The following is a 69,269-nucleotide window of genomic DNA, read 5'->3' on the forward strand; positions in this document are numbered from 1 at the left end:
CCTGCGTCATGGGCCCTGGCCACCCGGCTGCGTGAAACCACAGCCTCCCCGTGGTCAGCACGGAACACCTTGGGAGCAGTGCTCAAGTCCACAGGAGACCAGAGGGGACGGCAAGGACAGAGAGTCGCTTGGAGCGCCTCAACAGGAGGGCAGGTGAAGGGGAGCGGCGGAGTACCCAGCACCCTGGAAAGCACATGACGAAGGGCAGAGGGAGGGGAGGACCCCACCACCAGCAAGCAAATTCCAGAGAAGGTGAAAGGCAGCTCCAGGTCAAGATGGCCCTGTCAGAGCACAGGTCCAGCCCAGAGCGGGCAGTAGGCAGAGAAAATCCTCCTTCCCTTTGCGCCAGGCCCGGGGCCCTCTTCCTCTCACATGCCACAGGGCAAGAGCCCTCTGCGTCCCAGCTGCTATGGCCCCAGAGAAAAGCATGCACTGGCACTGGCACAGCCACCCTGGGTTGGCAAGTCCTCACCACACTGTATAGCTCTTCCAGAACGCCAGATGCATGGGGGGAGGTACGCTCCCCAAATACCCAGAATCCCTTGAGGCAGTCTTATTCCAAGAAACCCTGGGTAATAAGAAGGCATATCTTCTTGCATCCAGGCTGACAAGGGGCCCTGAGGTGTGTCCAGGGGCCTTGGAAGAATCTGGGGGGCATCCCATAGGATTGTGAGGAGTCAAAATGGAGAGCATTCATAAAAAGCAAAGACAAGGCCCATGAGATCGTGGAAGGACTTGGAACTGGAAGTCACGGGATCACCATGCATGTGAATGTTTTCAAGTATTCTGACTATAATGTAAGGAAGGGACTATTTATACCCAGCTATCTCTTAGCATGCCTTAGACATCTCAAAGGCACACACACCCACTCACCTGCTTACTACGAACTCCACCTCCTAGGCCCTCTCTGGCTTCTCCAAGAGCACCCTAGCTCAGCATTCAGAATCACCTGCCACCCAGAAAACCACAGACCTATCCTTGATCGTCCTGACCGTACTGGCCTAGTGCCCAAGCCCGGTCAGCAGGATCTCCTCAAGGCATCCGCCTCCAGGGGCTCCACCCACCCGCACCAGCATCTTAGGTAAGGACTCCTGCACTGGCCTCCTCGAGCCCCTCTTCAGAGTGGAGCTAACTTCACTGACTCCCCCATGCAGCCTGTTGGCTAAATAGTGAGCCAAGAGCATCCCGATGCCTTGCTAAGGAAACCTCCCTCCCAGGGGGCCTGTGCTTCTTCAGGCCAGCTATCGCTTGGATCTGCAAAGTCCCCCAGAGACCCTCGTGTTAAATAAAGACTTGGTCCCCGGCCTGCAGTGCTACTGTGGGGTAGTGGAACCTTTGAGAGGTGACCTGGTGCGAAGTCCTTTGGTCATTGGGGATGTGCTCTTGAAGAGCGTAATGGGACCCCAGCCTCTTCCTGTTCCAGGTCATGAGGTGAGCAGCTGCACTCTACCACATTCTCTGGCTTGTGACGTGCTGCCTACAACAGGACCCAGAGCGCCAGGCTTTCTTCTTTACAAGTCAGCCATCTCCCTCCTGCAGTCATGCCCGCTTCCCCCTCCCCCTCCCCCTTGGCCCTGGTACTTGTCTTGTCTCCTGGGCACACTGCTTCCCTCCATCAGCAAGCTTCCCTCCTCTCTCCCTAGCAAATGCCCATTCACTTAGGGCTCCTGAAGTGCACTCGAGCACACGGCTCATTAATTATTCACAGACGAACGGGTCACAGGGCTCCCACGCAGACCTAGACAGCATTCCCTCTTGTCCTTTTCCAGGCCGCCTCCCAGGCCCCAGGTAGCCCTGACTTTGGCTTCTAAGACAAGGCCTATCAGAAGGCCGCCTCTATTCCTGCCCGAAGTCTGTGCTACACTTGGGGAAATCATGTGATTCCCGTGGGCTTCCCTTGTGACACTCCACGGAGGACAAGAGCCACGCCTGCTTTCACTCCCCTTTGTCCCCCAGAGCCACAGCAATCGGAAACTGCTAACACCAAGCACTTCCCGCTGCCGGGTACTGTTCTAAGCACTCACAGGCATCAGCTTCTTTAACCCTCATGCCAGCCTCATCAGGTCAGTACCGCCACTGTGGCCCCATTTTATATGCCAAGCAGAGAGAGAGGAGAGGAGAGAGGGGAGGGGAGGAGAGGGGAGGGGAGGGGAGGGGAGGGGAGGGGAGGGGAGGGGAGGGGAGGGGAGGGGAGGGGAGGGGAGGGGAGGGGAGGGGAGGGGAGGGGAGGAGAGGAGAGGAGAGGAGAGGAGAGGAGAGGAGAGGAGAGGAGAGGAGAGGAGAGGAGAGGAGAGGAGAGGAGAGGAGAGGAGAGGAGAGGAGAGAGAATGGGCGTACCAGGGCCTCCAGCCTCTGCAAACGAGCTCCAGATGTATGCACCACTTTGTGCATGTAACTTTCCATGGGCACTGGGGAATCGAATTCCAGTAGTTAGGCTTTGTAGGCAAGCACCTAACTGCTAAGCCATCTCTCTAGTTCCTATAGCCTCATTTTAATGGCAGAAACACTGAGGCGCAGAAAACAGTAAGTGGTAGAGTTGATTCAAACCCAGGTGGTCTAACTGCAGACAGAGTCTGTGATTGCCACATTCCTTTTAATAAGTGCCCGAAGTATTTTAAATAAATCGATTTGTAAGTGAGTTGATGAGATTCCATTAAGGAAACCAAGGAAGGGCTGGAGAGACAGCTTAGTGATTTAAGGCCCCTGCTTGCAAAGCCAAAGGACCCAGGTTCAATTCCCCAGAACCCACATACACCAGACACACAAGGTGACACATGTGTCTGGACTTCATTTGCAGCGGATGGAGGACCTGGCGTGCCCATTCTCTCAAAACCAAGGCAGTCCTTAATGACCTCAAGGAAGCCAACAAGTGAAGAAAAGATGAACTCACTGAGCCTCCTGCCCAGGCCCCAGGGTGTCAGCTTCAGTCAAGGAGGACTTGGCTGCTTCTGCGCAAGTCCGGGCAAGGGGCCGTCTTTCAACCGTTTCAACATCATTTATCTAATGACCACTTCCCAGCAGGCACAGGAAGGAAACATGCATGAAGACTTTTATTCCTTCCCTGGACACTGTCCCCTGGTGGGGAGGGAGGGCCACACCACTCAGCCCAGCTCCCTCCAGCCGAGGGGCTGCTGTTGGAGCAGCTCTACCAGGATCTGCTCACACGAAGTTCTGAGCAATGGCCAGCACCTTGGAATACTCGCCCTCCTTCTGGCGCAAGCTGGTAGGGATGGGTGTCTTAATCCGGGTCCCCACGGGGTTGCCATTGTCCTCAATGAGGACCACGTTGTTGGAGTCGAACCTGGGGGTCATCCGGGGGCCTGGCATACGATGTCCCACGATGAGCGCCTTCTTCTTCTGCCCCTTGATGGCCAGCAGGATTCGGTCACCCACCTTGCCCACCCCACTCTTGTTGTAGACATGGATGCACCGAGGAGGGCGGTGGTACGGGGTGTTCCCGAGGGCACTGTTGTCCACCACGCGCACCCGTGTCATCTTCTGGATGGCACCCAGGCTCCCAGCGGTGCTGGTGGGAGAAAAAAAAACTGTCAGCAACCTATGCCTCTGTAGTTCACAGGGCAATGTCAGCGAGGGCAGGAGAGTGCATGTCAGCCACACTTGCGCGGGCACACACACACCCATGGTGTCAGGAGCACAACTCAGGAGTCTCACTGGAAGTTACAAGTCTGTAAAAACTCAACTGTACCCAAGTTTTCTTATGACTGAGCATGTCCAAGCTAGGCGTGGTGACACATTCCTTTAATTTCAGCACTTCAGTGGCTGAGGCAGGACCATCAAAAGTTTGAGGCCAGGGCTGGAGAGACGGCTTAGTGGCTAAGGTGCTTGCTTGCAAAGCCAAAGGACCCGGGTTCGACTCCCCAGGACCCACGTTAGCCAGATGCACAAGCGGACACACACGTCGGTAGTTCGTTTGCAGTGGCTGGAGGCCCTGGCGCACCCATTTTTTCTCTCTCTGTCTACCTGCCTATTTCTGTACATCTCTCTCAAATAAATAAATAAAAATAAAAATATTTTTTAAAACATTTAAAAAAAAAGTTTCAGGCCAGCCTGAGCTTACAGAGATCCTGTCTCAAACAATAAATAGCTTCTGGCAAAATTGCCAAGAATGACAGGCGTGGCGGCTCACGCCTTTCGTCCCAGCACTCGGGAGGCAGAGGTAGGAGGATCACTGTGGTTCGGGGCCACCCTGAGACAATATAATGAATTCCAGGTCAGCCTGGCCTAGAGTGAGACCCTACCACAAAAAACCAAAACCAAAACAGAACAAAAACCCAATAATAAGTGACAACCGTGTGCTCAGCCCAAACGGGACACGCAAGCCACCCCTCTAGGGCTCACAGAAGAGGGGAAGGACTGTGACGCAGGAGGGTGGGAGGGGGCAGGGAACGGACATGGCAAGGCTACTGACGGCCATAACAGCCGTCGAGCCAGCCCGTGCTTCACCATCAATGACGGAAGGGCGCACAAGACCCACAGCTCCCAGAGGAGCTAACGGCAGCTAATGCTGCTGGGAGCAGAGACTTACGCTCACCAGGGATGCAAGCTGCCCACTCCATAGTAAATGACCTTATTTCCACTCATGACCATGTAAGCAACCCTGATTCAGTGGGGACAAAGGGGGGACATGAAACATGAGGATTAATGGGGTACAAGGGTGTCAATGGGAGGGGGGGATAAGAGGGTAATTTCGGGGAAAGGACCAATTATGAAAATGTCAAAAAAGGGAAAATTATTTTTTTAGATGAGGACCTTCTCCTATGTCAAGATCCCAATTTTTCTTTTTAAAAAATGTTTTATTTTGGGCTACAGGGATGGCTTAGTGGTTAAGGTATTTGCCTGCAAAGCCAAAGGACCTAGGTTTGATTCCCCAGAACCCACATTAGCCAGATGCACAAGGGGGCACATGCATCTGGAGTTCTTTTGCAGTGGCTGGAGGCCCTGGCGTGCTCCCCTCCTTTTCTTTTGTTTTGGTGGTATGGTCTCACTCTAGCCCAGACTAACCTGGAATTCACTATGTAGTTTCAGGCTAGCCTTGAACTCACAGCGATCCTCCTACCTCTGCCTCCCGAGTGCTGGATGAAAGGCTGTGTCACCATGGCTGGCTTTTTTTTTTTTTTAAATAATATTTATTTATTTGCAAGTGCAGACACAGTGAGATAACTCCAGATTCATGCGGTTTTAAGTGGATCCTGAGGAATCAAACCCGGGTCATTAGGTTTTGCAGGGAAGCGCCTTAACCGCTGAGCCATCTCTCCAGTCCATTGTCTGGCTTTTGAGAAAGGTGTTTTGTTTGTTTGTTTGCATTTTTCCAGAGCACCTGTTAAAGGCAGACCTGGTACCACTGAGCAGCCTCATGGGGGGGGGCAGTCCCATGTTCCTGGTGGGCTCCACCGCCCCAGAGCCCCTCCCTGCTCTGCGCGCTCATTCCTGTTAGAGCAGCTCATGCGCCCCGCCTGCAGGCTGGTCTCTCTCCTACAGTGCAGTCCTGTGTAGTTCCACTCTCCACAGCTCCTTCCAGCACGTTCTACCCGGACTGCAAACCCAGGCGATCCCGACTTCCTCTCGCGTCCCTCTGCTGCCACTGCGCTTCCTGTCTAGGGAAGGGTTTCTCAGGAAACTCCGGGGCGGCCTGGGCGGCGCCTGTGCCCGCCTCCCTTCTACCCGGTCTGCCTTCCCTAGCAGCTTGCACCTCAGACCCACTGGGCACAGGGTAAACGTCTACTATTTGCTCTGCTCATAAGACCCGTCACAGTTTTGTAGTCTCTTGCTTTCAAGTTCATTCCTGTGGCCTACCATGAGAACTCTTTCTTTCACCCAGGAAGCAGTACTCAGTCACCTCTGATGTCTAGCCCAAGCAGGGCTCACCTAGGGCCAGTGGCGTGGGAGCTCGGATGGCATGGGGCTGTCTTGGTGTCTAAAAGTTGGGGGGCAGCATAGTTCTGTCATGCTTGAGATTTTTTTTGTGACAAGCATGTATTGTTTTTTTGTTTTGGGGTTTTTGTGGGGGTTTTTTGGTTTTTTTTTTGAGGTAGAGTCTCACTCTAGCCCCAGGCTGACCTGGAATTCACTATGGAGTCTCAGGGTGGCCTCGAACTCATGGCAATCCTCCAACCTCTGCCTCCCGAGTGCTGGGGTTAAAGGCATGCACCACCACACCCGGCATGTATTGTTTTTGTAATAATAATAAAAAAAAATCCTACTGTGCTAGGTGCAGGTACTAATCCCTGCTACCTGGGAGGCTAAGGGGAGACTCACAAGTTCAAAGCCAGCCTAGGCAACTTAGTGAAACCTTGTCTCAAAATAAAAAGGGGGCCAGGCATGGTACTTCACGCCTTTAACCCCAGCACTCAGGAGGCAGAGGTAGGAAGATTGCCATGAGTTCCAGGCCAGCCTGCGACTCCATAGTGAATTCCAGGTCAGTCTGGGCTATAGCGAGACCCTAACTCAAAAAAACAAACAAAACAAACAAACAAACAAAAAAACAATAAAAAGAGGGCTGAAGGTGCTTGCCTGGGAAGCCTAAAGACCCAGGTTTGATTCTCCAGTAACCAAGAAAGCCAGATGCACAAGGGGGTACATGTGTTTGGAGTTCATTTACAGTGGTTAGTGGCTCTGCCATGCCTATTCTCCCTCTTTCTCATAAATAAAATATTTTTTAAAAAGGAGCCGGGAGTGGTGGTGCACACTTTTAATCTGAGCACTTGTAAGGCCAAGATAGGATTGCTGTGGGGTCATGAAGGCCTTAGTGCTTTTTTAAAATATTTATTTATTTGCAAGGAGAGAGACCAGGACTTCTAGCCACTGCAAACAAACTCCAGATGCATATACCACTTTGTGCATCTGACTTTACATGGGTACTAGGGAATCAAATTCAAGCTGTTAGGCTTTGCAGGCAAGTGTCTTAACCACTGAATCATCCCTCCAGCCTGAGAATTCCATTCTTAAGAAAGTTTGTTTTGTTTTTAAAATATGTTTTATTTATTTATTTGAGAAGAGAGAGGGAGAGAATGGGCACACCAGGACTTCTAGCCACTGCAAACGAACTCCAGATGCATGTGCCCCCTTGTGCATCTGGCTTATGTGGGTCATGGAGAGACGAACCAGGATCCTTTGGCTTTACAGGCAAGTGCCTTAACCGACAAGCCATCTCTCCAGCCCAAGAACGTTTTTTTTTGTTGTTGTTGTTGTTTTGTTTTTTTCCAAGAAAGGTTTTTAATGTTCTTGGAGAATGACAGGATCAAAAGCTGTCACTTTAAGAACCTTACAGGGGGGCTGGAAAGCAGCAGATTCCACCACAGGCCAAACAGAATCCTCTACCTCCTGACCTATCCCTTCTACATTCCCAGCCCTGACCCAAAACGTCCCCCTCAGCTTCCACACACAGTCCAGATGAAAGGTTTATCCAAGGACACTTAAGAATTTAAGGTTTAGGCTGGGCGTGGTGGTGCACACCTTTAATCCCAGCACTCAGGAGGTAGAGGTAGGAGGATTGCTATGAGTTCTAGACTACACAGTGAATTCCAGGTCAGGCTGGGCCATAGTGAGACCCTTCCTTGGAAAACCAAAAGAGAAAAAAAGAAAAAGAATTTAAGGTTCAGGGGCTGGCTTGGTTGTTAAGGCACTTGTCTGCATAGCTTAGTGACCCAGGTTCAATTCCCTAGTACCCACGTAAATCCAGATGCACAAAGAGGCTCATACATCTGGAGTTCATTTGTAACTGGCTAGAGGCCCTGGTGGGCCCATTCTGTCTGTCTGCCTGTCTTCTCTCTCTCTCTACTTGCAAATAAATAAATAATATTTTTTAAAAATGTATGGATTGTACATATGTAATTACAATGAATGTAATGGGGAGGTAATATGATGGAGAATGGAATTTCAAATGGGAAAGTGTGGGGGTGGGGAGGGAGGGAATTACCATGGGATATATTTTATAATCATGGAAAATGTTAATAAAAATTTAAAAATAAATAAAAATAAATAAATTAATTAATTAATTAAAAAAAATGTATGGAGCAGTTACCTGAAGCAGCGCTGGCCAAGTGCTCTGCTGACACAGCGGAAGGGGCTCCAGAGCGCAGTCAAGACGGCCATGGGACTCCCAAGAGGGCCACTCTGCAGGGAAAAGGGAGACAAAGATCGACTTCTCAGTCAGAGTCCTTGCTCAGGGCCAGTTTTCTGTGGGGACTTGAGTGCGAGGCGGCACATGCAGAGCAGGATCATTGGTCGCTAAGCAGAGATCTTGGTGCTTAGACATCAGCGGTGGTTAAGACGAACCCCAGCTTCAATCCTGCTGCTTCGTGCTGACTCGGGGCCCTCAGTGACCCTGCTGCAAGACCCCAGCACAGACCAGGCCGTGGCCACTCATCACCTCCACAGGCAGCAGGAAGAGAGGTCCTTTGGCGTAACCGAGCCAGCAGCTGCTTCCCAAGGGGACCACGACGCTGCACACCAACCTTTTGTTGGCACTGGTCTATCTTCTGAAACCTCATTTTTACTCCCTAGACTAGCCAGGCCTGTAATCCTAGCTGCTCAAGAGCCTGAGGAAGGACCAAAAGGTCAGGGTCTAGTTGGGTACTAGTTCAAGGGCAAAATATTAATCCAAACACTTGAGGAGCTGCAGAGATGGCTCAGAGGTTAAAGACACTTGCATGCAAAGCCTGACAACCTAGGTTCAACTCAATACCCCATGTGAAGCCAAATGCACAGGTGGCACATGCATCTGGAGTTTGTTTGAAGTGGCAGGAGGCCCTGGAACATCTATACTTACTGTCTCTCTCTCTCTCTCTCTCTCTCTCTCTCTCTCTCTCTCAAGTAAATAAAAGTATTAAAAAAAAAAAAAAGAGTTGGAAGCCAGGTATGGTGGTGCACACCTTTAATCACAGCACTCGGGAGGCAGAGGTAGGAGGATCGTTGTGAGTTTGAGGCCACCTGAGAATACAAAGTGAATTCCACGTCTACCTGAGCTAAAGTGAGAACCTACCTTGAAAAACCAAGAAAGAGGGCTGGAGAGATGGCTTAGCATTTAAGGCATTTGCCTGTGAAGCCAAAGGACCCGGGTTCAATTCCCCAGTACCCACATACGCCAGATGCACAGGGTGGCACATACGTCTTGAGTTTGTTTGCTGTGGCTAGAGACCCTGGCGGCCCCCATTCTCTCTCTATCTGCTTCTCTCTCAAAATAAATAAACATAGCCAAGTGGTAGGGAGGGTGTTTGCCTAGCCTGCACAAAAACCTGGGTTCAATCCCCAGGACCACAAAAAGAAAAAAATGAGATTAAGCAGCTGCCCTTTCCCCCATATGTGAAAGCCAGGACACCTGTAGGGGCCAAGGTCAGCAAAGCAGAGCCAGAGGCCACCCTTGCCAAGGCACTGACCAAGGTCTATATTTGGGTCAGGCTCCCAAACGGCACTGTGACATGGAAAATCTCCCAACACCATCCTACAGCTTCAGGTGGGCTTGGGAAAGTAGACCCAAGACAAAAGAGCTGCCCTGACCTAAGAGGCATGACTGCCGAGCTGGCAGAACCCCAACCCGTTGCTCCCTGGCACCGGTGAACAGACACCAGCAGAGTCCTAAGATGCTTGAGCATCACTCGGGCACAGTGATGGGGCATGGTGAGGGAGCCAGCCCCATCAGCTGGAGAGATGGCTTAGTGGTTAATGCACTTGCCTGTGAACCTCAGTACCCAAGTTCAGTTCCCTAGTACCCAGGTAAGCCAGATGCACAAGGTGTCGCAAGCACTGCAGTTTATCTGCAGTAGGTAGAGGCCCTGGCGTGCCCATTCTATCTGCCTTCCCCCCCCAATAAATAAATTATAGACATACATTGCCTGCCCCATGGGCTGGACATATGGTTTAGCAGTTAAGGCACTTGCCTGTGAAGCCTAAGAACCCAGGTTCGGTTCCCCAGCAGCCATGTCAGCCAAATGCACCAGGTGACACATGCATCTAGAGCTCATCGGCAGGAGTTGGAGGTTCTGGCGTGCCCATTCTCTCTATTTGCTCTCCTCTCTCTGATAAATGTGTGTGTGCGTGCGTGCGTGTGTGCCTCAGGGGCTGGAGAGATGACTTAGTGGCTAAGGCATTTGCCTGCAAAGCCAAAGGACACAGGTTTGATTCCCCAGGACCCACATAAGCCAGATGCACAAAGTGGCACATACATCTGGAGTGCATTTGCAGAGGCTGGAGGCTCTGGCACACCCATTCTCTCTCTCTATCTGCTTCTTTCTATCACTCTATCTGCCTCTTCCTAGCTCAAATTAAAAAGAAAAAAAGCCAGTGATCCCAGCAGCAAGGCCAACCTGCCCTCCAGCCACTCCACTGCAGATGGGTGGTGCACCGGAGAGCTCTGCTGAACCGCGCCCCTCCACCGCACACATGCGCGCACGCAGCTTGGCTTCATCCAGCTTCAAAGCACCTCCACTTGCCACTTCCACGAGCACCCCTTGACATTCCAGACATGCCTATCAACTACAGTTCAGCCTTCAGCTTGAGTCCCAGCTTACTCCCAAGTATTTTCCTTCAAACTCACAAAGCAGTGGCCAAGTGTCATTACAATCAGATATATATGTATATGTAATTTTTTTTCTTTTTTCTTTCGAGGTAGGGTCTCACTCTAGCCTAGGCTGACCTAGAATACACTATGTAGTCTCAAGGTGGCCTGGAACTCACTGTGATCCTCCTACCTCTGCCTCCCGAGTGCTGGGATTAAAGGCATGCGCCACCACGCCCGGCACAATCAGGAAATTAAAAGCAGAAGATGGCAGCTAATCCAGGAAACCACAAACATCTCGCATACACAATCAGAGACTGGTGACTGTACTAGCTGCATGACCCTGAGCGAGCCACCCAACCGCTGAGAGCTGGCTTCTCACCCACAGCCCAGAGACAAGCTGGCCGGGGCACCTAGCACAGGGCCAGGCACTCCATGCCTGTCTGCCGGTTTCTCTTCACATGGCACTTCACAGTGCCTGATCGAGAGCCCCACCCACAACCAGCCAAGGACAGAATGGGAAGCCAGACGCAGACCCAGCCCAAGGACACTCCCCAAGGACACTCCACTCCGTCTGCACCTTGCAGCTCCCTTGAAGCACTGAGGATCATCACATCCCTTTTTCATTTTTTAATGATTTACTATTTATTTACTTATTAGAGATAAATGGAGGAAGGGAGAGAGAGAGAATGGGTGTGCCAAGGCCTCTAGCCACTGTGAAACTCCAGACGCATGCGCCACCTTGTGCATCTGGCTTACGTGGGTCCTGAGGAATCAAACCTGGATCCTTAGGTTTCGCAGGCAAGCATCTTAACCGCTAAGCCATCTCTCCAGCCCCCCTTTTCGATTTTTTTTTTTTTTAGGAACATTTGTTGGGTGATTACAATACGTCAGAGGAAGTATTTTACACTGCCATCTCACTCAAGGCTCATAAAACCTCGATGTAGTGCATGTTATTAATAGCCTCGTTGTCACACACAGAGAAATGAGAACCAGAGGGGTTAAATAATGTGACCAAGATGCCACAGCAAGAAGTGATATGGCTGAAATTTGAACCCCAACCAGTAGTCAGCTTCCTGAACACACAGTCTTGCTCAACAGAATAAACATGGTGACTTTAAATACCTATTTCTCTAACTGTTAACTCACACTTGTTCGTCAAGAATACTGACATTGCCTGGCGTGGTGGCGCACGCCTTTAATCCCAGCACTTGGGAGGAGAGGTAGGAGGATTGCCATGAGTTCAAGGCCACCATGAGACTACAGAGTGAATTCCAGGTCAGCCTGAGCTACAGTGAGACTCTACCTTGAGAAAAAAAGGTACTGACATTACTTGCCGAATCAACTGAAATGCAGACCAACACTGGGGGGGAACAATTTACTTCAATCTAATCTAGGGTTATTTGTTTAAACAATAAAACTTTGCCGGGCGTGGTGGCGCACGCCTTTAATCCCAGCACTCGGGAGGCAGAGGTAGGAGGATCGCCATGAGTTCAAGGCCACCCTGAGACTCCATAGTGAATCCCAGGTCAGGCTGGGCTAGGGTGAGACCCTACCTCAAAAAAAAAAAAAAAAAAAAAAACCCGAAACAAATAAAAAAGAAAACTTTAATTTTTTATTTTTATTCTATAGTATGTGTGTGGAGGCCAAAAGAAGATGTAATTTGTTCTTTTTTAAAATATATTTTTTAGGCTGGAGAGATGGCTTAGCAGTTAGTAGCTTGCCTGCAAAGCCAAGGGACCCAGGTTTAACTCTCCAGGACCCACAAAAGCCAGATGCACAAGGAGGCACATGTGTCTAGAGCTCGTTTGCAGCAGCTGGAGGCCCTGACGGGCCCATTCTTTCTCTCTGCCTCTTTCTCCCTTCCTCAAATAAATAAATACAAATAAAATATTGGGCTGGAGAGATGGCTTAGTGGTTAAGGTGCATGCCTGCGAAGCCTAAGGACCCAGGTTCCACATAAGTTGGATGCACATGGTGGCACACGTGTGTTGAGTTTGTTTGCAGAGGCTGGAGGCCATGGCGTGCCCAATCTCTCTCTGTCTCAAATAAAATAAAAGTCTTTAAAATATTAAAAATATGTGTTTGTTTATTTGCAGCAGGGGCTCCTGAGCTCCAGCCTCTACCAAATGCTGGGATTACATGTATCCCTACACTTAACTAAGGTGTAGATTTGATTATCTAGCTTCCCACCCCTGATTCACAGCAGGCAGGCATCTATAATCCAAAAATAAATTTTTAACAGTCTTGGTATGGTCAAACTTGGGAAACAATACACAAGACAGTTTATTTAATCAAGTACGTATTTCCTTGCTATCAGGACCTAAATGGCCCAGTGGCAAGAAGCCAAGGTTAAGATGTCAGAGGCACAGGAGAGCTGAGAAGAGAGGTTCTGGGGCTGGAGAGATGGCTTAGCGGTTAAGCGCTTGCCTGTGAAGCCTAACGACCCCGGTTCGAGGCTCGGTTCCCCAGGTCCCACGTTAGCCAGATGCACAAGGGGGCGCACGCGTCTGGAGTTCATTTGCAGAGGCTGGAAGCCCTGGCGCGCCCATTCTCTCTCTCTCCCTCTATCTGTCTTTCTCTCTGTGTCTGTCGCTCTCAAATAAATAAATAAAATTTTTTAAAAAAAGAGAGAGGTTCTGGAACCAAAGAGAACACGCTGCTGGCCGGAAGCATCTCTCTGCTCCAGCCTCCCTGCGGGTCCCAGGGACGCTCCATCAAGCAGGAGTCACTGTGAAGGGCAGAGGCTTCTCAAGAAAGTGCCTCCAGAGCTGGAGAGATGGCCCCAGTGGTTAAAGCGCTTGCCTGCAAAACCAAAGGACCCAGGTTCAATTCCCCACCACACACGTAAGCCAGGTGCACAAGGTGAAGCATCCACCTGGGATTTGTTTCCAGTGGCTAGAGGCCCTGGCACACCCATTCACTCTCTCTCACAAATAAATATTTTTAAATTTTATTTATTTTTCAAGGTAGAGTCTCACTTTACCCCAGACTGACCTGGAACTCACTATGTAGTCTCAGGGTGGCCTCAAACTCACAGTGATCCTCCTACCTCTGTCGCCCGAGTGCTGGGATTAAAGGCACGCACTAGCATGTCCGGCAAAAAAATAATAAATAAATAAATTTTTTAAAGTGTTTCCACTTCACTGGGGAATCCCTCAAGATCGCCCAGCAGGCACCACGTCTGCAGGGTAAGCAGTCTATTCTCCGGTGCTGGCCGGGAAGAGCAGCCTCAATACTCGATCGCAGGGCTACACCACCAAGTCACTTTAAGATCACACAGCCCTGAGATGCTTCTTAGCTTCAAGTTGACACAGAAAAGTGCTTCCTCTCCTTTCCAAAGACATACATGACTGACTTTTTTTTCTAAGGTAGGGTCTCGCTAGCCCAGGCTGACCTGGAATTCACTCTGGCCTCAACCTCACAGCAATCACCCTACCCTCTGCCTCCCAAGTGGCGAGCGGCATGTGCCACCACACCCAGCTAACATGATTTTTAAACTTTCTGATGGGAGCCAGGTGTGGTGGCACATGCCTTTAATCCCAGCACTCAGGAGGCAGAGATAGAAAGATCACCATGAGATCCAGGCCAGCCTGAGTCTACACAATGAATTCCAGGTCAGCTTGGGCTACAGTGAGACCCTATTTCAATGGCAAAATTAAAAAAAAAAAAATCTAAAGCCAGGTGTGGTGGTGCACGCCTTTAATCCCAGCACTGGGGAGGCAGAGGTAGGAGGATCACTGTGAGTTTGAGGCCACCCTGAGATTATACAGTGAATTTCAGGTTAGCCTGGGCTAGAGCGAAACCCTACCTAGAAAAACAAACAAAGAAATCTAAAGTTTCTGATGGAGGATTGCAGAGATGGCTTAGTGGTTAAGGCCTACAAAGCCTAAGGACTCAGGTTCAATTTCCCATTACCCATATAAGCCAGATGCACAAAGTGGCACATGTATCTGGAGTTCATTTGCAGTTGCTGGAGGCCCTGGTGCACCCATCCTCTCTTGTTTTACTTACACACACACACAAACACACACACACACACACACACACACACTTATCTATATTGCCTCTATCTTTCAAATCAATAAATACAATATAAAAAATACTTAAAACAAAAAGGTTTGGGGGTTGGAGAGATGGCTTAGCAATTAAGGCACTTGCCTGCAAAGCCAAATGACTCAGGATTGATTTCCCAGGACCCACGTACGCCAGATGCACAGATATCTGGAGTTCATTTGCAGTGGCTGGAGGCCCTGGCATGCCCATTCTCACTCTCTGCCTCTTTTTCTCTCTCTCTCTCAAATAAGCAAACCGGCAGAGCTGGAGATGGCTTAGTGGTTAAGGCACTTGCCTGAGAAGCATAAGGACCCAGGTTTGATTCCCCAGTACCCATGTAAGCCAGATGCGCCAGGTGGAGCATGTGTCTGGAGTTCATCTGGAGTGGCTTGAGGCCCTGGCGCACCTATTCTTTCTATATCTCTTTCTAAAAAAGAAAAAGAGGGCTGGAGAGAGGGCTTAGTGGTTAAGCGCTTACCTGTGAAGCCTAAAGACTCTGGTTCGAGGCTCGATTCCCCAGGACCCACATTAGCCAGATGCACAAGAGGGTGCACACGTCTGGAGTTCATTTGCAGCAGCTAGAAGCCCTGACGTGCCCACTCTCCTCTCTCTCTGCCTCTTTCTCTCTGTCTGTCGCTCTCAAATAAATAAATAAAAATAAACAAAAATTTAAAAAAAAAAGAAAAAGAAAAAGAAAAAAATTCTGGTGGGGAATTTCCCTATCGTCCTGATTTCCTTGCTGAGTAACAAGCTACCTGCATCTTCTCCTGAATCAGCAAATTACCTGACCCAGAACACCACCACAAAGCCTGAGTCACACTCCTCTCTTGCACACACTGGTTACCATTGTTGACGGACCTGAAGTTATCCCAGAGCGAGCTATCATCCAGACAAACCTTCAACCTCTAAAATGAAGGGAAAGCCAGGAATCATCCCAGCACTTGGGAGGTGGAAGTAGGGGATGGGAAGTTTAAGGCCAGCCTGAGCTACATGAGACCCTGACTCAGATAAGACAGGCAGACAAATGGATGTATGGAAGGAAGGAAGGGAGAGGGGAAAAGACAAAGCATGTTTAACCCCAGAGCTAGGCAGGCAGAGATAGGAGGATGCCAACCTGGGCCTCATAGTGAGTTCCAGGTCAGCTTGGGCTAGAGTGAGACCTTACTTCAAAGAAATCAGAGAGAGATAGCTGGGTGTGGTGGTGCACGCCTTTAATCTCAACACGTGGGAGGATCGCAGCGAGTTTGAAGCCACCCAGGGACTACATAGTGAATTCCAGGTCAGCCTGAGCTAGAGTGAGATGCTACATGGGGGAGGGGGAGGGGGAACAAAACATTCTGAAGCTGGTCATGGTGGCTAGAAGGACTGCTGTAAGTTCAAGGCCAGCCTGTTCTAGAGAGAGACTCTTTAAAAAAAAAAGAGGACCGGGCTCATACCTTTAATCTCAGCACTAGGGAGGTAGGGATAAGAGGATTGCTGGGAGTTTGAGCCAGCTTGAGCCTCAGAGTGAGTTCCAGGTCAGACTGGGCCAGAGTGAGACCCTGCCTTGACAACACAAACAAAAAAAAATGTCATTCTACTTCTTGTCCCCACCAAACCTCTTGTGAATTTATTTATTTACTTGAGAGAGAGAGAACGGGCACGTCAGGGCCTCCAGCCACTGCAAACGAACCCCACATGCACGTGCCCTGTTGTGCATCTGGCTTACATGGGTCCTAGAGAGTCAAACTGGGATCCTTAGGCTTCACAGGCAAACGCCTTAACTGCTAAGCCATCTCTCCAGCCCTTGTAGATTTTTCACTTATTTATTATTTGAGAAAATGGGCATGACAGGGCCTCTAGATACTGCAAAGGGACTCCAGATGCATGCACCACCATGTGCATCTATCTAGCTTAAGTGGGGCCTAAGGAATTGAACCTGGATCTTTAGGCAATTTGAGAGCAACAGACACAGAGAGAAAGACAGAGGGAGAGAGAGAGAATGGGTGCGCCAGGGCTTCCAGCCTCTGCAAACGAACTCCAGACACATGCCCCCCTTGTGCATCTGGCTAACGTGGGACCTGGGGAACCGAGCCTCGAACCGGGGTCCTTAGGCTTCACAGACAAGCGCTTAACCGCTAAGCCATCTCTCCAGCCCTGCTGTTGTTTTTGACAAAGTGCCTCATGTAGTCCAGCCAAGAGTGATCTCGAACTCCTGTTCCTCTTGCATCCACTTCCCAGATGTTGGGAATCACAGGGAAACTACACCACTCCCTGGACCCCATTCTATTCTTTCCAGTAGATTCCTGGTAGTATTAACTGCTTCTGTGTGAACACTTTGATCGGCCTGAAAACTCAGGCTGAAGAAGGCAAGAGGCAAACAGGAGGACATAAAAGAGATCAATGCTTTACAGACTTTTCTGTGACACACAGAAGCAAACACACTGTACAGGATGTAATAATCTACCATGGGTGTGTGTGCCTGAAGCAAGTGCCAAGACAAGCTACTTATAAGTGGATATATTCAATTTTTTTTTTGAGGTAGTGTCTCATTCAAGCCCAGGCTGACCTGGAATTCACTATGTAGTCTCTCGGACTGGCCTCGAACTCACAGTGATCATCCAACACAGTGATGCCTTGGGAGTGCTGGGATTAAAGGCATGCACCAGGGCTGGAGAGATGGCTTAGTGATTAAGGCACTTGCCTGCAAAACCAAAGGACCCAGGTTCGATTCCCCAGGCCCCATATAAGCAAGATGTACAAGGTGGCACATGCGTCCAGAGTTCATTTGCAGTGGCTGGATGCCATGGCGTGCCCATATTCTCTCTCTACCTGCCTCTTTCTCCCTCTCTCAAATTGAATAAATAAATTAGAGACATGCACCACCACACCCAGCTCAACTAAACACGATGGCCATAATCTATTAAACTGATTTTCAAGTGACTAGTGGGATTCACAGTTTGAAAAACACGGATAGATAGTTCAGTAGTGAGATGCCTTTGCTTGCCAAGTAAAATGGCACATGCATCTGGTATTCCTTTGCAGTGGCTAAAGGACCTGGCATGCTAATTCATATTCTCTCTCTCAATGAACAATATTTTTTAAAAGAAAAACTATGATTGGAGAGATAGCTCAGCAGTTAAGGCACTTGCCTGCAAAGCCTAAGGATCCAAGTTTGATTCCCCAGAATCCATGTAAGCTAGATGCCCAAGGTGGCGCATGTGTCTGTAGTTCATTTGCAGGGGCTAGAAGCTGTTGGGCGCACATTCTCTATCTTTCTCTCTCTCAAATAAATAAATAAATATTTTTAAAAAGAAGAAAAGAAAAACTGTCAATAGACCACATCTTACCTCTACATTCCACAAGCTACAAATGAACCGTAGAAAAGTCCCAACAATAAAGATAATTATCAGCTACGATGGGACACTTGTACTTGTCTATGTCCATCAGTGAATGCTGGACCCTGGAGGCCAGTATTTCCCAACTACCCCAAGGTGACTCTGTCTCTGCCTTGTAACCTCTACAAATGCACTTTACTTCTCAAGGGAGTCAACTTCACGGTAGAAGGCAATACTTCCTTTTTTTTTTTTTTTTGGCTCCAGGATCCTAACATTAAAACAGTGGGTGTCCCTTATGATCGTCTTTATGTGGTGACATACAGAAAGAGTCGTTCTCTCTCTCCCTCTGTCCATCTCTGCTGGGTAAAATGAGAAACCAGGGAACCCCCCCCCCCAGGCTACAAGGCGCCCCTCCACAACCTGACCTAAGTGAAAGCAAAGACTCATGCACCTCACACCACAGCGGCGTCTCACAAACTCATCCTCCAGGCTCAGTTAAGTAGGAAAGTGGACGGAATGAGAGAGAAACTCCAGCACACACGTCCCAGGGACCGGCCACTCGGCCAAGGCTTGACCGCGCTCCCCATTTCCACCCCGACCCAGGCCGGCTCCTGCACGTTTAGGAGCTAGGCAAGGTGTGTGAGCGCATCTGGGGACATGGTGGGGAGGGGTGAGCTGGAGGGGGAAGCTCCGAAGCCGCGGGCAGCCCGCAGGCCAGGGCTGGGTGGGAGGGAAGCAAGAAGGACGCAGGTTCGAGGCCTCCAAGCCCGTGCCCGTGGGCTCGCCCACTGCGGCCGGTGCTCACACCCCGGCACCCCGCCCGGGGAGACGCACCCTCCCCGAGTGCAGGGAAGAAAGAGAGAGAGAGAGAGAGAGAGAGAGTGAGAGCAGAGGAAGGGCGCCCCCGGCATACCGCACTCGCCGCCCCGGAAGATCCCGCCGCGGGCCCCCACGGAGCCAAACTCCGCCCACGGCCCCGCCCCGCCCCTTAGCCCCGCCCACCCCGCGCTCTGCGCCTGCGCCGTCCCGGCCGCGCCGGGGCGGAGCTCCGCCAGTGCGCGCGCGCACCTTTGCGTGTGTCTGCGTGAGAGGGGGCGGGCCCTGGGGAGGCTCCGCCCCCTCTCCCTCCTCCTCCTCCTCCTCCTCCTCCTCCCGCTCCCCCTCCCCCATCCAGTGCCGCGGCCGCCGCAGGAGCCCCGGAGCTCGAGCCGCCCCGCGACTCCCCCTCCCCCTCCCCAGCCCCGCCCCGCCCCGAGCCGGGGCTCCGAGCCGGAGCCGAGTCTGCGCCTGGGGGTGAGTACGCGACCCCCCCCACCCCCCCGCTTTACACCCTCGTCCCCAGCCTCCCCTCTTCTTGATTCCCAGCTCCCAAAAGGGAAAAGAAAAATATATGTATATAATAATAGCAGTAATAATAATAATAATGAATAAATAACCCGGACTCAGCCGCGCGTCCCCTTCCCTTCCACCACCACCTCCTTGCGGGACCCAGAGGTGCCCGAGGCCCGCGGGACCCAGCGGAGGCGCGCGCTGTGCCCCCGCCACCACCCCGCCCCAGAACCCGCACCATCCCTGGACAAATGTGAGTCCTCGGGCCCCTTGCCTAGGCCATCCCCCCCCCCCGTACGCCGTCCTTCCTCTTCACCCCCACCGACACCCCGGGAGACCCCCAAGACGTGTGGGATCCCCCCCTCTCCTTCCCCGTCCCGGGCCCCTGATGCCACTCTTGTCCCACCTGCCCGGGCCAGGTGCGCGGGCCCCAAAGGTGCCCCTCCCGGGTTCCAGCTGCGCCCACCAGCCGCTGGACCGAGCCACCCGCCCCCGAGTTTTGGGTCCTGGGTTCGCCAAGTCCGGTGCCCTCGGGTCTCTCTCTTTATTTGTTTATTTATTTATTTATATTTTTATTTTTCTCCCTGGTTACCCGGGCCACCCCATCACCACCAACCACCCCTTTAACAGGGGGGTTCACGGGCTCCCGGCAAGGGTTAGGTTCGCGGGTGCTGGTAAGAGATCAGCCGCTGCTGCCCCCTCCCTGGCCCTTCTGGGGTGGTGGTGTGCTGGAAGTGGGGAGGGGGGTGCTGGCTGGAGAGGCGGCTGGCCCCGGCAGCGTGTCCTCTCTCCCTGCGCCCCACACAGTGCAGTTCATTCATGAACCGCCCGGGCCTGCGTTGGAGGGTGCGGTGGGGAGAAGATTCAGACGCCAATCCGGAGTGGGCAAAGGCCCTGTTGAAAGAGGGGGGGGGGGAGAAGGGAGGGGGCGCGCTTTGTCCCTTCCTGGCTGCCTGGATGGCCTAGGGAGGACTGTCCCAAAGCTTGCCGCCGCCGTGCTCCCCACCTAAGAGAAGGACGCTTGGGAAGTGGGGAGGAGAGGTCAGAGGGGCTGGCTGCCCTTGGGGCTCTGTGCTGCCATCTGCCTGGATATCCTGGGCCGCGGTCTGGTGACTCTGGGCAAACCTGTGTATCCAGCTGTCTTAAGGGTTTGGGACTCTTTACCCAGTATCCCTTGGTGGCCTGACCCGGGTGTTAAAGCGGCAGCGGGGAGGGAAGGAGATATAGCTAGCTAGCTAGCTAAAGACTGTGCCTATCATCTCCTGAGGAGGGGGGCCCCACAACCCTGCCTCCCAGGCACACGCGAGGAGGGGAGTGGGGGTGGTTGCCAAGCTTCAGGTGGGGGCGTGCTGGCAGCATCATTGTCCTCCAGGGCACCGGAGGGTCCAGGCCCCGGCATGCCCCAGTTGACACATGCTGGGGCATGCTGTTAGTTCACCCAGTGATGACTTGACCTGTGGGTGGTTGTGGGGGGGGGTGGTATGGGGATGTTTTGAGGTAGAAGATAGGTGATAAGTTGCCAAGAATTCCTTGTTTGGACTTCATACAGTTAACCTTCCGAGTAGAACAGAGTGACAGAAGCCTGGGTTCGAAGCCTGGGTCTGCCCTGCGTGAGCTGCGTGACCTTGGCAAGTTACTTAACCTGTCTGGAGCTGTCTCCTTTACAAAGCGTGGTTGGTTGCATCTGTGTCTTACTAAGGTTGTCTTTGGGACCCAGCTGTGTAGCAGAGGTAAAGAGCCTGGCACCTTGCCTGACACCTGATCGATAATGGGTTCTCTGCTCTGAACTTCTGACCCATCTTGACCTAGCATCGCCTCCCGTGCTTGCTGCAGGTGGATGGGGTATGGCCCAGGAATTTAGGAATGTTCTCGGCCGCTAGTCTGTAAACACAATAATAAACCCTCAGGCTGAAACAGAGCTGTCCTGCCTGACCAGAGGAACTCTATCATATGGCTATTATATTAAATTCTTGTTTTCTTTTACTTTGATTTTTAGTAGTTTTCCCTCATTAAACCAACCCTTGTATTCCATGTCTCATTAATAGCAACAGCTATTTTGTTGTTTGTTTGTTTGTTTGCTGAGACAAGGTTTCATGAAGCCTAACTTTGCCTGGAACTCAATATGTGCCAAGCCTGGTCTTAAACTCCAATCCTCCTGCCTCCGCCTCCCAAATGCTTGGAATCTATCTATCTATCTATCTATCTGGATTTATTTTTATTTATTCATGAGAGAGAGTATGGATGCACCAGGGCTTCTAGCCATTGCAAACGAACTCCAGATGCATGTGCCACCTTGTACATCTGGCTTACATGGGTACTGGGGAATTGAACCTGGGTCTTTGGGCTTTGTAGGCTTTAACTGCTAAGCCATCTCTCCAGCCTGAACGTGAATTCTTTTTTTTTTTTTTAAATATTTTTTTATTTGAGAGAGAGAGAGAGAGAGAGGCAGATAGAGAATGGGCACACACAGGGCCTCTAGCCTCTGCAAATGGCTCCAGACACATGTGCCGCATTGTGTATCTGGCTTACGTGGGTCCTGGGGAATTGAACGTAGGTCCTTTGGTTTTGCTGGCAAGAACCTTGGTTTATCTTTTTTGTTTTGTTTTGTTTTGTTTTTATTTTTATTTATCTGAGAGTGACAGAGAGGGAGGGAAAGAGGTAGAGAGAGAGAGAGAGAGAATGGGCGTGCCAGAGCCTCCAGCCACTGCAGATGAACTCCAGCTGCATGTGCCACCATGTGCATCTGGCTTTTGTGGGTCCTGGGGAATCAAGCCTGGAACCTGGGTTCTTAGGCTACACAAGCAAGCGTTTAACCACTAAGCCATCTCTCCAACCCCTAAAAGCTTTATATCTTGTTTATTCCTTCAAACACCCACTCAGCTGGATTATCGTCCCCATTTTACAGATCAAAGAATTGAGGCCTGAGGTAGTTAAGTACTTTGCCCAGAAGCCAAGAGCTGTACCACCTGTCCTCTATCCCCGCCTCAGAGGTCTAGGAGCTCTATACTAGTAGAAAAGCCAGCCTGTAGACAGAGGGTGTGACATTCTCTAGGGCCAGTGCAAGCAGCCCCCAGCCCTACTGAAAGTGCTCCCCCCCCCATATGAAGAGGCACAGAGTGCAGTGGTTAAGAGTATATACAGCAGGGCTGGAGAGATGGCTCAGTGGTTAAGGCACTTGCCTGCAAATCCGAAGGACCTAGGTTCGAATCCCCAGTACTCACATAAAGCCAGGTGCACAAGGTGGTGCATGTGTCTGGAGTTTGTTTGCAGTGGCTAGAGGCCCTGGTGCACCTATTCTCTCTCTCCCTCTCTCTCTCTCTGCCACACTCTCTCTCTTAGATAGATGATTAATAGATAGATAGAGAGAGAGAGAGAGAGAGAGAGAGAGAGGTATACACATCAGCCCAGAGGCCTGGGCACATTATATACCCTTTCTGTGCCTCAGTGGCCGTTTGGGTGTTGTGACAGAAGCAAACATGTTTCGTTTGCAAAGTGCTTAGAACAGTGCCTTGCAGAAAATAAGAGTGAAATAAAGCGGTGGTGCACACCTGTCACGGGAGCTCTCGGGAGGCTGAGACAGGAAGGTCTTAAGTTAGAGAGCACCCTGGGCACATGTCACCAGAGAGTACCTCGCTGGTGGATACATTGTTGCCCCTTTCTCCAGAATCCTCCAAGGATAGGCAAGATAGTAGTATCACTTTGTTACAGATTGGAAGACTCGGCCCAAGTTACACAGTAACAGAGTGTGTTGCAGTCAGGTTCCCATTGCTGGCTGAAATCACCCGACCAAGAATAGCTTGTGGGAAAAAAAAAAAGGTTTATTTTGGTTTACAGACTCCAGGGGAAGCTCCATAATGGCTTGAGAAAATAGTGGCATGAGCAGAGGGTGGACATCACCTCCTGGCCAACATCAGGTGGACAACAGGAACAGGATAGTATGCCAAACACTGGCAAGGGGAAACTGACCATAACACCCATAAGCCCGCCCCCAACAATACACTGCCTCCAGGAGGCATTAATCCCCAAATCTCCATCAGCTGGGAACCTAGCATTCAGAACACCTAAGTTTATGGGGGACACCTGAATCAAACCACCACACAGAGTTAGCCTTCCATCTTTCCTTCCTGCCTTCCTAGGAGCCCACGCCAAAATTAAGTGGTCTCCAGTAACTAAACAAGAAAAAAAAAAAAAAAACTGCAAAAAATATATTTATTTGTGAGACAGGGAGAGAGAGAGAGAGAGATAGTGTGTGTGTGGATGTGCCAGGGCCTCTTGGTACTGTAAACAAACTCCAGACACATGCACCACTTTGTACATCTGGTTTTACATGGTTACTGGGAAATCAAACCCAGGATGGTAAGCTTTTCAAACGAGTATCTTTAACTGCTGAGCCATCTCCCCAGCCCAAGGGGTGGGGAGGGTAGCTTTTTAACCTGTGAGTCCTCACTGCCCCCACCATTCCATTCACACACTCCTTAATAGTGAAATGACAGCCTTAACTTAGCCAGTCCAAAGTCCCCATCACCTCACAGTTCCAGCTGCAGCCTCTTTGCTGGACTAGAGACATGGGCATGCAGCTGGCTAGGCATACGTCTGTGGAGTGGAAGAGCAGCCCAGCCCCTGCCACCACCACCACCCCCCCATGATTAAGAACTTAGAAGTCACCCTGTCAGCTGGCATGGCATGGCCGCCAGCCCAGTTCCACTCCTTACCTGCCCTGTGCCCTAGTGTAAGTTGCTTCCCCACCCTGGTCCCTCCTTCCTCCCTCGCAAATGGGGACAATGAATGATCTGAGTGTGCCCAGCTCACCCCGTCTGCTGGTGCATTTATGCAAGGGTGGGCTGCTTCGTAGCAGTAGAGAAGTTGGGAGCACAGGGACGTGGGGATTTTTGTTATCAAGTATCCAGCTGGACCCTCACCCCAGGGGAGCCACGTAATATAGAAGGTCCCAGAATGCCCAGCCTTTCAGAGAAGAGGAGCCAGCGGCAGGGAGGTGCATTCAGAGCTTGGAGTGCGAAGCAGAGTTGAGACTTCTGGAATGCTTTGGAGTTTAGCAGTTGAGAAAGGGGCTACTCAGAACACGCCCTCCCCCAAGATAACCTTACCTTTAACCTGCCACAGTGCCCTGGGATCTGTGTGCTTCATGTTTACACACCCAGACTCCCAGACACACCCACATGTGCACCTCCACTCAAAGACCACAACGCCCTTCGCTGCCACACAGTGCCCTGCAGTCACCTAGTTTCTTGCACACACAGACACACACATGGGCACAAGTCTTCAAATCGGAGAACAAACGCCCCATCCCCATCTCCCCAGGGACATGGAGTGCAAATTGTCTTTATGATGTTTTCCTGTCTGCAGAGTCCTATTCTAGGCACATCAGCAAAGCAGCCTGGGGCTGGAGAAATGGTTTAGCAGTTAAGGCACTTGTCTGTGAAGCCCAAGGACCCACGTAAGCCAGATGCACAAGGTGGTGCATGTGCCTGGACTTGTTCTGCAATGGCTAGAGGCCCTGGTGTGCCATTTTTTCACTACCTGCCTCTTTCACTGTCTCTTTCTCTCATAAATAAATAAATAAATAAATGAAAAGCTGGAAAGTATTGGAGCTTTAGAAAGAGGTTGACTTAGGTTTGAATCCCGGCTCTGTCATTTGGGGAACTTACTTAACCTTGCTGTACTCTCACCTTAAAATAGCAGTGGAGAGGCTGGAGAGATGCTGTAATGGTTAAGGCACTTGCCTGTGAAGCCAAGGGACCCAGGTTCGATTCCTCAGGACCCATGTAAGACAGATGTACAAGGTGGCACATGCGTCTGGAGTTCGTTTGCAGTGGCTGGAGGCCCTGGTGTGTCCATCCTCTCTCTGTCTGCCTCTCTCCTCTCTTTCTGCTTGCAAATAAATAAGTAAATAAAAATTATAAAAAATAAAAATAAGTTAAAAATAGCAGTGATAAACCTGGCGTGGTGGTGCACACCTTTAATCCCAGCCCTCAGGAGGCAGAGGTAGAGGATCATCGTGAGTTTAAGGCCACCCTGAGACTCCATAGTGAATTCCAGGTCAGCCTGGGCTAGAATGAGACCCTACCTCAAAAAAAAAAAAAAAAAAAAAATTAGCAGTGGTACTCAGCTTATAGGGCTGTTGGGATTAAATGTAGTCATATATGTGGTATTCTTGAAACAGTGAACACTCGATAAATGGTGCTTGTTGTTACTAAATGTGTGTGTGTTTAAATATTTTATTTACTTATTTGGGGGAGAGAGAGAAAGAAGCAAATAGAACAAATAGAAAAAGAAGCAAACAAACTCCAGACACATGCAGCACCTTATGCATCTGGCTTACGCGGGTCCTAGGGGATCAAACCTGGGTCTTTAGGCTTTACAAGTAAGCGCCTTAACCACTGAGCCATCTCTTCAGCCCATGTGGAGGCAGCTTTGCCCAGAACAGAGGGAGGCATAAAATAGAGGGCAGTCATTCCCTGCACCTCCCTGACCAAGCTTTGCAGACTCCCTGGGACCAAGGGAGACATGTAAACAATGCCAGCCTCCTCCTCCTCCTCCTCCTTCTCCTCCTCCTCCTCCTCCTCCTCCTTCTCCTCCTCCTCCTCCTCGGAGAACTCCTGTGGTTGGATGCTAGAAGGGGAAATCTAGTGGGTCACTTTAGGGAGCTGAAAGACAGTCCCTTCCAAGTTGCTGTCACTTATTCTAGGTTTGTTGTTCTCTTTGTCTGGTTTCCTGTCTTCCCTGGGGACCCTCTCCAACCCCCGCCCCCCCCCCCCCCCAGCAGAGAGAGAGTTTCGTGTTGTCTCCAGAAGGAGCCCCTAAGGGCTCCAGTAGGATGGGGTGGAGCAGCCCTGCTGCAGCTGCCACCTCTGCAGCCACCTTCTCCACCCTGGGAGCCTCCCCAGGGCCCAGCTGAGCTCTGCCCTCAAGCATTTCCAGAGCCCCAGGCGTCCAGCTGGCTTGTCCCCTCCCTCCTTCCCTGCTCCCCTATCCACCAAGCTCTGTGGCCCGGCATCCGGCTGGAGCCTAGTACCCTGGTTGCTGGGGGGGTGGTGCTGGGTGTACTTCGAGGCCTCCGCCCACCTTTCCCTTCTTTGCCAGTGGAAAAGCTGGCTGTTGGGCACAGCAGTCCCAGCCTGCCTTGCTCCAGAGGCAGGAGCACAGCACTGTGGGAGTTGTAGTCATCTCACCCCTCTGTGACCCCCATAGAGCTAGTTGGAGAGCTGAGAGGAAGCCTGGAGGAAAACTGGATGGAGACAGGGCAGGAGTGGCTAGGGGCCAGGCAGGTGACACGATCCCAGAAGTCCCGCTCTTGAGGACAGTTTTGAAGCGGAAACTAGCCCTCATGCAGCTTTTCTGGTAGGGATAGAAAGAAGATCAGGCCGGGTGAGGTGGTGCACTCTTAATCCCAGCACTCCAGGAGGCAGATCACAGGAGGATCACAGAGTTTGAGGGCACCCTGAAACTACCTACTGAATTCCAGGTCTTCCTGGGCTAGAGTGAGACCCTACCTCAAACAACCGAAGGGGGGAAAATGATCAGATTGACATAGCTGGCTCCCAGCTCTTTGTCTCTTCATAGTGAACTCTCTTTTGGGAGGGGGGTGCTGGGGGGGGGGTTGAGGCAGTGTTTCGCTCTAGCCCAGGCTGATCTGGAATTCATTATGTAGTCTGAGGGTGGCCTTAGACTCACAGATATCCTCCTACCTCGGCCTCCCAAGTGCTGGGTGTAAAGGCATGTGCCACCATGCCCTGCTGTGAACTCTCCTCTTAAACTGAGACCCGTCCCCATGCCCACCCCCCCTTTACTCTGCCCCTCCGTGCGACACAGAGAATGAGAGGGAATAAGGGGCGGAGGTGGGCCTTGGACATCCCGTGACAGACACCTTCCAGCATGGTGAAACCAGTCCCCCAGTGCTGGGCCCGCTTCTGTCTGGGTTGTGCTTCCCGCATCCCAGAGGGCAGTGCGGGTAAGTCCATGCGACCCATCCCTCTTCTGCACAGGCTGTGATCTCTTGAAGCCAGAGCTGCCACCCACCCAGCTGGCGATCTGTCCTCCCCAGCCCCTGCCCACCCTGCAGGGCCAAGAGGGGGCAGGGGGCAAACCCAGCTGACCACCCTGCCCTTTATCCAGGAGGACCATGCGGCACTAGCAGCCATGCTGCCCTTCCTCCTGGCCACACTGGGCACCGCGGCCCTCAACAACAGTAACCCCAAGGACTACTGCTACAGCGCCCGCATCCGCAGCACCGTCCTGCAGGGCCTGCCCTTTGGGGGTGTCCCCACTGTGCTGGCTCTGGACTTCATGTGCTTTCTTGTGAGTGTTCTCTTGTCATTGCCTACCTTTGTAACCTGGGCCCTAGACATCCCCAGTTTCTCCCCCCCCCAAAAAAAAAAATCCCAGCTGGACGTGGTGGCGCGTGCCTTCAATCCCAGCACTCGGGAGGCAGAGGTGAGAGGATTGCCGTGAGTTCGAGGCCACACTGAGAATACATAGTGAATTCCAGGTCAGCCTGAGCTGGAGTGATACTCTACCTCAAAAAAACAAAAAATAAAAATCCCTCCAAGCTAGGCATGGGCAGTGTACATCTCTAATTCAGCACTCAGAATTAAGAGGGTGTCTGTGAGTTTGAGGCCAGCATGAAACTACAGAGTGAATTCCAGGTCAGCCTGGGCTAGAGTGAGACCCTGCCTTGAAAACACACACACACACACACACACACACACACACATCTGAAACTCTTGACTCCTGTCCTGCCTTCCCAAGTTTAACCATAAGAGGAATGTCCACCTTACTGCCCATATCCAACCTTTGATCCCCAAGCCAGGGTCCTCCCCTCGTCAGACAGGGTTCTGGCCTTCTGCCCCTGTCCCCTTGCTATCCGGTGGCAATCGGGTAGCCCGCCTCCATGGGCCTCCTTGCTCTCTCCTCAGGCCTTGCTGTTCTTATTCTCCATCCTCCGGAAGGTGGCCTGGGACTATGGGCGGCTGGCCTTGGTGACCGATGCAGACAGGTAAGCGTCCTGGATTGTCCCTCCATTCTCCTCGCATCCGTGATCCACATTGCTCAGGAGTAAGAAGGAGCCCAGCGTCTCCCACCCCGCTTCATTGCAAGACGAAGAGGGGCTTGTCCCGGGACCAACATGGGAGGGGTCGGGGACCCCTTTGTGGGGCCTCTGTCCCTTGCCAGTCCCCAGGGACCCTCTCCTCCCCCCCCCCGCCCCTGCTGACCCTGTCCGTTCTCTGTCCCCAGGCTTCGGCGGCAGGAGAGAGACCGAGTGGAACAGGAATAGTACGTGGGGCGCTAGCCCCTCACCCACACTGAACCCACTTTGCTCTCTCTCCTCCTTTCATGCTTCCCTTCTCTTTCCTCTGGGCCAAGTTTGTGGTTTCTTCTTGCAGTTTCCTCCTCGCAGGCTCACGTTTCTGATTAATGCAGGTGGTGTGCTTCGCAGAGCAGGGGGCACCCCAGCTTGTCTCTGCCTCCCTCCCCACCGTAGACTCCCCCGGCTTGGCTCCATGCCCAAGAGAAGGCCCTCTGTGTTGCCCTGCCTCTGCGGCCCTGGCTGGCAGGAAGGGAGAGGCCATTCCCCAGCAGTCATACGGAGACAAGATTGGGTGCCCACCAGCGGCTTCCTATCCCCTAACGGCCAGTTCTTCATATTCCAGGGCTCCCTGCTTGAGTTACTCCTGGAGGCCTAGGAGGGGTGCTGCCCAAGGAGCTCCCCCAGAGTGGCTTTTGTGTCCCCTTGTGGTCTCTGTCCATAGGACCGGAGTTGAAGCTGTGGAAACTTCTGGCTCAGGGAACAGGGAGGGTAGGGCCTTGCCTAACAGAACGCTTCCCACTTTCTCACCTCCTCGCGTTCTCTTTGTCTCTGCTTTCCTTCACCTCCCCTTTGCTGGTTTCAAAATAATTGGCTTTGTTGCCCCCGCGCCCCCTGCTGGTCAACTCTGGAATTGCAGAGAGCCCTCTAACAGTCTTGCTTCAGCTTCCATCTGGGCAATGATGAAGATACCCTCCCGCCTAAGGCTCACGCACCGTCCAGCTCCGGTGTCCCCTGAAGGGACAAGGCTTGTTTGAGGGAGGCAGGGCAGGGGGTGGTCACTGCTGCTTCAGCTGAACCTCTGCGCTTTCTGTGCCTTCTATAGCCCTGGAGCTCTGGGTGCTCACACCCACTCCCCTGGGGCACGCGCACACACCCTCTCACTTGGCTCTGCTCTCTCATCTCCCCGCCCCCCAGTGTGGCCTCAGCTATGCACGGGGACAGTCATGACCGGTATGAGCGTCTCACCTCTGTCTCCAGCTCCGTCGACTTTGACCAAAGGGATAATGTAAGTGACTTCCTTGAACTTCTTAGCACCCCTGCCCGCACTCCAGGACGGACAGATTGGACAGCCTCCAGCGTGTAAGGCTGGGGGTCAGGAACAGTAGTGGGACCTTCTCCTCTAAAATCCTGTCTAAAATCCACAGGACACCAGACCCAGAGCTCTGGGCTCCTGTGTCCAGTGTCAAAACCTCTAAATGGCACAGCCCTAACACCTGTCAGTTGTAAACTTTGTTCACCACAATAGAGATGGGTGCCCACCTCTGCCACTGATCAATCTGCCCTTTTTCCTTGCACAGGGTTTTAGAGGTTATATCTCCCTTCAGGGTCTTGGTGGCAAAAAGTGTAAAAAAAAAAAAAAAAAAAGTACAGGCTGCATGGTGTATATACAGAGGTTGCAGGCTGGTGGCCCTGGCTGTGGAGACTAGCTGACCTGCTGGGGTGTTGGCACTGAGTGGCAGGCAGCAGTCCTTTCAGACCTAACAGTTCACAGCAGAACCCAGGTCCCCTTCCGCATCAGGCCCAGCACATAGATGCTGCGTGTCTGACCCTCCTCCACCGTGACGTGAAGGTCCCAGGCAGAACCCTCACCCTCGGGCACCCGGGTGGCCCTGGGACAGTCCAGCTGGGCCGGGGCTCCTGCAGCAGCCCCGGCAGAGACGGCTGACAGCCTCCCGAGTTGGGCTCCAGGGCACGTGACAAAGCGCAGGTCTCCTCCCCACTAGCCAGAAGAGTCGTCATGGTCCCCAGGAGTGGGTGGCACCCGGATGACTAGTCCTGCATCCCAGCTGGAAGGCGTCCTCTCTCCATCCTGGGCTGGGCCTGGGTCTTGTCCCGGTGGGGTGTAGGGGAGGGTTCTTCCCACCCAGCCTGCCCTGAAGCTCCCCATCTTCTGCCCGAAGGCAGGCCTGGGACACAGACACTTGGTGCAGCTGGCGTGACCCTGCACTTCGGTCCCTCTGAGATGGACCAGAGCATGGAGGCCAACGCTCCGGCAGCATGCTGCGCCTGTCGCTTTTAGCAGCCATGTTGCAAACTCTTTTATCTGAGGGAGGTCGGGGGATGTCTTGTCACCCTAGGGCCCCAGACTGTTCCCATCCATGTTCTGGCCCACATAGACACAGTTTTTGTTTGTCTGTTTCTAATTTAAATTTTATTTATTTTTTTATTTATTTTGGTTTTTCAAGGCAGGGTCTCGCTCTAACCCAGGCTGACCTGGAATTCACTACGGAGTCTCAGGCTGGCCTTGAACTCACAGTGATTCTCCTACCTCTGCCTCCCCAGGTGCTAGGATTAAAGGCATGCGCCACCATGCCCAGATTTTGTTTAAAGAATTTTTATTTATTTATTTATTTTTTTGTTCATTATTTATTTATTTATTTGAGAGTGACAGACACAGGGAGAAAGACAGATAGAGGGAGAGAGATAGAATGGGCGCGCCAGGGCTTCCAGCCACTGCAAACGAACTCCAGACGCGTGCGCCCCCTTGTGCATCTGGCTAACGTGGGACCTGGGGAACTGAGCCTTGAACCAGGGTCCTTAGGCTTCACAGGCAAGTGCTTAACCGCTAAGCCATCTCTCCAGCCCTATAAATTAAATATATTTTTAATACATTTTTATTTATTTATTTGAGAGTGACAGAGAGAGAGAGAGAGAGAGAGAGAGAGAGAGAGGGAGAGAGAGAGAGAGGGAGAGAGAATGGGCGCACCAGGGCCTCCAGCCACTGCAAATGAACTCCAGATGCGTGCACCCCCTTGTGCATCTGGCTAACGTGGGTCCTGGGGAATCGAGCCTCGAACCGGGGTCCTTAGGCTTCACAGGCAAGTGCTTAACCACCAAGCCATCTCTCCAGCCCTATTTATTTATTTGAGAGAGAAAGTGAGGGAAAGAATGAGCATGCCAGGGCCTCCAGCCACTGCAAACAAACTCCAGATGGCTGTGCCTCTGGTGCATCTGGCTAACGTGGGTCCTGGAGAATCAAACCGGGATCCTTTGGCTTTGCAGGCAAACGCCCTAACTGCTAAGCCATCTTCCCAGCCCATTTTTTCCAATATTTTTTTTTTAATTTTTTTTTTTTTGCTTATTTACTTATTTGAGAGAGACAGACAGAGGGAAAGAGAGAGAGAGAAGAATGGGCATGCCAGGGCCTCTAGCCATTGAAAACGAACTCCAGACGCATGTGCCCCCTTGTACATCTGGCTAATGTGGGTCCTGGAGAATCAAGCCTCAAACCGGGGTCTTTAGGTTTCACAGGCAAGCATTTAGCCACTAAGCCATCTCTCCAGCCCATCCAATATTTTTTAATATTATATTTTTATTTATTTAACCGAGAAAAAGGGGGAGAGAGAGAGAGAATTGGCATGCCAGGTCCTCCAGGCACTGCAAACAAACTCCAGACGCGTGTCTCCCCTTGTGTATCTGGCTAACATGGGTCCTGGGGAATAGAACCTGGGTCCTTTGGCTTTGCAGGCAAACACCTTAACTGCTAAGCCATCCCTCCAGCCCTTTTTTCAATATTTTATTTACTAATTTGCTTATCTGCAAGACAAGAGAAAGAGAGTAAGAATGGGTACGCCAGGGCTCCTAGCCACTGCAGACAAGCTGCAGATACATCACTTTGTGCGTACTTCTGTTGTCGTTTTGATGTAGAGTCTCAAGCTGGCCCAGACTGACCTGGAATTCACTATGTAGTCTCAGGCTGGTCTTAAGCTCACAGTGATCCTCCTACCTCAACCCCCGAGTGCTGGGACTATGGCCATGAGCCACCACGCCTGGCACCACACACCACTTTGTGCATCCGGCTTGATGTGCGTGCTGGGGAATGAAACCTAGGTCTTTAGGCTTTGCAGGCAAGTGCCTTAACCGCTGAGCCATTTCTCCAACCCCAAACACAGGGCTTTACAGTAGTCTGCAGCTCCATGCGTGGGATTCCACACATAATCCATTTAAATCATTGGGCCTTTCTTTTCCTTGAGGGCAGACCTGCCGCCCCCACATCTTCATGGAGTGTGTGTGTGTGAGTGTTTGTGTACTTTTATTTTTCCAGTTCTAGGGCTTGATCTCAGCCCCATGCATGCTAGGTAAGCCCTCCACCACTGAGTTAAATAGTTAAATGCCCAGCATTCACAGAGGTGTTTTTGTTTGTTTGTTTGTTTTTGGCTTTTTGAGGCAGTCTCGCTCTAGCCCAGGCTGACCTGGAATTCACTATGTAGTCTCAGGCTGGCGTTGAACTCACAGTGATCCTCCTACCCTCTGCCTCCCGAGTGCTGGGATGAAAGGCGTGTGCCGCCACGCCTGGCTACGTGGAGTTTTTGTTTAGGAGCAGGGGTGGGTATGGGATCTAAACCCAGGCGAGGTGCAGGCTGGAAAGCCCAGTGGGTGGGACTTTCGGGAAGGGTGGTCAGGCCAGTCGGCTGGGGTCTTCAGTTGTCCTCCTTCTGTCCCCCTAGGGTTTCTGTTCCTGGCTGACAGCCATCTTCAGGATAAAGTAAGTGAATGGTCTACACACAGAGAGAGAAGCTTCAAGACCTGTCAGCTCTCTCCAAATCTGAGGCCAGCAGCTTTGAGGGCCTTAGCGCTCCTAGCCAGCCCGCCGCCCTGCACCTTACCCCAAGAGGCCATGCCATGGGGGCTAGCCTCTACCGACACTCCCTTTCGCTGTTGTCCAACCATCTCCTGTGTGACACCCTGCCCGGGGCCAGCTGGGTGCTCCTCTCACAGCCCCAGGCACTGCTTGAGAGCAGGGGCAGGCACCCCCCCCCCCGCCCACCTCAGCCTCCGAGCAGCCAGCGGGTGGGGCAGCGGGCAGGCTGGGAGCCTCCAGTCAGCTGCAGGCCAGAGCCAGCGTCCAGCAGGCAGAACTCAAGAGATCCAGCCAGAGACCACAGGCAGGCAGTGAGCACTGAGAAAGGCAGGAAACTCGACAGGTCAGCACTGTGCCAGCCACGCCCCTGGCCCTCCCCTCTCCCCTTCCCCAGGGTGGCCCTTTGCCAAGGGAGTTCAGCCCTGACACCCAAACGGCCCCATGAGGCTCTGCTGCCACCCACCTCTTAGCCTCCTCCCACTTCTCTTTCAACATCCCTCCTTCTGGTTCTCCTCCCCCCATCTCCCCATCTTCTTTCTTCCTGTCCGGTCCTCTCCATTCCCTGCCTTTCTTCCTTTTCCTCTCTCTGCAGCCTTCCTTCTCTTACCCCTTTCCTTCTCCCTCCTCCATCTCTCTCTCCTTCTGTGCCTCCCACCTCATCTCCTGCTCACCTCTTCCTTTCCACTGCCAGGGACGTAGGGACCAGGAGATCTCACTTGAACCGCGTTCTGCCGCCACATCACAGGGCGCTAGGATGGATGTGCAGGGTGGGTTAGGGAAGGCAGGTGCCAGGCCTTCCTCTGCCGGTGCTCGCTGACCTCCTCTGTGCTTCCCCTTCGGTCTGCAGGGACGACGAGATCCGGGACAAGTGCGGCGGCGATGCCGTGCACTACCTGTCCTTCCAGAGGCACATAATCGGGCTGCTGGTGGTTGTGGGCGTCCTCTCGGTGGGCATCGTCCTGCCCGTCAACTTCTCAGGGGACCTGCTGGGTCAGTGAGGGCCAGAAAGCCTGGGGCAGCAGATGAGGGGGCGCCTGCCCTGCCCCTCCCCCACCATCACCATCTCCTCTCTTCCCACCTTCCAGAGAACAATGCCTACAGCTTCGGGAGAACTACCATTGCCAACTTAAAATCAGGGTGAGGCTGGTGGAGAGGTGCCGGGCAGCGGGGGTGGGAAAGTAGAGGACAAAGGGGGGGGGGGTGACCTAAGGAAAGGCTGTGAGGCTGCAGAGATGGTTAGAAATAGCAGGGGTGACTCTGCTGAGGACCCCCAGAGAGGGCCACATGTAGAAGAGGGGCGCATAGGCTGGGGAAGTGACTTGGAAGTTAATGCTTGCCATACAAGGACCTGACTTTGGTCCCCAGCACCCATGTGCCCGTAACCCAGTGCTGGAGAGGTGGAGGGAGACAGGAGCATTGCTGCAGCTTGCTGGCTAGCTGATCCTGACTAAAAAACACCAGCTCCAGGTTCAGTGAAAGACTCTGTCTCGAAATATCACGGAGGAGAGACAGAGGAGGGTACCCAACCTTTTCTGGCCTCCATCCACGTGAACACAGGGCGCATGCATCTACATACACAGATTTTAAGAGGGGCTGGCTGCCGTGGCACACACCTCTAATCCCAGCAATTGGGAGGCAGAGGTAAGAGGGTCACTGTGAGTTTGAGGGCAGCCTGGGACTACGGAGTGAGTTTCACATCAGCCTGGGCTAGAGTGAAACCCTACCTTGAAAAAAAATCAAGAGGGCTAGAGAGATTGCTTAGCGGTTAAGGCGCTTGTCTGCAAAGCCAAAGGACCCTGGTTCAATTCCCAGGACCCACATAAGCCAGATGTATAAGGTGGCATGTGCGTCTGGAGTTTTTTTGCGGGGCTAGAAGCCCTTGTGTGCCCATTCTCTCTCTATCTGCTTCTTTCTGTCTCTTTCTCCCTCAAATAATTTAATTTAATTTTAAAAAAGAAAATAGAATGAAAAATGGAAATAGAAGGGGAATACCCAGGGCCAGGGAAGACTGGCTGGAGTGGTGGGAAGACTCCCCAGCCAGTAGGTAGAACATTAAGAGGTGACTTTTGGGGGGTACATGCCCATTAGGGTGAGACGGTCTTGGGGCCTAAGGTGTCTGTGGAATGTAGGGTTCGCTTTGTGAGGGGTGTCAGTGTCAGAAGACAAGAGGCAAAGGAAAGACTCCATCTATATGGGGGTTCAGCACCGGGAGGTGGGTGGCAGTGTCCTGGCCCCCAAGAGCCCCATGCCTCCCTCTCCCTCCCTCAGGAACAACCTGCTGTGGCTGCACACCTCCTTCGCCTTCCTGTACCTGCTGCTGACCGTCTACAGCATGCGGAGACACACCTCTAAGATGCGCTACAAGGAGGACGACCTGGTAAGGAGCAGGGCCCTGCTCAGCCCGCGGGGTGGCCACTGTGGCACTGGCCACCTGCATTTAAGTCCCGCCTGAGCAGCTCCAGAGCCCCATCCTGTGTCACCCCAGTGCTCCTGACCCTGGGGCCCCTCACCTGTGCAATGAGATGTTGGAGGGGTTTTTTTTGTTTTTGTTTTTTTTAAGGTAGGGTCTCACTGTAGCCCAGGCTGACCTGGAATTCACTATGTAGTCTCAGAGTGGCCTCCAACTCATGGTGACCCTCCTACCTCTGCCCCCGAGTGCTGGGATTAAAGGTGTGCACCATCACCCATGGCTTTTTTGTTTTGCTATTTTGAGGTAGGGTCTCACTCTTATCCCAGGCTGACCTATGAATTCACTATGTAGTCTCAAGGTGGCCTGGAACTCACAGCAGTCCTCCTACCTCTGCCTCCCAAATGTTGAGATTAAAGGTGTGTGCTACCACGCCCAGCTGTGACATTAGATTTCTATTAGAAACACAACCTTAGGCCCTCCACAGTGGGGTATCGTATTCACTGTGGGGTCATGAAGGCCTCAGTCATTCCCTGTGGGGTAGCTGGAGAGCTGTGCTTCTAGTTTAGGAGAATAACAGACCTGGAACAAAAAAAAAGGGGGGCTAAAGGGATGGTTTAGCAGTTAAGGTGTTTGCTTACAAAGCGAAAGGACCCACATTAGCCAGATGCACAAGGGGGCCATGTGTCTGGAGTTCATTTGTAGTGGCTGGAGGCCCTGGCACACCCATTCTCTCTCTCTCCGTCTTTCTCTGTCAAATAAATAAATAAAAATATTTTTTATAAAGTATTATGACTTAGGAAAAAAAAAAGAAACACAACCCTAGCCACGTATGGTGGCACACACCTTTTTTTTTTTTTAAATTTTATTTATTTATTTATTTGAGAGCAACAGACACAGAGAGAAAGACAGATAGAGGGAGAGAGAGAGAATGGGCGCGCCAGGGCTTCCAGCCTCTGCAAACAAACTCCAGACGCGTGTGCCCCCTTGTGCATCTGGCTAACATGGGACCTGGGGAACCGAGCCTCGAACCGGGGTCCTTAGGCTTCACAGGCAAGCGCTTAACCGCTAAGCCATCTCTCCAGCCCTGGCACACACCTTTAATCCCAGCACTTGGGAGGCAGGAGGAGGATCTCTATGAGTTCGAGGCCACCTTGAGACGACATAGTAAGTTCTAGGTCAGCCTGGACTAGAGCAAGACCCTGCCTTAAAAACAAGACAAAAACACCCTGCGATCCAGCATATCCCGTACTCGTCCTCTTTGGTCCCCCGCTCTGCCTGCCTCTCTGCTCACCTGTGCCCTTTTCCCTTCCCTTCCACATAAAGCCAACCCGCCTCCCTCTCCCCTAGGTAAAGCGGACACTCTTCATCAATGGCATCTCCAAATACGCAGAGTCAGAAAAGATCAAGAAGCACTTTGAGTGAGTATGCTGCCCGCACCCAGCTTCAGGCTGCAGGCCCTCACTTCTCTTGTAGAGCACGCTGCCGCCTTGGACCTAGATAGAGGCTGCTAGCAGACACGGGGGCAGATCGGAGAGGAAGGAGACCTTGCGCTGCACACCGCGCTGTGTGGCAGGCCCTGGGAGAGCACGTGAGGCTGTGGTGAGGGGTAGAGCCACTGTTCAGCAGGGTTAAGGCTCTGGGCTTGATCTCCACCACGGCCAAAATCAAATAGAAACTAAAGCCCAGCCGGTCATGGCAACACACGCCTTTAATCCCAGCACTCAGGAGACAGAGGTAGGCAGATGGCTATGAGTTTGAGGCCAGCTTGGGACTCTAGAATGAATTCCAGGTCAGCCTGGGCTACAGCGAGACCCTAACTCAAAAAAAGAAAAAGTAAAGTAAAGCAGGATAAATAAAATCCAGAAGAGCGTGATTTGTTCCCTCCACCACCCTCTCCCCTCTCAGCTTGGGTTGGGTTATAAATGTTTGGCTCAGAGTCCCTGTTAGGTCACAACTTCTTTGACCTGTGTGCAGCCATAGTGGGGAGAAGCTCAGGGGTCCCTGGAGTCCACGGAGCCTGGTCCGTGGGTTCTTCGGCCCTGAGTTCAGGTATCTGAACACTGAGGAATGAGCGGAGGTGCCAGGCCGCAAGGAAACGCACCAGGGCTAGAGAGATGGCTCAGCAGTTAAAGCACTCGCTTGCAAAGCCTGGTGGCCTGAGTTTTGATTCCCCAGGATCCATGTAAAGTCAGGTGCACAAAGTGGTACATGTGTCTGGAGTTTGTCGACAAGAGGCCCTAGAGCACCCATCCTTTCTTCATCCCTCTCTTCCTTCCCCCGCCCCCACCCCCCAGTCTCTTTGCAAATAAATAAAAATATTTTTAAAAAAGGAGGGCTGGAGAGATGGCTTAGTGGTTAAGGCACTTGGCTACAAAGCCTAAGGACCCAGGTTTGACTCTTTGGTCCCATGTAAGCCAGACACACAAGGCGATGCAAGTGCACGAGGTTGCACACACACGAGGTTGCACACACACGAGGTTACACACACACGAGGTTGCACACACACGAGGTTGCACACACGAGGTTGCACACACACGAGGTTGCACACACACACGAGGTTGCACACACACACGAGGTTGCGCACACACGAGGTTGCGCACACACGAGGTTGCACACACACACACACGAGGTTGCACACACACGAGGGGGCGCACGCATCTGAAGTTCGATTGCAGTGGCCGGAAGCCTGGCGTGCCAATTCTCTCTCTGTGCTCTCCCTCACACTCTCACAAAAAAAGTGTGTGTGTATATACATATACATATACATATACATATACATATACATATACATATACATATACATATACATATACATATACATATACATATACATATACATATACATGAAGGGAGGGAGGGAAAGAAAGCAACCAAGCCGGGTGTGGTGGTGCGCGCCTTTAATCCCAGCACTTGGGAGGCAGAGGTAGGAGGGTTGCCATGAGTTCAAGGCAACAGGTAGGAAGGCTGCAGTGAGTTTGAGGCCACCCTGAGACTCCATAGTGAATTCCAGGTCAGTCTGGGCTAGAGTGAGACCCTACCTTGAAACCCCTCTCCCAGAAGAAGAAAAAAAAAAAACAGTCCCCACAAGCAGGGGCATTTCTTGGGACAGAGCCCGTGATAGGTGACTATTGAGGGACAGTGTACACACCAGGCCAGGAGAGCTGCCACGCATTCATCTGTCCACTCGCTAAACACATCAGTTTCTTACTGTGGCAGGTGTGGAGCGCTAAAAGATGAATGACAGGCCACCCAGCTCGGGGCTCACACCTGGGAGATCTGCTGGAGGAGATACTCTAGGGCCTGAGCGGAGATTGCCCAAGTCAGGCTGTGCTGTGGATTGCAAGCTCGCCAGTGGCCACAGAAAGGGGCTCTGGTGGGCTGAGCGGGGTCCAGGTCTTCTGTCAGTTGCCTGACTCACAGTCCAGTCGTTGGCCTGGATGAGGTCAGCATGTTGTCTGGGCGGGATCCGGAGCATCGGCTGGTCAGGTCACATTCCGGATCCCTGGTTACAGAATCGAGCACTGGGCACTGATGGGTGATCACCCATTCATGCAATGTGCAGTTTTTTTAAATTTAATTTTGCCAGACATGGTGGTGCATGCCTTTAATCCCAGCACTCAGGAAGCAGAGGTAGGAGGATCATTGTGGGTTCAAGGTCACCCTGAGACTACATAGTGAATTCCAGGTCAGCCTGGGCCAGAGAGAGACCTTACCTAAAGAGAAAAGTTAATTTAGGGGCTGGAGAGATGGTCTAGCAGTTAAGGCACTTGCCTGTAAAGCCTAATGACCCAACTTAGATTCTCCAGTGCCCATGTAAACTCAGATGCACAAGGTAACCCATGCATCTGGAGTTTATTTACAGCAACTAGAGGCCCTGACACACCTATTCTCTCTGTATCTCATATCTCTTCTTTTCTCCTCTCTCTCTCTCTGTATTTTCAAATATATATTTTTGTTTTTTAATTAATTTTGTCCAGGCATGGTGGCACCACATACTTTTAATCTGAGCACTCAGGAGGCAGAGGTAGGAGGATCACTGTGAGTTCGAGGCCACTCTGAGACTACATAGTGAATTCCAGGTCAGCCTGGGCTAGAGCAAGACCCTACCTTGAAAAAAAAAAAATTATTATTTTATTTTATGTGTGTCTGAGCACAGCAAGATGTCTTACTGCTGCAGACAAATGTCAGACACTTGCATCACTTTTTGTGCGGCTTTTAAATTTTTATTTATGCATTCATTTGAGGAGGGGGGCAGATAGAGACAATAGGCAAGGCTTGGTGGTACATGCCTTTAATCCCAGTGCTGAAAGGTAGAGGTAAAAGGATTGCTATGAGTTAGAGGCAAGCCTGAGACTACAGAATGAATTCCAGGCCAGCCAAGGCTAAAGTGATATACTACCTCAAAAAAGAGAGAGAGAGAGAGAGAGAGAGAGAGGATGTGCCAAGTCCTCCAGCCACTGCAAACTCTAGACACATGCACCACCTTGTGTATCTGACTCTCTGTGTGTCCTGGGGAATTGAACCTGGGTCCTTAGGCTTTGCAGGCAAGCACCTTAACCACTGAGCCATCTCTCCAGGCCTCTTGTGCCACTTTTTTTGTTTTTTCTTTTTTGGGTTTTTCAAGGTAGGGTCTCACTGTAGCCCAGGCTGACCTGGAATTCACTACGTAGTCTGTGGGTGGCCTCAAACTCATGGATCCTCCTACCTCTGCCTCCCGAGTGCTGGGATTAAAGGCGGCGCCACCACGCCCGGCTTTTTGTGCTGACAGGACGCTGTCAGTGAGGGCAGGTGGTAATGAGTGAGCCGAGTCGGGGAAGTCAGCGGGTCTCTGACAGTACGGCATCTGAGCAGAGACCTGAGCGTGCAGTGTGAGCGCACGCGCACCGTCGCATGCCTAGGATGTGCTTCGTACCTGGGAGACAAAGCAGCGGTACTTACTGACTCTTGGGGCATCTATCGTCCTGGCCGGCTGCTTGCAGGAGTTATTCTCTCGTTTCGTTTAGGAAACAGCCTGTGAATAGAGTTCATGCTCCCTCTGTCAGCAGGGGTGAGGGAGAGTCTGTTCCTTACTGGAATTTCTGGGAACCAGTAGGATGAGCATTATGAAATCAGCACTTCACTGAGTCATCGCTTTCGCCCAGTTTATTTTTATTTATTTTATTTTATTTTGGTTTTTCGAGGTTGGGTCTCACTCTAGCCCAGGCTGACCTGAAATTCACTGTGGAATCTCAGGGTGGCCTCGAACTCACGGCAGTCCTACCTCTGCCTCCCAAGTGCTGGGGTTGAAGGTGTGCGCCACCACGCCCGGCTCTCGCCCAGTTTATTGAGCACCTGCAATGTGCAGGCTGTTTCATAAACCTGGGGCCATAATGATGAGCAGGAGACAATACTTGTCTTCCTCAAGCCCCTGAGCAGGTTATCGGTGTTCATTGAGGCTTGGGGTCCAGCTGTGGAGTTCACCAGGATTGGAAGACTGTCCCAGAAGAGCTACGGAACATATGTCAAATTGGGTCCCTGTGTGGTTGGATTTAGAGAATTTTCCATTAATCCAGTGAGAGTGAGAGCTCACCCTTACGAAGAGGAAACCAAAATCAACTGTACAACACTAGAGTCAAAAGGCCTGTGGCCGCTGGTTGTGGTGGCGCGTGCCTTTAATCCCGGCACTCAGAAGGCAGAGGTAGGAGGGTTGCTGTAAGTTCAAGGCCAGCCTGAGACTACGTAGTGAATTTCAGGTCAGCCTGGGCTAGAGTAAGACCCTACCTCGGGAAAAAAAAAAAAAAAACAACACCTATGGCCACCTCAGAAGTTCATTTCCAAATTTTTATGAGTTCCTGAAGCCCATCTTGTTAGTATGTAACTTGATCTCATACATCTTTATCACTTCTTGGTCTGTCATCAATTTTCTTGTTTTGTTTTATTTGTTTTTTTTTTTTTTTGAGGTAGGGTCTCACTCTAGCCCAGGCTGACCTGGAATTCACTACAGAGTCTCAGGATAGCCTCGAACTCACAGCAATCCTCCTACCTCTGCCTCCCGAGGGCTGGGATTAAAGGCGTGCACCACCATGCCCGGCTGTCATCAAAATTTTAATAAAGGGCTGAAGAGATGGCTTAGTGGTTAAGGCGCTTGCTTGCAAAGCCCAAGGACCCATGTCCAACTCTCCAGATTCCACATAAGACAGACGCACAAGGTGATGCAAGCGTGTAAGGTCACATATGCTTACGAGGTGGTGCACACATCTAGAGTTCAATTACAGGGGCTGGAGGCCCTGGTGTGCCAATTCTCTCTTTCTCACTCGCTCATTCAGGATCAGTTTCTTGTAGGTCTTGGACCAAAGTTAGTTGGAATGAGTTCAAAGTCAAGGCCAAGTGTTGGACCAGGACCAGGCCTTCTGGGAACAAGGTGAAAGGAATAGCCTATGACCAGAAACAACTTTCCTCGACCTCGAGTTCATAGCCCGGGCCTCCCCAGCTGCACGCATGTCCCCACGCACCCTGGTTGGCAGTTCCTGCTGCCATCGCACCGTCCTCTCGTCTCTGCCCACTCCCCAACTACGTAAACATGGAGGATTTCACAGCTTTGCCCTTGGGCAGCCTCTGCGTGTGTAGACCGAGAAAGAGAGATCTTGAATTAGGAATGTATGTCTTGAGGGATGGAGTCCTCGTGTGAGAGAGGGTGAGTGTGTGGGTCCCTGCCGAAGGTGACAGCTGATCTCTGTTTCAGGGAGGCCTACCCGAACTGCACGGTTCTGGAAGCCCGCCCCTGTTACAACGTGGCACGCCTTATGTTCCTTGATGCGGAGAGGTAACGGACGGGGGAGGAGAGGGAGACAGGGGCCTCGTGCCCATCATGGAGGGCATCTTGGCTTCTATTCCAGGTGCTTCCTTGGGCATTTTGAATTTGACTCATCTCCCAAAGTGCCTGTTACTTCCTTTCTGGAAAGAGTGAGTCCCAGAGCTTAGTGTGTCGCCAGAGGCAAGGGTGTTGGAGCTCCTTCTTGTGGTCGGGACAGAGTGCCCGACTGAAAGCAGCTCATGGGAGGAAAAGATTTGTTTTCTTGCTTACAGTCTCAAGGGGAAGCTTCATGACGGCAGGAAAAGATGTAGAGCAGAGGCTGGACATCACCTTCTTGCCAACAGCAGGTAGACAACGGTAGCAGGAGAGCCATGCTCTGGCAAAGGGGAGCTGGCTGTTACACCCCTAAGCCACCCCCAACAACACACCTCCTCCAAATTCCCAAATTGCCATCAGCTAGGAACCAAACATAAAACATGTGTTTGGCAAGGCAGTGGGGGCACACAGCCTGAGCTAGAGTGAGACCTTACATTGAAAAACCAAAATTTAAAAAACCTTGAGTTTATGGGGGAACACCTAATTCACACCACCACAGGAGTCTATATTCCCTACCTGTCTGAAGATTTATGCTAGATAATAAGGGTTGAATCGGGGCTAGAGAGATGGCTTAGTGGTTAAGCGCTTACCTGTGAAGCCTAAGGACCCCAGTTTGAAGCTCGAATCCCCAGGACCCATGTAAGCTAGATGCACAAGGGGGTCATGTGTCTAGAGTTTGTTTGCAGGGGCTAGAAGCCATGGTACACACGCGCACACGCTCTCTCTCTTTCTCTCTCTGCCTCTTTCTCTCTATATATGTCTGCTGCTCTCAAATGAATAAATAAAAATAAGCAAAAAATAAAAATAAAAAGAGTTGAATAGCATCCAGGTCAGCCTGAGACTCCGTAGTGAATTCTAGGTCAGCCTGGACTAGAGTGAAACCCTACCCCGAAAAAAAAAGAATTAAATAGGAGACCCTGGGCTGGATCATGTCTGAGCCATGTACCCTAAAGAAGCAAGAGATCAGGACACAGCCCATCTGTGGAAAATGGAGTAGATCAGTGCTTCTTAAACTTTTTCCACTCATGACCCATTTCTTTTTTCTCTTTTTCATTAATTTTTTTTTTATTGACAACTTCCATAATTGTAAACAATAGCCCATGGTAATTCCCTCCTTCCCCCACTTTACCCTTTGAAAGTCCACTCTCCATCATATCCTGTCCCTGTCTCTTTTATTTTGATATCGTATCTTTTCCTCCTGCTATGATGGTCTTGTGTAGGTAGTGTCAGGCACTATGAGGTCATGGATATCCAGGCCATTTTGTGTCTGGAGGAGCACGTTGTAAGGAGTCCTACCCTTCCTTTGGCTCTTACATTCTTTTTTTTTTTTTTAATTATTTATTTATTTATTTGAGAGCGACAGACACAGAGAGAAAGACAGATAGAGAGAGAGAAAGAGAATGGGCGCGCCAGGGCTTCCAGCCTCTGCAAACGAACTCCAGGCATGTGCGCCCCCTTGTGCATCTGACTAACGTGGGTCCTGGGGAACCGAGCCTCGAACCGGGGTCCTTAGGCTTCACAGGCAAGCGCTTAACCGCTAAGCCATCTCTCCAGCCCCTGGCTCTTACATTCTTTCCACCGCCTCTTCCGCAATGGACCCTGAGCCTTGGAAGGTGTGATAGGGATGTCTCAGTGCTGAGCACTCCTCTGTCATGACCCCTTTCTGCCTGAGAAATTTTCTCATGGCTCTAGGTACTTCACATAAATAGGTTTATAAATCAAGTATTTTCCAATCATAAATTTATTCTAATTCTCTTGTATACATATAATCTTACCATTTCTTAAAGATGAAAGCCTACTGATGCAGTGAATGTTCCTGCCTTACAACCCAATCTGAAGATTCACTGACTTGACACCTACTGAGCAGTGACAGTGACGCAGTTACCTTTGCCTCCCTGGCATAAAGCACCTGGCCAGAAGCAGCTGGTGGGAGGAAAGTTGTTGATTTGGGCTCACAGGCTTGAGGGGAAGCATGGCGTGAGCAGAGGCCAGGCCTCGCCTCTGCCTCGGCTGGAGGAACACCGCAGCGTGAGAGGAAGCTGCACACTGGCCAGGCGGAGCTGGCCGTAACACCCCAAAGCCCACCCCCAGCAACGCACCTCCTCCGGCAAGGCTCCACTTTCCAAATTGCCATCAGCTGGTCATCAAGCGCTCAGAACACATAAATTATGGAGGACACCCAATTCCAGCCACCCTAGTCAGCATGAAAAATAGTAAAATCCTGTATTTTCTATAAACCATTGTGTTTCTCTAAACTGGCACATTAGGGAGAGATGGCTTAGCGGTTAAGGTGTTTGCCTGCAAAGCCAAAGGACCTAGGTTCAACTCCCCAGGACCCACATAAGCCACATGCACAAGGGGGCACATGCATCTGGAGTTCATTTGCAGTGGCTAAAGGCTCTGAGCGCCCATTCGCTATCTGCCTATTTCTCCCTCCTCCTCCTCTCTTTCTCAAATAAATAAAGGAAAAAATAACAAGAAATTAAAAAGAAAAGAAAATTGGTACAGTAAAAGCTTTATGACGTACAGTAACTTCCAACCTGAGCAGAGGTGTTCAGACAGCCTTCAGCGGCACGTCGGGATGTGGCAGCGCACCAGGTTCGAGTGTGTGCTCAGAGCCAGGGCCGCAGCGGTTCCACGCAGGCTGGCACTGCCAGAAACATCTCAGATTCCGGGCACGTTGGATTTTGAATTGACTTTTGGTCCTGGCACATTCAGAAGCTTTGTACCACTGCCAGAGTTTTCGTGACCCCTACCCGCACCCCACCCCCGACACACACACACACAGCATTGTGCCAGGAGACTCACAGTTAAGGAAGCTTTGGGCTCCTTCGTGAGCCGCCCTGCTCGGCTGTGGACGACTTGCTTTTGCATCCCACAGGAAGAAGGCTGAGCGAGGAAAGCTCTACTTCACAAACCTGCAGAGCAAGGAGAACGTGGCCGCCATGATCAACCCCAAGCCCTGCGGGCACCTTTGCTGCTGTGTGGTGCGCGGCTGTGAGCAGGTACCGTGCGGGCCACCGGGGGTCCCTGGTGGGTCCAAGAATGGTCGGGCAGGTTTCAACAGATGTGGATGCCCCACCACCCCAGGGCAAGCAGACATGGTAAAGACTCCCAGAGAAGGTGAGGCCAAGTCCCACCCCCGGCCTGTCCTTACCTGCTCCCGGAATCCCTGATGCCCAAGTTTGCCCCTTTCTGCAGTGACCAGGTCTGCAAACCACATGTTAGAGGTCAGCAAGGGGGCTCAGAGTGTTGCTCAGTTGGTAGAACATCCCAAGACCCTGGGTTTTATCCCCAGCACCATGTAAAATCATGTGTGGTGGTACATACCTCTAGTCTCAGAACTCAGGAGGTGGAGGCAGGAGGATCTTTTTTTTTAATTATATTTTTTATTTTTATTTATTTGACCAAGAGAAAGTAGAGAGAGAATGGGCACGCCAGGGCCTCCAGCCACTGCAAATGAACTCCAGAACATGCACCGCCTTGTGCATCTAGCTTACGTGGGTCCTGGGGAATTGAACCTGGGACCTTTGGCTTTGCAAGCAAATGCCAGCCCAGGAGGATCTTTTGTTTGTTTGTTTTTAATATTTTTATTTATTCATTTGCAAGCAAAGAGAAAGAGAGACAGAGTATGACAGAATGAATGAACACACCAAGGCCTTTTGCCACTGCAAATGAACTCCAGGCGCACATGCCAGTTTGCGCATCTAGCTTTACGTGGGTCCTGGGGAATCAAACCCAGTCTCTCAGGCACTGCAAGCAGGTGCCTTTAACTGCTGAGCCATCTCTGCAGCCAGGATCAAAATTTCTTAGCTCTCAGTTACATAGTGAGTTTGAGAGGTCAGCCTGGGATACATGAGATTTTTATCTCAAGAAAAAAAAAAAAAGGAGGCTGGAGTGATGGCTCAGCAGTTAAAGAGTTGTGTGCTTGCAAATCCTGACTGCCTGGGTTGGATTCCCCAGTATCCATGTAAAGCCAGATACGCAAAGTGGCACATGTGCCTGGAGTTCATTTGCAGTGGCAAGAAGCCCTGGGGTGTCCATTCTTTCTCTCTTTTTCATGTCTCTGCTCATATAGTAAATGATAATAAATGTAAATTGAAAGTTACATAAGTTAAAAAATTAATTAAATGATAAATAAAAATATTAAAAAGAAGAAGAAGAGGGCTGGAGAGATGGCTTAGCAGTTAAGTGCTTACCTGTGAAGCCTAAGGACCCCGGTTCAAGGCTTGATTCCCCAGGACCCACATTAGCCAGATGCACAAGGGGGCGCACCTGGAGTTCATTTGCAGTGGCTGGAGGCCCTGGTGTGCACATTCTCTCTCTCTCTGCATGTCTCTCTCCCTCTTTCTCTGTCAAATAATTTTTTTAAAATATTGAAAAAATAAACTTTTTTAAAAACAAGAGGAAAAGGTCTGGGAGAAGATGGTATGACACTTGTAAACCCAGTAGAGTTTTCTTTTTGCTTTCTGAGATAATTTCTTGCTGTAGCCCAGGGTGACATGGAACTCACTCTCTAGTCCCAGGCTGGCCTCAGACTCACAGTGAACCTCCTACCTTTGTCTCTGAGTGCTGAGATAAAAGGTGTGTGCCACCACACCCAGCAGTAAGCCCAGTAGTTTTTAGGCTGAGGCAGGAGGGGGTTGAGGCTAGCCTGATTTGCATAGGGAAACCCTGTTTCATAAAAACTAAACAAAAGAACAAATGAACGTCACTGTGCTTTGCCGAACTTACTCTGTGCCCTTGAGCAAATTCCCTAAGTGTCCTGTGCCTCCGTTTTTGTAAATGAGGCTCATAGTACCCACCTTGCAAAGTTGTGGCAAGGACAAAGTGAGTCCCCATGTAGAAGAGCCCCAGAAGGGCTGGGGAGATGGCTCAGTGGCCAAGGCACTCGCCTGCAAAGCCTAACTACCCAAGTTTGATTCGCCAGCACCGCTCGATACACTAAGGGCGTGCTGTGCCCGTTCTCTCTCTCTTTCTGTCCTTGAAAAAAAAAAAATCAGTCAATCAATAGAATTTTAAAAGAATGTTAAAAAAAAAAATAGCCTCAGAGGGCTGGAGAGATGGCTTAGTGGTTAAACGCTTGCCTGTGAAGCCTAAGGACCCTGGTTTGAGGCTTGAGTCCCCAGGACCCACGTTAGCCAGATGCACAAGGGGGCGCACGCGTCTGGAGTTTGTTTGTTTGCAGTGGCTGGAAGCCCTGGCGTGCCCATTCTCTCTCTCCCTCTTTCTCTCTCTGTCTGTTGCTCTCAAATAAATAAATAACAATTTTTAAAAATTATTTAAAAAATAAAAAATAGAAAAAAAAAACAAAAAATTAAAAAAATAATAATAGCCTCAGAGGCAGGCCTGGCTTGCAGTGAGTGCCCAGCCCTCACTTTCCGGCAGGTGGAGGCCATCGAGTACTACACAAAGCTAGAACAGAAGCTGAGGGAGGACTACAAGAGGGAGAAGGAGAAAGTAAATGAGAAGCCCCTTGGCATGGCCTTCGTCACCTTCCACAATGAGACCATCACCGCCATGTGAGCCCCTGCCCTGCCCAGCCCCCCAGCCTCTCGCTGACATTGCACTCCGTGCCCACCACTGTGGAAAGTGGGGTCCCGGCTGGGGCCGCAGTAACAAGCACACTCCCTCCCCTCCCCTCCCCCCAGCATCCTGAAGGACTTCAACGTGTGCAAGTGCCAGGGCTGCGCCTGCCGAGGGGAGCCGCGCGCCTCTTCCTGCAGCGAGGCCCTGCACATTTCTAACTGGACCGTTTCCTACGCCCCCGACCCCCAGAACATCTACTGGTGAGCTGTCGGGAGTTGGAGATGCTTCTCAAGGCCTGAGGGGTTGCTCAGGGGATAGGAAGAGGATGGAAAGGGTGAATGTTGGGCTGGAGAGATAGCTTAGCCTGCAAAGCCTAAGGACCCAGGTTCATTTCCCCAGTACCCACATAAAGCCAGGTGCACAAAGTGGCGCGTGCACCTGGAGTTCACTTGCAGCACCTAGAGCCCTGGTATGCCCATTCTGTCTGTGTCTCTCTCCTTCTCTCTCTGTGCTTGCAAAAAAAAAACAAAAAAAAAGAGGACAAATATCACTGGGGACCAATCAGCCTAAAATCCCTGGAGTGACCCCTTCTCTCCCCCTCCCTTTCCCAGGGAGCACCTCTCCATCCGAGGCTTCATCTGGTGGCTGCGTTGCCTGGTCATCAATGTCGTCCTCTTCATCCTGCTCTTCTTCCTCACTACCCCAGCCATCATCATCACCACAATGGACAAATTCAACGTCACCAAGCCTGTGGAGTACCTCAATGTGAGACCAGCACCCACCCAGCCTTTTTTTATTTACTTGGTTTTTCGAGGTAGGGTCTCACTCAAGCTCAGGCTGACCTGAAATTCACTATGGAGTCTCAGGGTGGCCTCAAACTCATGGCAATCCTCCTACCTCTGCCTCCCAAGTGCTGGGATTAAAGACATGCGTCACCATGCCTGGCTGCCAGCCCTTTTTTAAAATAAAAGAATTTATTTATTTGAGAGAGACAGTGGGTGCATCAGGGCCTCCAGCCACTGCAAATCTGCAAATGAACTCCAGACACATGCACCACCTTGTGCATCTGGCTTTACATGGGTACTGGGGAATCAAACTTGAGTCCTTTGGCTTTGCTGGCAAGTACCTTAACAGCTAAGCCATCTTTCCAGCCCTTCTATTGATTTTTTTTTTTTTTTTTTTTTTTTTTTTTTTTTGGTTTTTCGAGGTAAGGTCTCACTCTGGCCCAGGCTGACCTGGAATTAACTCTGTAGTCTCAGGGTGGCCTTGAACTCATGGTAATCCTCCTACCTCTGCCTCCCAAGTGCTGGGATTAAAGGCGTGCGCCACCACACCCGGTCTGTTGATTTTTTTTGTTTATTTGTTGCGGTTGTGAAGTAAGGTCTCTACACTAGCTCAGGCTGACCTAAACTCATATTGGTAGTCCCAAATTGGCCTCGAACTCACAGCACTCCTCCTGCCTCTGCCTCTGGAGTTCTAGGAATAAAGGCATGTGCCACCAGCCCAGCCTCCCCCAACCGTTCAGAACTATTGTGCCATGAGCACCAGTGTCTGGCCCTGAGTGTCCCTCAGCATAGCTCTGGTTCTGCTTGTCCCAGCCTGGCCCCTGCAGGACACTCAATGACACCACCACCTCCCACAATGCCCCTGGGCTTCCCGTACCTGTACACAGGAGAGGCGGCTCGTCGGTTGACGCCTCCTAGAGCAACATCCAGGAAGGCGTGTGACGCTGGAAAAGGCCCCTTTCCTTCTCCCTGTCTCTCCAGCTGAAACCTGACAGTTTACATGTGATCCTTGGCATTCACACCTAGATTCTGGTCCCTTCGTGAACATGAAACCTAGCGCCTGAAGCAAGGCTTCGGTAGAATAGGTCCCCCTGTCGTTCTCTCCCCCCCTGCCATGCTTGCAGCTTGTCTCCTTGAAACTCAGGGCTGAAAAAGCTCAGTGGGAGCCGGGCCCGGTGGCGCACGCCTTTAATCCCAGCACTCCAGAGGTAGAGGTAGGAGGATCACCATGAGGTTGAGGTCTCCCGAGACTACATAGTGAATTCCAGGTCAACCTGGGCCAGAGTGAGACCCTACCTTGGAGAAAAAGATAAGCTGGGCATGGTGCAAAAAGAGAGAGAGAGAGAAGCTGGGCGTGGTGGCGCACGCCTTTAATCCCAGCACTCGGGAGGCAGAGGTAGGAGGATCACGGTGAGTTCCAGGCCACCCTGAGACTACATAGTGAATTCCAGGTCAGCCTGGGCTAGAGTGAGACCCTACCTCGGAAAACCAGATAATAAATAAATACATATTTAAAAAGATAAGACCCAGTCCTCAGTCCACAGTGTCTCCCTGCTACTTACTAAGTAACTAAGAGGTCGAGACTCTTGTTGCCTCGATTTATCTCATCAGGAAAATGGGCGGTGCTCAGCAAGTGCCCACCTGCCGTGTTATTCACCCTGGGGGCTCTTCCCATGGTCCTGGCCCCGGTCCTCTTTCTGGGTCCACTTGCCTGTCCGTGCCTGACCTGCCCCTTGCGCCCCCTGCAGAATCCCATCATCACCCAGTTCTTCCCCACGCTGCTCCTGTGGTGCTTCTCGGCGCTGCTTCCCACCATCGTTTACTACTCGGCCTTCTTCGAAGCGCACTGGACGCGGTGAGCCGCCCCGCCGCGCGCGCGCTCTGCAGAGCCTCGGGGCTCCCCTTCTCCCAGCCAGGCTTCCTGCCCTGCGCCCTACACCACCCATGGGAGCCTCCCGGTGTGGACTGGGCTCCCCTGACCTCTGCCGTGCCCTGCCCCCCCCCCCAGCTCCGGGGAGAACAGGACCACCATGCATAAGTGCTACACCTTCCTCCTGTTCATGGTGCTGCTTCTGCCCTCCCTGGGGCTGAGCAGGTAAGTTTTGAAGGTTTGGGGGTGGGGGGCTGAGAATGCAGGAAGAGGAGAGAGGGTGGGTCGGGCTCCTGGTTTGTCCACAAAGAAAGCTGGGACCCCTGGGAGCGCACTGCTCCCCCCCCCCCCCCCGTAGGCACCCGCCCAGGCCCCACCCCTCTCCTGTCCGCCCCTGCAGCCTGGACCTCTTCTTCCGCTGGCTCTTCGACAAGAAATTCTTGGCTGAGGCTGCCATTCGGTTTGAGTGAGTGACGGCACCCCTGGGGAGACAGACTCATAGCAGGGGGTGGGCATGGCTGCCGAGACACTGCCTTGCCCCTCTGGGAAAGTGTGACCAAGCTTCCACAACCAAGGGGCGGGGGAGCAGTAACCCCACTGGTGTGCCGGATCAGCCAAAAGAGGGTACCCCCGGGCTGGGGTGGGCGTTAGGGCTCACACTCAGAACATATTCAGATGCTGAGCTCATGCTCAAAGTTAGGGTCGTGGAGTTCACATTTGGGGGAGGTCTGCGGGGATCAGGGTCATTCTGGGCGGGACTATTGAGTTTCACCCCGGAGGTTGCAGAGGTATTGGGGAACTCGGTCGTACTTTGGGAGTGACCTGGGGTCGGGTCTCAGTGTATCCCTGAGGGTCCCGAGGAGCCCACACCTCTGGATATCTGTAGAAAGTGTCAGGAGTGGGAGGAAGGCTTGGGGCTCACATATCGGAGGGTGTTTATGAGGCACAAGTTCTGGGAGCATCCGTAGTTTCTCACGCAAGCTGTGCTTGTGGAATTCCTCTGGTCGTCTTCTTGGGGAAGGATCCTGTACGGACGCATCCGAGTTGCATACTTTGGCCGTCGTCGTGGGCACAAGCTCCTGGGGCATGCTTAGGGGCGACTGGCATTCGGGGAGCTTTTAAGTTCTTGGGCTTCCCTCCCCTAAAAAAATCTGGGGAAGGGTTACAGAAGCTTGCTGTATTCTGAGAGTATCACTGAGGGAGAGACCTTTGTGTTGGGGGGGGGAATCTGGGGCTCCCATCTGGCGTCCCTGGAGACCTCACGTAGTTCTATCCTGGTGGTCCTGCATGGGCTGGAGCACCCTCTCCTAGGGTCTTCTGTGGGGTGCAAGGCTTAGAGGTGTCTCTAGGCCGATTCCCATACTGTCCCTTCATTCTGTGAGAGTTTCTGGACCAGCTGTGCACATCTTAACACCCTGGGCTTCACACCCGGGGGGGAGACCCAGGACACAGGAGTCGGGGGAGAGGGGGGGTTCATGGGGTGCTGTCAGTGGATCACCCCCCAAGGCTGGAGCACGTGGTGCCCGCAGGTGTGTGTTCCTGCCGGACAACGGCGCCTTCTTCGTGAACTACGTCATTGCTTCGGCCTTTATCGGCAACGCCATGGACCTGCTGCGCATCCCGGGCTTGCTCATGTACATGATCCGGCTGTGTCTGGCGCGCTCGGCCGCCGAGAGACGCAACGTGAAGCGGGTATGGCCGCTAGGGGGCGGCAGCGGCCCCCCACGGCGCCCCCTGGGGGCTCGTCCGCGAACTGCAGCAGTCGGGCCCGGGTGGTGGGTGCTCAGGGCGCTGAGTCCAGATCTCCGCTAGGGCCTTAGCCTTCCAACGTGCGTAGCTGACGCAGATGGCCCCAGGGTGCCCGTGAGTTCCGGCAGTATAGTGCTCTGTGCTGGGAGAGAAGTCTGGCTCTCTCAATCTAGGGTTCCACCTCTGCCCGTACCCTACAAGAGGGCGCTGGATGATTCACCCCCCACCCACCCACCCACCCTCAAAGTTTTCTCAACAACTGCCCCACCCCCACACCCGATGCCATGGAAAGCCTCATGCCTCATCAGTGCCCCTGCCCGGCCTCCCTCTCAGCCACAGCCCCTTCTCTCCCTGCTGCTTTGGGGCACACTCCTCCCCCCCCCCAGCCCCCACATTAGGTCTCTGCACCTCACCGCTTCATTCCCAGCCTGAGCTCCTGGCCTCCTCCTCCTCCTCCTCCTGCCCGCCCGCCCTGCCCCCTGCAGCCTGTCCCTCGCCTCCCTGAGCCATCCTCCTGCCCATGTCCCCCCCAGCATCAGGCCTACGAGTTCCAGTTCGGCGCAGCCTACGCTTGGATGATGTGCGTCTTCACGGTGGTCATGACGTACAGCATCACCTGCCCCATCATCGTGCCCTTCGGTAGGCACCGCCGCGCCGGGACCTGGGCCCTGCTCGGGGGGAAGCCAGGGTTTCTGCCAGCTCCACTCTAGTGAGGCAGGCCACCCCGAGTGGACAGGACCCTGGCTGGGAGACTGGCCCCTCGGCCTCCCGCCTGGTTCCTGCCTCAGTCTGGGACTCGGCCTCGGGGAAGCCGGGAGGGGAAGAAAAAAAGACAGCTCCACTCACACAGGGCACACCCGATGAGCTGGGTTCCTGCGGGAGGCGACACACGATGGGCCATTCTTAAACCTGTCCCTCCACTTGGATGTGCCTGGACATATGACACTCGCCTGATGTGTACACACACACACACACACACACCTCTACACTTGTACACAGCCCTCCAGACTCAGAAAAGCCTCTGGGATTCCAGAGTGGGCTGGGGGCCCCCGTGCCCCCTGAATCTGCTGTTAGAGGACACTTGTACAGTTTGGCCAGGTCTCTTGACTTTATGAAGATGTTTAGAGAAGTTTCTCACTAACCATCACCCCACCAGTAGCCCCTGCCTTCCCCCTAATAACATCCTAACCCCTCTCCCAACCCCTGTGGCTGTTAAAAAAAAAAAAAAAAAGTCTCCAAACTCCGGAACCTCCTTGTCCTTGATTAAAAGTCCCATTCCCCCGGCCTGCAGGAACTATAAAGCCTAGCTCTTAGCTAGTACTCATCTGTTGGGGGGGGGGGGGGAGGGTAGAAAAAAGCAAGATGGGCCTCAAGAGGATTTCGTGTCTCCAAATGAATGGATTTCTGGTGGTAGACTTCGTGGGGAGGGGCTCCGAATGAAGGGCCTGCAGAGGAGGGGCGCTGAAGGTGAACCATCCTACCCCAGCCGGACGGGCGGCGCGCGCTGCCCCGGGGCTGGGGAAGGGTCGCCCGCCCTGCCCTAGGCTGGGACGGCCCCGTGGCCGGCGCAGCGAGGCCGGTGGGCGCTGAGTCCGAGGCTGGGCGGTGTGGCTCTCCCCAGGACTCATGTACATGCTCCTGAAGCACCTGGTAGACAGGTACAATCTCTACTATGCCTACCTGCCGGCCAAGCTGGACAAGAAGATCCACTCCGGAGCGGTGAACCAGGTGGTGGCCGCGCCCATCCTCTGCCTCTTCTGGCTGCTCTTCTTCTCCACCATGCGCACAGGTGAGGGGTTCGCATCCAGCCAGGGTCGAGACCTAGCCGGCCACCACCGGAGGGCCACACGGTGCAGGGTCTCAGGACGGGGGGGTCCCGAGAGGCCCCAGTGAGGCTGTAGCGAATGGGGACGTGAGGCGACCCAGGAGACCAGAGGTCGTGTGTCCCTCTCCCACCCCAGGGTTCCTGGCCCCCACGTCCATGTTCACCTTCGTCGTTCTCGTCATCACCATTGTCATCTGTCTCTGCCACGTCTGCTTCGGACACTTCAAATACCTCAGTGCCCACAACTACAAGGTGTGAGGCCAGCGCAGGGCAAGAGGGGAGCATGGGGTGGTTGAAGGGGGCGCGGGGTGAACAGGGATGCTGAGGACGGGGATGTGCCCCACTCCCTGACTCATTTTGGGCTCCCTCCCCCCCCCAAGATTGAACACACAGAGACCGATGCCGTGGGCCCCAGAAGTAATGGACGGCCCCCCACTGCTGCTGCTGTCCCCAAATCTGCGGTGAGTGGCCCCCACTCCACAGCCAGGGGAAAGGAGGGGCTTTTAATGAAGACCCAGGGCAGTGGACACCAGGGGCGGCAGAGTGACCTGGCTCCACTAGAGAGTAAAAGCCTGTCCCCTCGAGGGCCAGACACTGACCTCATCCCCACTCCTCTTCCCTTCAGAAATACATCGCTCAGGTGCTGCAGGACTCGGACGGAGACGGGGATGGGGACGGGGCTCCAGGGAGCTCTGGCGACGAGCCTCCATCGTCCTCCTCCCAAGATGAAGAGCTGCTGATGCCTCCTGATGGCCTCACAGACACAGACTTCCAGTCCTGCGAGGACAGCCTCATAGAGAATGAGATCCACCAGTAAGGGGAGGGAGGGGCCCTGGAGGCCACGCCCTGCCCCCCCCCGCCCTGCCCCCACGGACACTTTAAAAAACAAGACGCTAATAATTTATTAGATCTAAAGCCCCTTCCTCCCCTATCCCCTGCTTTCATTAAGGTATTTAAACCTGGGAATTTCACGGCTCCCCTCCCACCGTGGAAGGAGGGAGAGGGAGCATGCCCCCCCCCAACCTCAGTGAGGAACGCCCCGAGCCGGCCCCGGGGCAAAGAGGGGTGTGGAGGGAGTTCCCCCAGATCAGCTCCTCCACCCACCCAGTAGTGTGGCCAGGAAAGGGTTAATGAGAGCCTAGAGGGGTACCTGGTGCCATGGCTGAAGACCTGGGGGAGGGCGAAGATGGGGGGCCGCCCCCAGTTCTTTCCTATCCTTAATTATCCCTGGATCTGGATCCCTCCCCCCTCCTCCAGGGATATAGAGCCTGCACAAGGGATCCATGAGAGGGGAGGGGTTGTTGAGTGAGAGAGGAAGTCCGGAGGAGCCAGAGGGGTGACCTGTGGGGTATCGCTGACACTGGAAAATGGGGTTTTGCACTGGGTTTTTTTTTTTTTCCTTTAAAATAAAAACAAAGAAAAACTCTGAGCACATGTCTGTTTTGGGGTGCTTCACTGGACATGTGGGCCTCATCTCATCCTCTGTCCACGTGAAGAGTCCACTCACAGTCCTTGCTAAAAACGCCCAGTTCTATTAAAGAGAAGTGGTCTGCTGTGGCATGCACAAAAAGCCAAGGTAAGAGGATCACCGTGAGTTCAAGGCCACCCTGAGAATTCCAGGTCAGCCTGGGCTAGAGTGAGACCCTACCTCTGGGGGGAAAAAAAAATCATAATAATAATAAATAAAGAGAAGTGGTTAGGATCTCAGGCGAGGTGGGGGGCGGGATCTGTGCTGAGAGAACCCAACACCACCTGTCCCATTCCGATGGCAAAATCCCTGGGCGTAACTGAGAAGACATTGGTCAGGAGGGAAAGGCCTGCAAAACCACAGATGCATTTTGATCATAGTTTCTTCTGGTTACCTTTTATTTTAATTTAATTACTATTACTATTAGTATTTTCTCTTTTTGGTTTTCAAGGTAAGGTCTCACTCTAGCTCAGGCTGACCTGGAATTTACTATGTGGTCTCAGGGTGGCCTCAAACTCACGGCACCCCTCTTAACCCTGCCTCCCGAGTGCTGGGATTAAAGGCGTGCACCACCACGGCCAGCCCATTACCATTTATTTATTTATTTGTCTCCTGAATCCCTTCTTTCCAGACTAGTCCCTCTTCTATTTTATTTTTGATTTTGGCCCTCCTCCATCATCCATGACAAAATGTTGATGGACCCAATATTATGTAGGTCTTAGGCAGGAAATGGCCATCACTGTGTGATCAAAACATGCAATGGCCACTTCATGTCCAGAAGACAGCTCAAACCCTTTCTTTTTGTTTAAAATACTTAATTTATTTATTTATTTGAGAGAGAGGCAGACTGACAGAGAGAGAGAGAATGGGCACACCAGGGCCTCCAGCCACTGCAAATGAATTCCAGACACATGTGCCCCCTTGTGCATCCGGCTTACGTGGGTCCTAGGGAATTGAACCAGGGTCCTTAGGCTTTGCAGGCAAACGCCTTAACCGCTAAGCCATCTCTCTAGCCCCTCAAACCCTTTCTTAAAAACTTCTTTCCCAAGCTCTCCAGCCAGATCCAGTGTCTTCTCAAGAAGCAACCCCAGCCACCATCATGAAGGGGTTTCCTGGGAGCCTCTAGCCCTCTCTCCAAGACCATGTAGTGTACACACACACACACACACACACACACACACACACACTATATTGGGTGTGCAGCAGGGGCCAGAAAAGCTGTGTCCCAGCCCTGGTTCTGTCACTAACTGGTAATGCATTCCTAAAAAAGCCACCAACCCTTTCTGGACGAGTTTCCTCAGTATAAAATCAAGGTGTGTAACACCAGACATGGTGGCCCACGCTTTTAATCCCAGCACTGGGGGAGGCTGAGGTAGGAGGATTGCCTGAGTTTGAGGCCACCCTGAGGCTACATAGTGAGTTCCAGGTCAGCCTGAGCTAGAGTGAGACCCTACCTTGAAAAACCAAAATAAGGTATATGAGCAGATGGCCTTGAAAGTCAACCCCACCCACCACCTTCCAACAGCACCCAGAAAATGAGAAAGTGAGTCATGGACCTTCCAGCAGGGAGAAAAGATGGGGGAGATAAAACAAGAACCAGAAAGGCCTATAAATTCCGGGCACAATGGTGCACATCTTTGATCCCAGCACTTGGGAGACTGAGGGAGGAGGATCTCTAAATTCAAGGCCAGCCTGAGACTGCATAATGAATTCCAGATAGCCTGGGCTAGAGGGAGACCCTACCTGGGGAGTGGGGGAAGCCAGGTGTGGTGGTGAACACCTTTAATCCTAGCACTCAAAAAAAAAAGCCAGGGGCTGGAAGGAAGGCTTAGCAGTTAAGGCATTTGCCTGTGAAGTCAAAGAACCCAGGTTCATTTCCCTAAGATCCATGTAAGCCACATGCACAAAGTTGGACATGTCTGGAGTTCGTTTGCAGTGGCTGAAGGCCCTAGCACGCCCATTCTCTCTATATGCCTCTTTTGGTCCCTCTCTCTTTCTCAAATAGGTAAAATAAAATAAAAATAGAAAGCCAGCCTTGGTGGTGCACAACTTTAATCCCAGCACCTGGGAGGCAGAGGGAGGATCGCAGTGAGCTCAAGGCCACCCTGTGACTACATAGTGAATTCTAGGTCGGCCTGAACTAGAGTGAGACCTTATTTGAAAAAAAAGAATTATTGATTGATTAGAAAGAGAGAGAGAAAGAGGCAGGTAGAGGGAGATCATGGGTGTACCATGGTCTCCATTCACTCCAGACACACGTGCCACCTTGTACATCTGGCTTATGTGAGTACTGGAATCAAACCTCGGTCTGCAGGCTTCACAGGCAAGTGTCTTAACCACTGAGTCATCCCTCCAGCCCTCACTCCCTTTTTTTGTTTTTGTTTTTCAGGGTAGGGTCTCATTCTAGCCCTGTATTCTTAGGGCGGCCTCGAACTCATGATGATCCTCCTACCTCTGCCTCCTGAGTGCTGGGATTAAAGGTGTGCGCCACCACGCCCGGCCTCACTCCCTTCTTTTGACAGCTGGTGCCAGCCCAAGAGAATGGGTAAGGACTGGAACATTTTTTTTTTAATTTGTATTAACAACTTCCATGATTATAAAAAATATCCCATGGTAATACTCTCCCTCCCCCCACTTTCCCCTTTGAAACTCAACTCTCCATCATATCCCCTCCCCATCTCAATCAGTCTCTCTTTTATTTTGATATCATCATCTTTTCCTCCTCTTATGATGGTCTTGTGTAGGTAGTGTCAGGCACTGTGAGGTCATGGATATCCAGGCCATTTTGTGTCTGGAGGAGCACGTTGTAAGGAGTCCTACCCTTCCTGTGGCTCTTACGTTCTTTCCGCCACCTCTTCTGCAACAGTCCCTGAGCCTTGTAAGGTGTGATAGAGATATTGCAGTGCTGAGCACTCCTGTCACTTCTTTCCAGCACCATGATGCCTTCTGAGTCATCCCAAGGTCACTGTCATCTGAAAAGAGAAGGTTCTCTACCAAAAGTGAGAGTAGCGTTAATATAAGGGTATGAACATTAAGAGAAATGCTTACTGGGCAGTTTGATAAGCATAGTATATGCATTTATCCAGACATCAGCAGACGTTACACCCCTGGGGCTCATGACTACCCCTGTTTTAAGTTTTCAGTATCAGGGATGTACCCCCTCCCATGGAGCAGGCCTCCAGTACAATTAGAGGACAGTTGGTTTCCACCATGACAGACGTGCCACTATTGCACCCGTTGGCTCATTTGGCCTGGCTGACCAAATATAAGGCTTGCAGTGTCCACTGATGAATATCTTCACTGGTGATTTCTCTCTCTCCCATTGAACTGCATGCAGAATGGCTTCTTCCAGCTTTCTGTCAGCTGGTCTACATGGAGGAGGTTATCAGCTCAGTTCCAGCAGGATTTCTCAGTGGCCTAGGACTGCAACTTTTTTTTTTTTTAATTTTTATTTATTTATTTGAGAGCGACAGACACAGAGAGAAAGACAGATAGAGGGAGAGAGAGAGAATGGGCGCGCCAGGGCTTCCAGCCTCTGCAAACGAACTCCAGACGCGTGCGCCCCCTTGTGCATCTGGCTAATGTGGGACCTGGGGAACCGAGCCTCGAACCGGGGTCCTTAGGCTTCATAGGCAAGTGCTTAACCGCTAAGCCATCTCTCCAGCCCTGCAACTTTTAAATTCAACTCCTGATCCTCCTACCCACTGAGGAGGAACTGACCCAAGACAGTGAAACATGAAGACATAGAAAGGCATTTCACTAGAAACTGGTTTCTGTTAATGAAAAAGCTTTAAGCATAAAAAGCTCACATTGGGGCTGGAGAGATGGCTTAGCAGTTAAGCGCTTGCCTGTGAAGCCTAAGGACCCCGGTTCGAGGCTCAGTTCCCCAGGTCCCACGTTAGCCAGATGCACAAGGGGCCGTACGCTTCTGGAGTTCGTTTGCAGAGGCTGGAAGCCCTGGCGCGCCCATTCTCTCTCTCTCCCTCTATCTGTCTTTCTCTGTGTGTCTGTCGCTCTCAAATAAATAAATAAATAAATTTTTTAAAAAAAAGCTCATATTGAAGCCGGGCGTGGCAGCGCACGCCTTTAATCCCAGCACTCGGGGGGCAGAGGTAGGAGGATTGCCGTGAGTTCAAGGCAAGCCTGAGACTACATCGTGAATTCCAGGTCAGCCTGGGCTAGAGCGAGACCCTACCTCATAAAGATAAAAATAAAAATAAAAATAAAAATAAAAAGCTCACATAGAGGTGATAAAGACAGCTCCTCCCCAAAGCCTTGAAGCTGAGGGAGGTGCACTTTTCCCAGTGGAGGCTGCTGGGTTCTCTGTCATCACAGGGATGAACCTTGGGCCTGGCAGATCGGAAGTACCAGTCTGTGGAGGACAAATAAGAAGGAAGAGGAGAGCTGGAGAGATGGCTTAGCGGTTAAGGGACATGCCTGCAAAGCCTAAGGACTCAGGTTTGGTTCTCCAGGACCCATGTAAGCCACATGCATATGGTGATGCATGTGTCTGGAGTTCATTTGCAGTGGCTAGAGGTCCTGGTGTGTCCATATATTCTCTCTCTCTCCCTCCTCCCTCTCTAATAAATAAATAAAATATTTTTTTTAAAAAAGGAGGGAGGCTGGAGAGATGGCTTAGCAGCTAAGTGCTTGCTTGTGAAGCCTAAGGACCTTGGTTCGAGGCTAGATTCCCCAGGACCCATATAAGCCAGATGCACAAGGGGGCGCATGCATCTGGAGTTCGTTTACACTGGCTGGAGACCCTGGCACACCCATTCTCTCCCTCTCTCTCTCCCTCCCTCTCTCTCTCTCTCTCTCTCTCTCTCTCTCTCTCAGCCTCTTTCTCATTCGCTCAAATAAATTAATTTTTCAAATCTTTAGAAAATAAAAAATGGGGGGGAGGCTGGAGAGATGGCTTAGTGGTTACAGCATTTGCCTACAAAGCCAAAGGATCCCAGTTCAGTTCTCCAGAACCCACATAAGGCAGATGCACAAGGTGGTGCATGCATCTGGAGTATATTTGCAGTGGCTGGAGGCCTTGGCGTGCCCATTCTCTCTCTCTCTCACTCTGTGCCTCTTTCTTTCTCAAATAAATAAGTAAAATATACTTTAAAAAAAAAGAAGAAGAAGAAGGAAGAGGGGCTGGTGTGATGGTGCACACCTTTATTCCAGCACTTGGGAGGCAGAGATAGAAGGATCGCCATGAGTTCAAGGCCACCCTGAGACTACAGAGTGAATTCCAGGTCAGCCTGGGCTAGTGGGAGACCCTGCCTCAAAACACAAAAATAAAAAGAAGAAGAAGAAGAAGGGGATGGGTGGGTGCTGGAGAGATGGCCCAGCAGTTAAGGCACTTGCCTGTGAATCCTAAGGACCTGGGTTCAATTCCCCAGTACCCACATAAGCCAGATGCACAAGGTGGCACATGTGTCTCAAGTTCCTTTACAGTGGCTAGAGGCCCTGGTGCACCCATCTCCTCCTCCCTCTCTCTCTCTTTCTCTTCCCTCCCTCCCTCCCTCAAATAAATAGTTAAAAATAAAGCCAGGCATTGGGCTGGAGAGATGGCTTAGCGGTTAAGTGCTTGTCTGTGAAGTCTGAGGACCACAGTTTGAGGCTCCATTCTCCAGGACCCACATTAGCCAGATGCACACACTGGCACATGCATCTGGAGTTCATTTGCAGTGGCTGGAGGCCCTGATGTGTGTGCGCTCTCTCTCTCTCTCTATCTCTCTGCCTCTTTTTCTCTCTGTCTGTCATTCTCAAAATAAGTAAGTAAAAATAGAGAAAAAAATGATTTAAAAATAAATAAATAAATAAATAAAGCCAGGCATGATGGCACATGCCTTTAATCCCAGCACTCAGTAGGAGAATCACCGTGAGTTCGAGGCCACCTTGAGACTACATAGTGAATTCCAGGTCAGCCTGGACTAGAGTGAGACCCTACCTTGAAACATCAAAAAAAGTATTTTTTTAAAAAGAAGGAAGAAGCCAGGCATGGTGGCACACACCTCTAATCCCAGCACTCAGGAGGCAGAGGTAGGAGGATCGTGAGGTCAGCCTGGGCTAGAGTGAGACCCTGCCTCGATAAACCAAAAAGAGAGAGAGAGAGAGAGAGAGAGAAGGAAGGAGAAGGCAGCTCCTGACCCCAGTGCCCCTGCATTAGACTTGTGGGTGGGGGAAGGGTGGCTTCTGCCCCTCCCCTCCCCAGAACCTTCAACTGTCAAATGCTGTGCTGGGTGCCAGCTGACGCCTAGGCACTGCCGCATATATCTCCTCGAACATGCAGTATTTACCAGGTGGGTGCTCATGGGATCTGTCCCAGCCCTGTCCCTATGTAGCTAGGACTTCCTCAGAGATGGGGCTGTGTCCCCCTCAGACTGGCGTCCCTTGAGGATGGAGACTATGTGCTCCCTAAGGCCAAGAGTTGAGCTTGTCCTCACTGTGTGGGAAGGAATCCTTCCTCCTTTATGCAACTTGGGGGGGGGGGTGGCTGCATGAAAAGGGGTGAGCCCATTACCTCTCAGTCATGGCTCCCTGGGAAAGGGTTTGTGACCGAGAGGCCCCAGGCAACCATTAGAGGGGTTAACCCTGGGTTCCAGAGAAAACCTGTCCCAAGTCTTTCTCAGTCCAGAAGGACCAAGCCTTGAGAGAGTGGTCAAAACAGGACCCCCATAGCCAGCCTGAGCCCTGCCTCCAAGAACAAGGGTGCTTCAGGCTGGTGGGTGCCCAGGGAGGGACGGCAAGCTGAGATGTTCCCCTGGGGATGGATGGATGTAGCCTCAGCCAGCGAAGGGATCAGCTCTGCCCCTCACCCTCTGCTTGGGGAAGGGGAAAGGCTGGGTCACCCTGAGATCTTTGGGGTCTAGACACAGCCTTCCAGCTTCTGGGCTGTCTCCCTGACCCTTGAATGGTCAGACCTCAAAGGGGACATGAAACCCATGCCTTGTTCTTCTAACCAATATTTTATTTTAATTTTTTTTTTTTTTTTTTTTTTTTAGTTTTTTGAAGTAGGGTTTCACTCTTGCTCAGGTAGGCCTGGAATTCACTCCATATTCTCAGGCTGGCCTTGAACTCACGGCAGTCCTCCTGCCTCTGCCTCCTGAGAGCTGGGATTAAAGCGGTGCACCACCACACTTGGCTTTTTTAAACATTTTTTTTTTATTTTTTTTCATTTATTTATTTGAGAGCGACAGACACAGAGAGAAAGACAGATAGAGGGAGAGAGAGAGAATGGGCGCGCCAGGGCTTCCAGCCTCTGCTGGAACTCCAGACGCGTGCGCCCCCTTGTGCATCTGGCTAATGTGGGTCCTGGGGAACCGAGCCTCGAACCGGGGTCCTTAGGCTTCACAGGCAAGCGCTTAACCGCTAAGCCATCTCTCCAGCCCTAAACATTTTTTTTTTATTGAAAACTTCCATGAATACAAATAATTAATGTCATTTATTTATTTGTCTTAAACTTTGTGGTGACGACTTCCATAAATACAAATAATATTATTTATTTATTTATTTAAACCTTTTTCTCAATAATTTCCCCTTGTCCTAACATTCCCTGATTCAGCATCTTAGCTTCTTCCTAGCTCTGGAAATCAAACTGTCCATCAATCTATTGGTCGCCTAATTATGCAATATGTGTTAAAAAAAATAATTAAAAGCCGGTTGTAGTGGCGCACGCCTTTAATGCCAGCACTCGGGAGGCAGAGGTAGGAGGATAACCATGAGTTCGAGGCCACCCTGAGACTCCATAGTGAATTCCAGGTCAGCCTGGGCTAGAGTGAAACCCTACCTCGAACAAAATAAAAATAAAATAATAATAATAATTAAAGTATGACCTGGGAATGTGGCTCAGTCAGTAGCGTACACAAAATCCAGATTTCAGTCCACAACACAGAACACCAGACATGGTGGTGCATGCCTGTAATACCAGAACTCAGGAGGTGGCCGCAGGAAGTTCAGGATTTAAGGTCATCTTGGCTACGAAGGGAGTTCCAAGCCAACCTGGGCTACATGAGACTCTAAAAACAAGAAGCCTGGTGTGGTGGCCCACACTTTTAATGCCAGCTCTGGGGGAGGCTGAGGTAAGAGGATCACTGTGAGTTCCAGGCCAGCCTGAGCTAGAATGAGACCATACCTAAAAAAAAAAAAATCTGGGGCGTGGTGGCACATGCCTTTAACACCAGCACTTGGGAGGCAGAGGTATGAGGATTGTTGTGAGTTCAAGGCCACCCTAAGACTACATAGTGAATTCCAGGTCTGCCTGAGCTATAGTGAAACCCTATCTCGAGGGGGGGGGGGGAAGCCAGGTGTGGTGGCACATGCCTTTAATCCCAGCACTTGGGAAGCAGAGGTAGGAAGAGTGCCTTGAGTTCAAGGCCAGCCTGAGACTACAGAGTGAGTTCCAGGTCAGCCTGGGCTAGAGAAAGACCACACCTTGAACCCCCTCCAAAAAATTACTGCCTACAAAGCCAAAGGACCCAGGTTCAATTCCCCACAGCCACATAAGCCAGATGCACAAAGTGGCCCATGCATCTGGAGTTCGTTTGCAGCAGTTGGTGGCCTTGGCATGCCCATTCTCTCTCTCTCTCTCTCAATCTCTCTCTGTCTGTCTCTTTCTCTCTCCTTCAAATAAATGAATAAAAATATTTTTTTAATGACTGAAAGTAGATTCTCAGTGTATGTGAGGGAATGGTTATATGTTGGTTCGTTCTATTGAACCAGTCCAAATAAATAAAATTGATTCAGGGCTTCTTTTTGTTCGTGTTTTTAGTTTTGCTTTTTGGCGACTGAGTTTTTCACTATGGAGCTCATGCATCACCACAGGTAGAAAAAGCAATAAATAAATAAATAAATTTTTAAAATTCTGTGGTGGAGAGTTGGCTTAGCGATTAAGGCGCTTTGCCTGTGAAGCCTAAGGACCCAGGTTCTATTCCACAGTCCCCACATAAGCCAAGATGCACAAGGGGGCGCATGCTTCTTGAGTTCGTTCATGGTGGCTGGAGGCCCTGGCGCACCCAATCTCTCTCCCTCTTTCTCTCTTCCTTCACTAAATACATTAAATATATTTTTTAAAAATCTACAGGTGGGGCTGGAGAGATGGCTTAGCGGTTAAGCGCTCGCCTGTGAAGCCTATGGACCCCGGTTCGAGGCTCGGTTCCCCAGGTCCCACGTTAGCCAGATGCACAAGGGGGCGCACGCGTCTGGAGTTTGTTTGCAGAGGCTGGAAGCCCTGGCGCGTCCATTCTCTCTCTCTCCCTGTCTTTCTCTCTGTGTCTGTTGCTCTCAAATAAATAAATAAAAAATGAACAAAAAATATTTTAAAAAAAATCTACAGGTGTCTAGTCTGATGAGGCTATAACCTCCATCTTCAGGGTTGACCTCTGATGTGATAGAGGAAACATACATAGTCTCAGGACTCAAAGCCTCCTGTGCATTTAGGCCTTTTAATACATTCCCTTGACCAGATATCTGCCCAGTTTCCCATGCCAGCCTTATCTGTCAGTCTGTCTCAGCTTGCCCCTCCCTCCCCCCAGTCAGCCCCTGTGACTGGCCTGTTGTCTCCCTAGAGACGCCTGCTGTGACAACTGTGACAGTATGTGACCGTCCTCTGCCTCCGGTGCCAAGGAAGGAGCTCAGACACTGGGGTCTGGGCTGCAGGATTTGTTTTTTTTTTTTGTTTGTCTGTTTGTTTTGGTTTGTTTTGGTTTTTCGAGGCTAACCTGGAATTCACTATGTAGTGTCAGGGGAGCCTTGAACTCACAACAGTCCTCCTACCTCTGCCTCCCTGGTGCTGGGATTAAAGGCATGGCCATTACACCCAGCAGGAGATATATATAATATATATTATTATTAAAAGGCCTAATATTTTTATTTATGTGAGAGAGAGAGAGAGAGGCAGACAGAGAGAGAGAATGGGCGCGTGCACCACCTAGTACGTCTGGCTTATGTGTGTCCTAGAGAATTGAACCTGAGTCCTTTGTCATTGCTCTGGTCGGATCCCAGATTCTTTTGGACACCAGCATTTCCTGTGATCCTTTCAGAGCTCCAGACAAGCTGGGGTGATCCATGGGGGAAAGGTACCAAGTCGCTCACTTCACTGTGTGGACGGCCTTGGACCTTCCCTTAACCCAGGGTTCTCAACCCAGGCAGGCACTGTTGATATTTCACGCTGACTGATGTGTGTGTGTGTGTGTGTGTGTGTGTGTGTGTGTGTGTGTGTGTGTGTAATGCCGTCCCCAGCATTGCAGGCCATTTCATAACGTGTGGACTCATCTATTAGATGCCAATAGCAACCACCCTTCAGTTATGACAACCAAAACTGTCCAGGTGTTTCCAGAAGGCATAGTTATCTCTGCTCAGAATCTCTGTCAGAAACCTGTCAGCAGGGCCTGGGCTGCACCCAGGTGAGACACATAATCATTCCTGAGCTGTGGTGTCACCCCTAAGGATCTGGGAATGGAGTTTAGCTGCTGCCTTCTTACCACGCCCCCCTCCTCTTCCCATGAGCGCTTTTCCTCTGGAGGGGGCGCCATTGCTCAAACCTCTAAATCCTCCCCACCAATCTCTTCAGAGAGAAACCCTAACCCTCTCACACACTATGCCACACACACATCACATGTATACACACACATCACATGTATACACACACATCACATGTATACACACACATCACATGTATACACATACATCACATGTATACACACACATCACGCAACTTCCTCAAAGGTACTTCCTTTACCATTGTTTTGTTTGTCTGTTTTTTGTTTGGTTTTTCAAGGTACGGTCTCACTCTAGCCCAGGCTGACCTGGAATTCACTGTGTAGTCTCAGGCTGGCCTTGAACTCACAGCAGTTCTCCTACCTCTGCCTCCCACGTGTTGGGATTAAATGCGTGCACCGCCACACCCGGATTGTTTTAGCTTTTATTTTGGGGGGAGGGTTCCACTCTAGCCCAGGCTGACCTGGAATTCACTATGGAGTCTCAGGGTGGCTTTGAACTCATGGTGATCCTCCTACCTCTGCTTCCCAAGTGCTGATATAAAAGGCATGCGCCACCACATTCAGCTTCAATACCACTTTCAATTATTAATTAAATGCTTGTTTGTCTTTTTATTATTAAACAGAGCCAATTTTTATTGAAAAGGGAATGGTGACTTCCATAAACAACTGCCGACTCAAGGCCAAGGGCATTGGCCAGCACGACAGTGCCCAAAACTATAAGAACCAGAGCTTCAAGGATCTTCAAGCAATGTGTTTGAGCAAGGGGGTGCTATTTGAGGATCCCTTATTTCCTGCAGAACCCACGTCTCTAGGCTTCAAAAACCTGGGCCCCAACTCCAAAATTGTGCAGAACATTTTCTGGCAGCGACCCAAGGTGGACAATGGGAAGGGAGGCACAGGCCGTTGGGATGGGGCCCTGGCACCAGACTCTCTGTCCACGATCACGCTTGGCCAAACCTCCTAGCCGACCCTGAGCGACCCAAGGAGCGGTGCTGCCCTTTGCCTCCCCCAGCTGTGCCCACAGAACTCAGAGGTACAAGGGAGGTGAAGGGGACCCCGCAGCCCCTGACCCCCTTCTTCCTTCACCACAGGATATCACCAACAACCCTCAGTTCATCATGAATGGACTCACTCCCACAGACATCTGCCAGGGCATCCTCGGTGAGTGTGGAGCTCAGAGCTGGTCTCCGAGGGCAAGGGGGAGGCCAAGCAGAGCAGGGAAGCCACGTTCGGGTGATTCTTTCGTCTTTTTTTTTTTTTTCTTAATATTTTATTTATTTATTTATTTATTTGAGGGGGGAGGAGAGTGCGGATGGGCATGCCAGGGCCTCTAGCCACTGCAAATGAACTCAAGACCACCTGGTACGTCTGGCTTTATGTGGGGAACCCAACCTGGGTCCTTTGGCTTTGCAGGAGAGCGAGGTTAGAGAGAGAGAGAGAGAGAGGAAATGAGAATGGGCACACTTAGTGCCACTGCAAACGAACTCCAGACACATGCACCTCTCTTTATGAGCCATCTCTCCAGCCCCCCCTTTTTTTGTGAGGTAGAGTCTCACTGTAATGCAGGCTGATCTGGAACTCTCTTTTGTAGTTCCAGGCTGACTTTGAGCTGACAGTGATCCTCCTACCTCTGCCTCCTGAGTGCTAGGGTTAAAGATATTGTGGCACCACCCCCAGCTCAACCCTCCTTTTTTTATGTTTATATTTTTGTTATTTATTTGTAAGGAGAGAGTATACCAGGGCCTCCCACCACTGTCAATGGACGCCAGACCCATAAACCACTTTGTGTATCTGGCTCTATGTGGTTACCAGGGGATGGATACCAGGCTGTCAGGTTTTGCAAGCAAGCACCTTTAACCACTGAGCAATCTCTCCAGGTCCCCCAAGAAAGCAGGACCCCTGTATTCAAATACCCCACCTCTGTTTCCCTGTCTCTCCTCTTCCAGAAGCTGACAAGGAGGCTGCCCCTCCTCCCGCCTATTATGGTCTGAGTTTGGGAGTAACCTGGGCTGACGTATTAGTTGCCTGTTGTGGTTTTGCAAATTATCCAAGAATTCGTGACTCTTTGTTGGCTTGCGTGCTTGTGACAAGGTCTCACCCTGTAGCCCAGGATTTCCTGAACTGACTTGGCAGGCCAGGCTAGCCTTGAATTCAGGGAAACTCACCTCCCTCAGCTTTTGGAATGCTGGGATTGCAGGCTGGAGACACCACACCCAGCTAAGACTTAAAAAAAAAAAAAAAGAAAAGAAAAGAAAAGAAGAGAAAAAGAAAAAAAGGTATGGCGTGGGGAGCCTGCAGAAATGGCTCAGCAGTTAAGGCACTTGGCTGCAAAGCCTAAGGACCTGAGTTCAGTTCCGCAGCACCCACGCAAATCCAGATGTACAAGGTGGCACATGCGTCTAGAGTTTGTAGTGACTGGAGGCTATGGTGTGCCCATTCTTTCTCTATATGTATCTGCCTCTTTCTCTCTTTCATTCTCTCTTAAATAAATTAATTAAACATTTTTAAAGGGGGAGGGGCTGAAGAGATGGCTCAGTGGTTAAATGCACTTACTTATAAAGCATGGTGGCCCCGTGTTCAAATACCCACATAAAGCCAGATGGCATAAAGTGCCACATGCATCTGGAGTTTATTTATTTATTTTATTTACCATTTTGAGAAAGAGAGAGAGAGTAAGAGAGAGACAATGGGTACACCAGGGCATCCAGCCACTGCAAATGAACTCCAGACACATGCACCACCTTGTGCATCTGGCTTACGTGGGTCATGGGGAACCAAATCTAGATCCTCAGGCTTCACCAGCAAGCACCTTAACCACTAAGCTATGTCTCCAGACCACGTCTGGAGTTTCATTTGCAGCGGCCAGAGGCCCTGGCATGCACCCATTCCGTCTATCTCTGCTTGCAAGTAAATAAATATATATATATTTTTTAACCTGGGAAGATAGCTCAGTGGGCAAAGTGGCCAGATGCAGTTGTGCCCACTGTAACCCCAGTGCTGGAGAGGGAGAGACAGGAGGATCGCCGAGGCTCTGGGTCCAGAGAGAGACTCTATCTCAAGGAATAAAGTGGAGCCAGGCATGGTGGCTCACAGAGGTAGGAGGATTACCATGAGTTCCAGACCACCCTCAGA

General features: G+C 51.4%; 3 protein-coding genes across 5 annotated transcripts in view; 2 read left to right on the forward strand and 1 right to left on the reverse strand.

Annotated features, from left to right (window-relative positions):
- Positions 1-3,031: 3,031 nt before the first annotated feature.
- Mrpl14 (mitochondrial ribosomal protein L14) lies at positions 3,032-18,852 on the reverse strand. Its single transcript, XM_045155746.1, has 3 exons — positions 18,800-18,852; positions 8,042-8,133; positions 3,032-3,526 (listed from the first exon to the last, which is right to left on the reverse strand). Exons 2-3 carry the CDS (start codon positions 8,110-8,112, stop codon positions 3,160-3,162), a joined length of 438 nt encoding a protein of 145 aa, XP_045011681.1. The 5' UTR covers positions 8,113-8,133; positions 18,800-18,852; the 3' UTR covers positions 3,032-3,159.
- A 237-nt stretch (positions 18,853-19,089) lies between these two features.
- Positions 19,090-55,559, forward strand: Tmem63b (transmembrane protein 63B). Of its 3 annotated transcripts, none has more exons than XM_045156949.1 (24): positions 19,090-19,179; positions 27,349-27,531; positions 28,149-28,228; positions 28,468-28,506; positions 29,456-29,546; positions 32,989-33,026; positions 33,970-34,112; positions 34,208-34,259; positions 35,391-35,499; positions 36,880-36,950; positions 42,254-42,334; positions 45,303-45,426; positions 47,810-47,943; positions 48,073-48,210; positions 48,562-48,715; positions 50,484-50,590; positions 50,744-50,830; positions 51,006-51,071; positions 52,135-52,297; positions 52,888-52,993; positions 53,976-54,143; positions 54,316-54,431; positions 54,560-54,640; positions 54,805-55,559. In XM_045156949.1, the coding sequence occupies exons 2-24, from the start codon at positions 27,373-27,375 to the stop codon at positions 54,994-54,996; spliced, it is 2,499 nt and encodes an 832-aa protein (XP_045012884.1). In that variant the 5' UTR covers positions 19,090-19,179; positions 27,349-27,372; the 3' UTR covers positions 54,997-55,559. The 3 variants fall into 3 exon arrangements, with proteins under 3 accessions (XP_045012884.1, XP_045012883.1, XP_045012885.1); XM_045156948.1 differs by lacking the exon at positions 19,090-19,179 and adding an exon at positions 19,342-19,468; XM_045156950.1 differs by lacking the exons at positions 19,090-19,179; positions 28,468-28,506 and adding an exon at positions 19,342-19,468.
- Positions 55,560-66,780: 11,221 nt separating this feature from the next.
- Capn11 (calpain 11) overlaps positions 66,781-69,269 on the forward strand; it is a 25,018-nt gene continuing 22,529 nt past the window's right edge. The window contains exons 1-2 of the mRNA XM_045157228.1: positions 66,781-67,011; positions 67,229-67,298. Coding sequence (XP_045013163.1) covers positions 66,784-67,011; positions 67,229-67,298 — 298 coding nt within the window. The 5' untranslated portion in view covers positions 66,781-66,783. The remainder of the gene's footprint in view (positions 67,012-67,228; positions 67,299-69,269) is intronic.

The sequence above is a fragment of the Jaculus jaculus genome, chromosome 8, assembly GCF_020740685.1.
Source record: "Jaculus jaculus isolate mJacJac1 chromosome 8, mJacJac1.mat.Y.cur, whole genome shotgun sequence".
Taxonomy (NCBI): domain Eukaryota; kingdom Metazoa; phylum Chordata; class Mammalia; order Rodentia; family Dipodidae; genus Jaculus; species Jaculus jaculus.

Excerpts from the sequence above, each read along its gene's own strand:
- Mrpl14 (XM_045155746.1), bottom strand. The coding sequence starts at position 8,112 with ATGGCCGTCTTGACTGCGCTCTGGAGCCCCTTCCGCTGTGTCAGCAGA. Across the intron at positions 3,527-8,041 it reads CTTGGCCAGCGCTGCTTCAG|CACCGCTGGGAGCCTGGGTG; the intron begins GTAACTGCTCCA and ends TTCTCCCACCAG.
- Tmem63b (XM_045156949.1), top strand. The coding sequence starts at position 27,373 with ATGCTGCCCTTCCTCCTGGCCACACTGGGCACCGCGGCCCTCAACAAC. Across the intron at positions 33,027-33,969 it reads ACAGCCATCTTCAGGATAAA|GGACGACGAGATCCGGGACA; the intron begins GTAAGTGAATGG and ends TTCGGTCTGCAG. Across the intron at positions 45,427-47,809 it reads TGGTGCGCGGCTGTGAGCAG|GTGGAGGCCATCGAGTACTA; the intron begins GTACCGTGCGGG and ends ACTTTCCGGCAG.